The sequence below is a fragment of the Pinus tabuliformis genome, chromosome 5_2, assembly GCF_031772625.1.
Source record: "Pinus tabuliformis cultivar Carrire ecotype Pingquan chromosome 5_2, CPIR1, whole genome shotgun sequence".
NCBI classification, from domain to species: domain Eukaryota; kingdom Viridiplantae; phylum Streptophyta; class Pinopsida; order Pinales; family Pinaceae; genus Pinus; species Pinus tabuliformis.
Window position 1 is genome coordinate 570,545,164 of NC_142306.1, and position 72,089 is coordinate 570,617,252.

At 37.2% G+C, this 72,089-nt stretch overlaps 1 protein-coding gene and 3 pseudogenes across 1 annotated transcript; all 4 read right to left on the reverse strand.

Moving 5' to 3' along the window:
• Positions 1–1,722: 1,722 nt before the first annotated feature.
• LOC149160247 (uncharacterized) lies at positions 1,723–3,020 on the reverse strand. The gene is made up of 3 exons (XM_089433667.1): positions 2,326–3,020; positions 2,159–2,225; positions 1,723–2,072 (listed from the first exon to the last, which is right to left on the reverse strand). Exons 1-3 carry the CDS (start codon positions 2,610–2,612, stop codon positions 2,010–2,012), a joined length of 417 nt encoding a protein of 138 aa, XP_089289793.1. The 5' UTR covers positions 2,613–3,020; the 3' UTR covers positions 1,723–2,009.
• A 4,078-nt stretch (positions 3,021–7,098) lies between these two features.
• Positions 7,099–7,869, reverse strand: LOC149160248 (ras-related protein RABA1e pseudogene; annotated as a pseudogene).
• Positions 7,870–15,050: 7,181 nt separating this feature from the next.
• LOC149160249 (ras-related protein RABA1b pseudogene) lies at positions 15,051–15,465 on the reverse strand (annotated as a pseudogene).
• Positions 15,466–28,293: 12,828 nt separating this feature from the next.
• Positions 28,294–32,897, reverse strand: LOC149160250 (pentatricopeptide repeat-containing protein At3g26782, mitochondrial pseudogene; annotated as a pseudogene).
• Between the last annotated feature and the right edge of the window lie 39,192 nt (positions 32,898–72,089).

A 72,089-nucleotide genomic window follows, 5' to 3' on the forward strand; every position in this document is an offset into this window, starting at 1 on the left:
ACTACGGACCAGAGGAGGCCACTTGGGAAGAAGAGGAACTCCTTAGGAAAGCTTATCCAAACCTGTTTTCAGGGGATAGACATCGGGACGATGTCCAATCTCAGGAGGGGGAGATGTAATAACCCCAGATCTATGTAAATTTTGGAAGTTACTGTGGTAAAAGATTAAACAGTTGTTGTTATGTTTAAACAAAGCTGTGACAAACTAATTCTGATTTAATAATTTAATTTAAGTATTTTGTTTGGAAATTGCTGGCAGCCTCTAAGAGGTGAGTTTTAAAACAAATGATCAGTTGTGATAACTGATGAAACTACCCTCTAAAAGAGGGAAAAGCCCTGGCTGAGGGTTTCTGTGCTGTGGGGGACAGACAGAGAAAAGGAAAAAACTGATCTTGCTCCAAGAAAGGGAGGAGAAGTGGAAGGTTAAGTCTGGTGAGGACCAGATAACCTGGCACAGGAGTGCACTGTTCTTGTTGAGGGCTGGAGGCCTGCAGGGTTGCTCGGGGGGAGAACACCGTCTGAGGGTGGATCTCGTGGCTGGGAGGAGAGCAGAATATAAGTTCAGGTGACTTTTGTTTGAACAGACTCATTCATGATAGAAATATTCAGGTACGATTCCACAAACTTGTAGTCCCTGATATGAAAAGCAGTATATGTAGACATTACAGTACAGAAGCTAGTAAAATTTGTTTGCTTCCTAAGTACTGTTAGTAAGGACAGTTTAAGGGTATATGGAAATTTAGAAGTAAAGTGTCTGTAACAAATTTAGTTCAAGTGAGTGTTAGAGGAAAATAATATTGTAGAGACAAGCATTAATTTATTACAGGTTGGAGAAGCCCTGTTGCAAGACTGGCTATGGGTAGCAGTCTCAATCCGGACACGGATATTATGTGGTCATTCAAAAGATTCTGTTAATATCATTAGTTAAACAGTAGTGATCATAACCGATAAAGATAATGTTTTCTGGTAACTGAAAAGAATAACCAGTAGAACCCTAATCTCACTTTAACCATATACCGAAACCTTGAGTCGAGAAGTTTTGGACGGACAGAATAACTCTACAGTGTAACGGGTTGGTACCGAGTCTCAGCACTCGTGGCACGGGACGGTACCCAAATCTGTGTTATACCACTGGACGGGGTATGGTATAGATAGTTCCGTGTTATGGAATACCGAGAAGAGTATTAACAGAGAAAACGAGTGTCAAGCTTCAGTGCGCAGTAAAAATGAAATATGCGCACGGAATGAACTGTACAGATGATAATGCATATAAGCAAAAGGGACACTTCTCTTATCTATCTGAACCGGAATTAAACCGTCGATATTAAGTGTTAACCATATAAAAACTCAAGAAAGCATTGATGCATTGCGAGTAAATGAGAATGTAGATACAGAGAACATTAATTCTTGCATACGAACATCATACACAGATATATGTATTATTTGAAATACGGTGTGAGAAGATAAAAGCTTATCTAACCTACAGTAACCAATATCCAAGGTTATATCCAACGATTGTGTATCAACAGTTCCTATAGACAGAACAGAGTAATTTAAAAAAATAACCTTGTAACTCGATATCCTCGTGATTAGAACTGTTGAGGATATGTATATATATATATATAAAGAACTATACAGTATATAATAACCCAAGATTCTGTATATGGACAGGAGCTTCATAAATGGAAAACAAACCAAACACTGATACGGTTGCCGAAGGCTTCAGAAATTTCATAACCTCGGCAGCAATAGATTAGCAATAAATAACACAATACATGGTACGCAGAGAGACTCAGAATGTAGAAATATAATTAAAACCCAATTCTGCGCGTGAAGGCCAGATAGGGAAGTATGCATCTACGGCATCAGTCAGTCAAGTCCGCCGCTAAGCGGCTCAATATTTACAAGCATAGAAGAAATTTAACGGGTGAGTAAACCCAGAAAACCATGGAAGGAACCCTATTATATCCAGACAGTATTTGTCAAACCCTAGCTAAATAACAAGCAAAGCTAAAGGGGCTCTTCGCCGAAAACATAGGTAGCAAATGAGCAGACTTCAATGGGAACAAAGACCTGCATGAGAATACCCAGGCTTGCTTAAAAACTGCACACAAGACTTCAATAAAGATGCTTATGCCGGTTATAGCAAAAGCTCATACCTGGTAGTCGCTGAGATCCGTTGCAGAACCTTTCTCCATGGCGTCTACCGTTGCATAGTCGTATCGACTGTGTCAAACTCGACAAGGAAAACCAGAGAATGTTAAACATTAATACAGTGAAGGTAAGTATTGAATCAAAACCAAACATGGAAGTATCATTTAGTTACCTGCAGGGTTCAATGTAAGCTGGACGCAAACTCTGGAGAATAGCAGGTCGCAGCTTCGAATCTTGATAACGAGCTCGAGGAGGAACATCACGCCGAACACAAAGACCGGTTGTCAAATGATTAACCATTGGAGAGAAACACTTAAATATCACCGATAACCCCTGATCGATTCCCAGCCATCCGATCTCCGGGTTAGATCCAAGCCGTTGAATTATGGCGGGGACGGCTGGTGGTAAACACGAAATTTGGTAACCCGAGGTGTCACATGGCTGGAGAACCCAGACCATGCCACCTGCCCCAGGAGGACAACCATAGTAAAGGCTTTTGTGACCTGTCAACTGAGCGGTACCGTGGCAGAGCCATCGAAACCAACGCTCATTAATACCATGTATATGAATCGATTTTGGGTGGTTGTGTCATACGACCAAAGCATAAATGTTAACCAAAGCATTGTCAAGTGAATCGTTTAGGTGGATGAACAGTCATAACCAAACGTAAGTTCATCAAATATTTAAACATAAACCATGGAACTGGGTACTATTGCCATTGTACGCCGAATGATTCCTTTAAACTTGTTTCAACGCTAATGTTTGTCAATTATATAGTGTTATGATGACACAGATCCTGATGGTAGAGAAATGTACAGGTACATTGTTATTATAAGGTCATATTATGGGTTCGAGTTAGGAAATTATTTCATATGCGTGATTATTATGATTATTATTTTTAGAAAAAAAAAATTGTGTAGAAGAGAGGTGTGACAAAGTGCCAGTTGTTTGCATATGCAGAGACGTCCATGGTGGTTTACAAATGCCTTGTCCGGAGTCCCGGTGGTTTACAAATGCCGGTGGTTTACAAATGCCTTGTCTTGAATCTGGAGTAAGTTCAGAGCAGAGAGTGTCGAGCAGCTAATTCTCTCGAGTAAGGTGAGAGCAGAGAGTGTGGAGCAGCTAGTTTGAGGAGTAAAGGAGCAGAGAACTTCGAGCTGAGGTTCATTTACAGTGACTTGATATTACTTTCCACGATTACAAGAGTTCCACCATTACAATAGTTGTTTTTGTTCATGCCATTTCTTCGTCTAGTCCAAGTTCAGCCACTCGTCTTCAATAGTTAGTTAGTTCCTTAAGTTGAATATATTAGTTCCATTTCCATTTTAATTTTGGGATTTGTAAGTTAGTTCCTTAAGTTGAATATATTAGTTCCATTTCCATTTTAATTTTGGGATTTGTAGATGGTGTTTATATTAGTTCCATTTCCATTTTAATTTTGGGATTTGTAGATGGTGTTTAAGGGCTTTTTTAATTGCGAAAAACTCTATTTGTTAGGATCATCCATAACTCACATTCGCGGAATTTACAGCAATAGGCTCTTACAGTGACTTATATATTGTGTTTCGTACCTTTATTAGAACATCTTTTTATCATAGAACCCAACACAATGGAAGGCGAGGTCACAAGTTGAGATCTTCCCTATGATATGTTGTTTTGCAGGTTCTTTGTAGTGGCGAATGCAATTGCATGTGGGTACACATTGTTTCCATTCATCTTCTCCGTAACCCGCAAATTTACCTCCTCTACACTGTCAACCTTTCTTCTCTCTGTCACTGATTTGGTAATGCCTTTTTCTTATTCTTTACTATGAAGGTGTGAAAGTTGCGTTATAAATGTTGTTCAAATCTCGAATTGAATTTCATAATGTGCAGGTGATCAAATCTCGAATTGAATTTCATAATGTGCAGGTGATGGTGGCGCTGGTATCGGCGGGGGTCTCTGGGTCTCTGCAACGAGTGCCATTGCTTACGTCGGGTACAAAGGAAATTCTCATACTCACTCGGGAAATATCTGCGGTATATATGATTGCTTCTGCCACTCCATTAAAATTCAATATGCTGTAAGATATATCCGAAGGGTTGTTATACATGAATATCAAGTGGGAGACAGCAGCAAAATAGGCAACCAGAAGCAAAGTAGAAATAATAAGGGTGATAATTGAGAAGCTCATTCTCTCCAACCCAATCTAACAGACAGAAGATAAACAAAGAAGTGAGTTTATGAGCGAAAATAGAGATTCATTTCTATATATCGGCTTAAATAATTTGTTATAAAAAGTTGTTGATTCAGGATCTGTTAGATTTTTTTTTAATTATTTGAATATTCATAGTGGTATTTGAAACGTGGACAATGTTAGCAAACGTGACGCCAGAGCACGCATGGTGTGTTTTAGAATATAAATTGTCGTGTAGCCCATGAAGCTTTCTCATCAAATAGTTAATGACTTTCGTTCGCAAACATGGTTCTACGTGGCTTAACATTTGTTTATTTGTTTTAATTCTTTTATTATAAATTATGACGAGTATATAAATTTAGTTCTTAAATAGAGTTAAGAAAATAACATTTTATAAATTAATATTATTAATTATAAAAGTAATAGTTAGATATCTACATTTAAAGGGATTTGCTAGAAAAATTTTAATAGTGGAGATTATTCATCAGTTTATTATATTTATTTTATAAATAAAATTATTTAAAATATTATTCGTAAATATTATATTTTATTAATATTATTTTTAATTTATAAATAAGCTTGCTTAAAATATTATGAGTCAATATCATACTTTATTAATATTAAGTGAGAAAAAATTATGATTCATTTCACATTTAATATATTGTAGATAAATGTCCTAACATATGACTAATATTAGCAAGGAACTAATATTTTGATATTTATGGTTCTTATGCTGCATTTTACTATTTATAGTTCCCTATCTCTTTATTACTATTTAAAATTTTCCTATATTATGATTTATTTTGTTTAACATAATTATTATAAATATACTCTGAACATTTTCTTTTTCTTTTTACATAAATCATATTTTATAACAATTTCTTAATTCTTTATCTTTATTCATTTTTTTGCAATATTATAAATTTATTTAATATATTTAAAATTATTAAATACACTCTTAACTACTTTATAAATATATAATATCTTTATAGCAATTCTTAACCCTATCCTTTATAAATCTATTAAAATTTTGTTATTATAATTAGTTTATTTAATATAATGAAAACCTCCAACAACTACTTTATATTAAATATACTAATTCTTATTTTTTAGAATTTTTTTTTAAATTAATTATATTATTTTTTTAATTAAACTGAAAAGTGAAAAACTTTTAAATTACTAAAATATTTTATCAATATTTTGTAAAATTCAACTCTTTATTATTTATCTATAATTATAATTATTGATAATTAATTAAAATTTAAAAAATTATATTTTAATTTTTTTTATACATTAAAATATTTGAAAAATAAATTTTTTTATATTAAATTATTTATCAAATAAATTATATATATATATATATATAATTTAGAGCTAAAAAAATATTTAAATAAAAATAATAAAGAAAAAAATAATAAATTTATTAATTTTTAATTAATGAAAGTAAACTATTCCCATATACTTATTTGAATATACCTACAATATTTTTTTACTCGTAACGTTTCACATGCTCTTACGTGAAAACCATGTTCTAGGGATTTCGAAAAATTTAAGTTATTGAGTAATAGGCCTAAACTATAAGGAAATATTATAACAATAAAATCACATTCATGAATGTTAGTTTTTTTATTATCATAAAACCATCTATTTTTATGTCTTTCATTATGAACATCCAGTTCAACATCTTATATCATGTATTCCAGAACATCTTATATCATGTATTCCAGAATGAACGAGTTATGAATAACAAGTTCAACGTCTTATATCATGTATTTTAGAATGAACGAATTATGAATAACAACTTCAGTGTCTTATATCATGTATTTTAGAATGAACAATTAATTCAGTAATTACATCGTGTATTTCATAATGAGCAACAGTTCAATGTCTTATATAGTGTATTGTATTTCAGAATGAACAATTAATTCAATAACTATATTGGATTTCCCATTCATGATTATACCACCACTGCTTTGCCAACAATAGACAAGACATATTTGTTAAAAAATAAAAAAAATTACTTCCCTTACGATTTCAACATTGTACTCTGACCAATACAATTTGTTTAAAAACAAATCTGCAAAAATAATTTGAAAACAATTTCGACCCACATCTTTTTATTACAAAATAAAAAATTACTCTTACGATTTCAGTATTATACTATGAGTAATACAAATCATTTAAAAATAATTTCGAAAAAATTTCGCCGGGTATGCCATCTGCAACGTAGACCTTCTGGCAGACCCCGGCAGGGCTGCATGCAGCACTTGTTCTTTATACACATTTATATATACAATAAAGAAATAACTCACCACGGAAGAACTGAAGAATAGACAAGAGAGAGGAGAACAAGTCCCTACCATGGAAGGTAAAAAAAATCACCATGGGAAAACAAGTACCAAAAGGTAAAAAAGATTCACCATGGAAGGATTTATGACTATAGAAAAAATATAATTAATTATGCTTATTATAAATATAAAATAAAATGAATATTTAAATATATATTATTAATTACTAACTCAAAAATTTACGAACTATTTAACTATATAGCTAAGCTATTAAAATAACATATGCCATGAAATCTCATCTCATCTCATAAACATATATTCAATTGCATTTAAAATCAAGGGATGCGTAAAGTACAAGAACAATCGCTCATATAAGCCATGCTCAAAGTGAAAATTTGATATAAAAAAATATCATCTCTGCTATCTATTTACACTATCTAATTCTACTGATACAAAAAGTGATGGCGTGGCCATGGTAATCCTAAGTCATACTGCAACAACGACCGTTGCTTGCTTTCGTTTCCTCGTCTTTCCCAATGCAACCCATATCAAGCGGTGTCCCCAGCCACGCAGCTCCCGGTCTGGGCTTCCTATCCTCAACAACTTTAGAGCCCACAAAGTTGCGATAAATTCGAGAGAGTACCTCTGTAAATGCATCCTCCACGTTCACAGCATCTTTAGCCGAAGTCTCTATGAAGCACAGGCCTTCTCTCTCCGCCAAATCCCTGCCTTCTTTGGTGGAGACGCATCTGGAATGTTGGAGGTCGGTCTTGTTCGCCACCAGCATTATCACCAATGAAGAATCGGTTTTATCCCTCAGATCCTTCAGCCATCTCTCTGCGTTCTCAAAGCTCAGCCGGCTGCTTATATTGTACACCACTAATGCTCCCGCTGATCCTCTATAATACGAAGTTGTTATAGCACGAAATCTGATAACAATGAAGCAGATCACCATTTAAAAAGATAAAACTGGATGAGTTCGCAAAATAATCATCATCAAATTTATCGAAATCTCATGTTAATTCTCTACGTACCTTTCTTGACCGGCAGTGTCCCAAAGCTGAGCCTTGATGATTTGACCATCGATCTCCTTGGTGCGGGTGGCGAATTCTACTGCAACCGTTGGCTTCGTATTGTGTCCGAAGATATCATCGGCCATTCTGGATAATAAGCTCGTTTTTCCTGCACCACTGTCCCCTAGGAGCACAACCTTGAATAACCAGTCATACTCTGCGTCAACTCTGTACGCCATTGCTTTCAAGTTTCTATGCTCTGGTTAATCGTACGTCTTCGATGAGGAGAACTTTCATACAAACCTCTGAACATCAGAGGATGTGAATTTATAGGCGAATCAAGAGATGTATTGAAGCCTTTCCAAGGTCCGCCGGCTACTACAAAGAAGTGGTTGCTTAAGCATGGTTAGGAAAGTCTTTGTGGTTGCTTAGGAATGGTTAGGAAAGTCTTTGTGGTTGCTTAAGCATGGTTAGGAAAGTTTTTATTTTGACTGTACATTTTAAGGTATTGTTCAACGGTTTATATATTAATTTGGTGTTTAGTTTTGTCACACTTTAAAATTGGATAATAATAATGGTGATTTATTTTTAAAATTTTAATTTAATTATCAATTTTTTTTTAATAAATCACCATTATTAAATACAAACTGCTCATAGAATGCATCTGCTTTTTTATTTTATTGTGTTCAATGAAGATTGGGGGAAGCATGTCTAAAACAATATGAGAAGTTGACAAAAGAGTGGAGTTGACAAGGTGGAGTTGACAAAATGTTTAAGTTGAGCTTCATTGTTGGTCCAAAAGAGAAGCTCTTGAAAACTTCATCTTGTTACTTGTCAACCAGTAGTGGCCCTGTGGCAGGGATACTATTCATATCAACAGAAAAGGTAGTCTTATGCATTGACCGTACACTCTCCATCACATCTTCTCAAGGAAGGAACTCGTAGCTACTACAGGGCAATACATACATTATCATGTTAATTCTAGACTAATGTTTGTGAATTCAACTTTATTTTAATGTTTTCTTTTTATTGGATACTATATTACACAATATTCCTTTCCTAAGTTTCCAAAGGAAACTTTTTACGTGTTTCAAATTTTTTTATTTTTTTATGTTTCCAAAGGAAACTTTTTACGTGTTTCAAATTTTTTTATTTTTTTACGAGGCTGGCACTGCTTCTTTGTGCATGTATTTTTGGTTCAAAAATGCATTGCATTAAGTGTTATTTTGGTTACATGCACTCTTATTTGCTATATTCATATTTGTGTATAAATGGTTTGGATTCATATAGATCCACATTAATATATATGTTTTTATTTAAAATTTGAACATTTTGTGTTTTTTGGTTTACCGATTTTTTCACTGGTACCTGATAGAACAATTATCATTTTTTATAGTGCTTTGAAGTTATAGACTTTTAATATGGAGTGTTATGAGATAATGATCTTCACTGAATTATGGCTTTGTTTGTTTTGTGTACAACTATGGTAGATGCATTCTTAGAGCACTTGCATATATGGAGCAGAAATGCTAATGGCCTAGTTGAGCTTTTTTGGGCTCACAATAAGTCTATAAACCTTTATGTCTGCATAATCTTTCAATATGAGTAAAAATTAAGATTTCATTATATGCAAAGTGAGTAAAGGATTTTCAATATAATTTGCTCATAAAATGCATATGTTTTTTTATTATGTTCAATGAAGCTTGGGGGAAGCATGTCTAAAACAGTATGAGGAAATTTGAGCTTGGGGACCAAAATAGTAGCTCAAGGTGGAGTTGAAAAAATGTTTAGGCTAAGCTTCAGTGTTGGTCCAACAGAGAAGCTCTTGAAAACTTCAGCTTGTTACTTTTTAACCAGTAGTGGCCCTATGGCAGGGCTACTTAAATTCATATCAACAAAAAAGGTAGTCTTATGCATTGACTGTCCACTCTCCATCACATATTCTCAATGAAGGAATTCCTGTAGCTACTACAGGGTAATACATACATTATCACATTAATTCTAGGCTAATGTTTGTGAATTCAACTTTATTTTAATGTTTTCTTTTTATTGGGTACTATATATTACACAATATCCCTTTCCTAAGTTTCCAAAAGAAATCTTTAACGTGTTTCAAAAAAATGTTTTTTATGAGGCTTGCATTTCTTGAGTATTTTTGTTAAACATAAGTGCCTTCAATACTCAAATTTTTGTAACTGATCTTGGATTTATTAGATTGGATATTGCAGGTGGCTATACCTCTTGGTGTTGGAAATACTGAGAGGGGGGGTGAATCAGTATTCCTTAGAAATTATCACTTTTAAATATTTTCAGAGCAATAATTTTAGGTGGAAAACCCCCTCCAAGTCAAAAACCACCGAACGTTTTTCTAATAAATTCTTTAATCTTCAGCCCCAACTGAAATGAAAGCAACAACTTTCTAGAATTCTATAAAAGCATTCTTCTCTATCTCCCACTCGAAGGATGCCCCAATGCCCCAGTTTCTTTAGTAATCAACTAAATGGATGTCCCAACACCCTAGCAAGCCACAACTCACCCTAGCACCACCCTACCACCTTGAAGTGTTCACAAGCCCCCACCTGTAGGTGACTTCATACACCTGCCTAGCACCTCCCTGCCACCCTATAATGACTGAAATAATACAAGACTATGGATTCCCAAACTAGGGACAACAATCCACGATACAATAAGATGTACAATGATTTTCATGTACTTGACCAAATAACCAATCACTCTATGACCTGCAACCCAACCATGACATCATCCCAACAGTGACTCCTATACCTCCCAATCCTGCCTCTTCGACTTAGGCAGAATGACTCTTTTACAATCTTTACAATGATGACTCTTTTACAATGATTCTTTTACAACTTTAAAATGATGACTCTTGGCCTTAACAATACTTCACGATATCTGAATGGTTGTCATGTCTTCAAGGATGTCCCGCTACAATGATTCCTTTGATTTGATACTTCTGCTCTTGAATTCTTGCTTGATGGTGTACTTGAATCTTCTTCTACCTACATGAAAAATTTTCCCGGCAAAACCAGTCCCAAAACAAAACAAAATACCCTTCAACTTAGCTTTGCTTGCAAAACACATGTAAGTGCATAATAATGAATAAATACAAATTAAAATTACAATGTGTACATGAAGTGTGCTTGTCAATTTTGTTGTTGACTTGTTGTAGCAGTAGACAAAGACTCCCACTCTTGATATAGGTCTGGACTCTATGCAAGAATATATCCAAAAATGACCTAAAGATATATATAATAAAAACTAATGACAGGCCCTAGTTCTAAGTACAACAACAAAGACCATTCTATCAACTATGACAAGACAAGTAAAATGAACTTACAACATCATATAGATTTAGTAGAATTGGTGTAGCATCAGGAATATGTAGCATCAAATGTGTAGTATCAAGAATAAGACATCTGAAATGTGGTCTCAAATTAATTGTGACATATAGAGACATAGAGAAATAATCGAGACCCTGTATATACTTAAATTGTCATGCAAAAACGTATGTCAGAGATGATACTCAAAATTCAAATGTAAACGCTAATCATATATACCTTGTTGTAGTAGACTTACCCTTGACTGTTGATGTGTGGTCCTTATTGAAGTGATCCTTGAATGAATGCTTTTTCTTGCCTTCTAGGAACTTGCTATTGAATATGTTGTATCTATGTAATTTCATATCTCTAGGGTCTGAAATTTCGTCCTGTGGTATCTCTCTGAGTCATCTTTCCAACCCCACAGGTCTGATCAAGACTGGGTTCTTCAAGAAAGAGTTATGCCCAATCTCCCAGAATGACCTGATTATAGACTGGTTCAGTAGATTGAACTTGTATGAAGTGCCACATGTCACTGTTGCAACCTTCGGCCTTGTTTGACATGGAATTCAGGAGCCTGCAAAAACCCAAACTTCCTCAGATCATATCTCCGAAAATATATCGAACTAAGATTTGAAATTCGATCACGAGTTTCATCAATATTTAGGCTCAAATGGGTTTTAATTTAAGCTTCTGAGGCTTCACAGAAAAAATAAATAAATAAATAAAAATAATAATAAAAAAAAATTATAGTGAAAATGTCACGATGAACTGTTTGAAGCCACAAAATCCTTACTAGAGGAGGATACGAGGGTCACTATTTATATGAATGTCTTGAGTTGAGAGGGTCCTCAACAAGTGAAAGTTGGAGGGATTTTAGGAGGAAAAAAAAACATTAATAATTATTGACTATTCAATGACCACAACCAATTATGAGTGCCATGCCACACCCGATAGGGTTTTAGCCCACTAACTGGGGTTACTAACTTCAAACATGAATATCTCTCAAACTGTGAAGAATTATGTGGCGTGCCATATATCAATGAAAACATCTTGATGAGTAGAATCCATCTAAAATATCCTTGACTCATAATAAAGTTTTCAAGTCAAATGCCCATGCAAAATCGGGGTAGACCCTGGTGTTGCTTGGGTTGGCATCAATGACAACCATTGATTAACAATCTCTCCCTTTGGCATTGTTGGCAACACAAGTAATCCCCCTGCAATCATGACACCTCTTCCTACTGCCTTCTCTCCCCCTTTGTCATCAATGACAAAGGGTAATTCCCCCTCACAAACTATCATCTTGCAGACCTATACACAACTCCACTCCCCCTTTCTACTTAGTTAGATAAAAGAAATATTCTAATGAGAACTTGGGAGAATCCCAAGCTTTTGGCGAAGATATTCAAATTCTTCATGAGGTAATAGTTTGGTAAAGATGTCATCAATTTGTTCCTTTGTGGGCCCAAAATATTCAAGCTTGATATCCTTTTCGGTGACCTACTCTCTAACGAAATGATATTTGATTAGAGTGTGCTTTGTTTTGGAATGCACCATAAGATTTTTGGAGATGCCGATGGCACTGGTGTTATCGCAGAATATGGGAATATGCTCATCAAACTTAACTTGAAGATCTTGCAAGGTTTTCTTCATCCGTAGAACTTGAGTACAACAAGTTGTTTTCACGATGTATTCTGCTTTCACTGTGGATAACGAGATTGAAGACTACTTTTTACTTAACCATGAGAGAAGGAAACCACCTAGGTAGAACATTGCTCTATCGGTACTCTTACAGTCATCAACACTTCCTGCCCAATCTGCATCTATATAAGCTTGGATGACTAGATCATTTCCTTTGGGATACCAAAGACCATATTCCTTTGTGCCCTTAAGATATAGAATAATTCTTTTGACGACAATGATACGAGATTCTTTTGGTGCTGCTTGGAATCATGTTACTTGTCCAACTCCCTGCATCACATCATGGAGACTACCAATCATGGATCTATACAACCTTTGGTCCACATCCTTTGATGAGTCTTCTAAGCTTAACTTTCAACCTGTTACCATGGGGTTAAGGACTGGGTTGCAATCTTCCATCTCGAATTTCTTGATCATTTATTTGATGTACTTGGTTTGATATATGAATATTCCTTTATCCTACTGAGAAATCTGAAGCCCTAAAAAGTATGTCAGTTCACCAAGCATAGACATTTCAAACTCACTTTGCATTTTTGCGGCAAAGTCTTTACTTAATCTATCATCATTGCTTCCAAAGATTATATCATCCGCATATACTTCGATAATTGTTAGGTTATCTCGATCCACTTTCACATAAGGATTGTTGTCAACACTTCCTTCCTTAAATCCTTGTTGATGTAGATATCCGTCAAGAAAAGCATACCAAGCCCTAGGAGCTTGCTTGAGACCATATAGAGCCTTCTTTAATCTGGAGACGTAATCTTGTTTGTCAGAGAGCTAAAAACCTTCAAGTTGTTCAATTTAAACTTCTGCCTCCAATTCACCATTTAGAAAAGCTGACTTAACATCCATTTGGTAGACCTTGATTTTTTTCGAGCAAGCATAAGCGAGAAACATCCTGATAGCTTCCATTCTGGCAATGGGACGAAATGTTTCTTCAAAATTGATTCCTTCAACTTGTGCATATCCTTTGTAGACTGATCTTGCCTTGTTCCTGGTAACTTGTCCATCCTCATTCAATTTGTTTATGAAGACCCATTTAGTTCTAATAACATTTTTATCCTTTGGTCGTGGAACCAATTCCCAAGTGTCATTCTTCTCAATTTGATCCAGTTCTTCATTCATAGCTACTAACCAGTCTTCATTTTGACTAGCTTCCTCAAAATTGCTAGGCTTAAAAGTCGCTAATAGAGCAATATGGGCTTGTTGTGATGAAAGAAGTTGTCGACTTCTTCTGGTTCTAATTCCTTAATTTATGTTGCCAATGATTTGATTTAACAGATTATTCTTTTGACGCCATTCTTTTAAAACTTTTGGATAAGTTTCTTGTACATCCTGCTGATCATTTCTTATTTCCCCTTGGTTTGACTGTTGTTTCCTTGTTTGATTGGTCTTGTTCTGGAGCTTCTTCTTCATCCTTCACAAGTTCTACCTCAAGCCCCTCATATTTTCTTGGAGAGATGATCTCATTGTTATCCTTTAGAACACCTTTTTCGTCGAAAGTAACATTTTTGCTTTCAACTATTTGTTTTCACCTCAAATTGTAGCATTTATAAGCCTTTATTTTGCATGAATAACCAACAAATAACCTTCATCAACATGGGAATTGAATTTGCCCAATTTTTGGTCTTCTCTTTTTATGTAACATTTAGTTCCAAATATTTTGAAGTATTTGATGCTAGTCGGTCTTCCTTTCCATGGTTCGTACAGAGTCATGTTACATTTGTTCCTGAGCAGGCCTCTGTTTAAGATGAAAACGACAGTATCAATTGCTTGAACCCAGAATTTATGTCTAAGCTTGAGTCATTTAACATTGTTCTAGCCATTTCCTGTACAATTCTGTTTTTCCTTTCAACAACTCCATTCTTTGTGGTGTTCTAGCTGTTTAGAATTTCCTTTTTATTCCATTTTCTTCACAGTATTGCTGAAATGTTTTGGATGTGAATTCTCTGCCATTATCTAATATCAAACATTTGATCTTCAAATGAGTTTCATTTTCGACCAATTCCTTATCACAATCGTGCACAAGGAATGAAGCCACCATCGAGTCCATCACCCTTTGAAATAGAGGACACATAAAACATCACTTTAGTGCACACCCATCATGCCTATCTCAAACAAAAGAAATCCCTACCAACACAAATAGCATTTGAAATCTTACTCAAACTCCGGACCTTGACTATACACACAAAATAGATAAGGGATTATGAAAAATGTGTTATACTTTGATCTCTGGAACTCATATATACTCTTTTTACTTGTGTTTAGGCTTTGGCTCTCAATGTTAGATGGAAAAACAATATATCCACTGTAGTCTATATAATTAAGTCCCACCCTCAACCCCTCATTTTTAAAATTTCAAAATGTGATGTGTAGAACTAATCTACACCTCTCTCTGCGTTCTCAAAGCTCAGCCGGCTGCTTATATCGTACACTACTAATGCTCCCGCTGATCCTCTATAGTACGAAGTTGTTATAGCACGAAATCTGATAACAATATAAGCAGATCATATAACAATGAGTTCGCAAAATAATCATCATCAAATTTATCGAATTCTGTTAATTCTCTACGTACCTTTCTTGACCGGCAGTGTCCCAAAGCTGAGCCTTGATGATTTGACCATCGATCTCCTTGGTGCGGGTGGCGAATTCTACTGCAACCGTTGGCTTCGTATTGTGTCCGAAGATATCATCGGCGATTCTGGATAATAAGCTCGTTTTTCCTGCACCACTGTCCCCTAGGAGCACAACCTTGAATAGCCAGTCATACTCTGCGTCAACTGTGTACGCCATTGCTTTCAAGATTCTACGCGCTGGTTATTCGTCCTTTCAAGTTTCTATGCTCTGGTTAATCCTACGTCTTCGATGAGGAGAACTTTCATACAAACCTCTGAACATCAGAGGATGTGAATTTATAGGCGATCCAAGAGATGTATTGAAGCCTTTCCAAGGTCCGCCGGCTACTACAAAGAAGTGGTTGCTTAAGCATGGTTAGGAAAGTCTTTATTTTCACGTTATATTTTAAGGTATTGTTCAACGGTTTATATATTAATTTGGTGTTTAGTTTTGTCTAATTTTAAAATTGGATAATAATAATGGTGATTTATTTTTAAAATTTTAATTTAATTATCAATTTTTTTTTAATAAATCATAAAGATTTCACTTATGTAATATTTTAAAATATTTTTAATAATATGATTTTTTTAAATATATTTTTTTGTCATTAATAATAGTGATTATTTTAAATAAAGTATAATTTAGTCGATTCTTGTGATTTTTTTAATTTTAATAACCTGAGAGGTATGATGAAATAAGTATTTTGATGCTTATTAAAAATTGATTCCCATCGTCATTTACTTAGTCATTTAATTTATATGGTTGCACTAATTAATAGATTTTTTCATCTTCTTGAATAATATCTTTAATAAATTTGTTGGTATATGTGTATCTTATTTAGGGAGATTTACATCTCATAAGTTAATATGAAATTAGCCCGATACTTAAACTAACTTTATATACGTAAATAATCTAAAAAAATAAATCTAATAATTATATAAATAAATTCCTAAATAAAGATACCTTTAAGACCTTAATTATAAATAAATAAATAAAAATCAACTTAAAATAGCATTAATTCCAAATTAGTGACTCGTTAGATAAAAGAAAAACATCATTAATCCCCTACATGGGAAATGGTCCATTAAAAAGTTATGAGATATTTTACACAATACAAGTTTAAACGTTTTCACTAATAAATAAAACTACTATTACCAAGAAAACATAAACCATGCTTTTACAAACACACTTCAAGGTGAAAAAATGTGATTGGAAAATATCATTGAGTCTTCTTCAACGAGGGTTTTTTACTCTACATTGAGAGCCACCCTCCCCATAAGGGGTTAACTTAACATTAATTAGGGAAAAGTTTAGCACACAAATTCATATGGGGCAATATATACTTTTTAAATGAACGAAAACTATTTTTTTTTTTGTAAGCTAAGGCGTTGCTCTATTTTTCATTACTTAAACCAAAATATTACAAAATGGGACAGGTCTCCACCCGCCCTTAAGGGAAACCGGGCTTCGTTACCATCTAAAGTTTTTCAAAGCCATCCAAAAAAAGTATGTCACCAACCTATCTATCCATGCTAAATATGCATCTATAAAAAGTATGTCACCAACAAAAACTATTTTTTAGTAGAGAGGAGCCCAAGGATATTTTTAATATATTAAAAACATGAAACTATTGATGGGTATAGAATATAGTATCTTGGGTGGTTGATTTAAGTATGGGGAGGAGAGGAATTGGGGTGGTGTGGGGTCTTTGAATGGGCCACTTTATATTAGATTGGTCCAGCCTTCAAGATCCACAAGATCCACAATAATGTATCTGTTCTCTTCAAATGTTCTTTTTCTTCTTATTTTTTTTTCAATGCCCATAATTTTTTTCGAGACATTCTTATTTTCTGTTTAATGCTTATACCACCTTAAATGACATGAGAAAATATCACATATGCAATAGCTTATACAATTGCTTAGGCATTACATGGCTTAATGTATCCCATAATTCTCCCATATCAACCTACCTCATGTATTATACCATCAATCTAACACCCATTGAAATCAAGGATTTGTCCAAAAATTCCATTAGAAATTTGAGGATTTTACTAAGACATGACAATATGGCCCAATGGAAAGATGATATAATGAACCCTATTGCGTAGAAACAAATAAATGACCATAGGAATTTGTGCATATAGCTTCTAGAAATATTTTTCCCCATTTCACTGAGTGTGATATAAGAATTGATACATTAATGACTCATAAGACAACTTCACTACCACTAGTCTCTTTGCTTGGTTTCTTAGAAAGGAGAGGAAGAGGCTTGATTTGGGTAGCATTGATCCCTTTTGGCCTCAGTGGATGATGCAAAGGAATTAATGTTGTTAAAGTCTCCATGAATGCAATCAATGCATTGATTAAATTAAAATAGGGAAGAAGAAAAGTAAAAATGGGTAACCCACTAGTTTGCATTCATGGCTTATAATAATGGTGCCATGTTACCATACTAGGTATAGAAATAAAAAGAGGCTTTAAAATTGTCATGTAAAAATCAAAAGCTTAAGATATCAAAGTGAAAATTGAGAGATTTTCAATTGGAAAGATGTATCATGAGAGGGGTTTGCCAAAAGGATTTTCGAATATATAATGAAATTAGGGGTAATTTGTACCATCCACAAATGCACACGGTGTCATAGGTACATGAAATCAACCCCCTTGTAACACTCCCTCATGAGTTATAATGTTGGGAGGAATTTTAATTTGTAATTGTGTTGATTCCACCCTCAATTCATCTTCCTAGTGGGGGAAGAATTATTACTTGTACATTTATTATTCGAATTGAAATCATTGTGCATTCACAACGTTACCTCTCGTTGAGTTAATGTGAATATAATTATTAAGTTGGAATAAGTGGTTGAAATAATGTCAGTTAGATTATATGATGAATGTAAGGAAGCACTAGAGGAAGCATATTGTGACAGGCCAACCACTATATTGGTTGGAATTCAAGTTGGAGAGAAAGATGAAAAATTCCAAACCGTTGTTCCACAAGAACCTGATAAAGATGTTGTTACACAAGAACCAACAGTGGAAGCAGAGCAAGATGGAGATGTTGGGATGTGAAATTGACATCTTTTTGCACTCATTTTCTTGCATTTTCTTTACTGTTTTTTATTTATTCTCGAGACCATACTTTGCCACTGTAACAACCATTATCAACCCAGGTATGTCTATTTTTATATTTCATCCTTGTGATCCAATTCTACTTGTAATCTCGCATGAGAACTACTATTTTAGGTTATTTTTCTTGTAAAACTGACAACTGGGTTGTTACAAGGTTTGTGGTCTATTGAGATGCTATTGCAAGATTACACTTTCTAGTTTTGCCTTGCCAAGGATAGGACAAGGACTCATTGAGCATTGTTGTTACACATGAAGATCTATTTTAGATGTGTTGACCTCCTTCAATTAGTTATGAAGATCAATTTGAAAAGCCTTAGGTCAAAAGATAGTTTGATTGTTGAAGGAGAAGTTTATGGACAACGCAATTGAAACATTTAGGATTTTCTATTAATAGTTATTGTAATTTGGAAAAGTTGTTACAACTTTGTCCTAACCTTGGAAATTGTTATCAAATTGTTAATGTGTATTCTCAAATTAGATCACATGAGAATTGAGAGATTCTCATGATGATCTTATCATTGCAATATGAAATTATAAAGAGTTGTACTCTTTGTCCACGCGAGATAGACATATAGAAATAAATAAACAGTGATAGAAGGGGAGAGAACTAGTATTGTAATCATATATGTTTCATTAATGCAATCTCAATCATTCGTGGCACCATACCTTTTTTTTGGCTAGCTTGTGTGTTGTGAGTGTACCAGCCCCTGTTAAAAAGAAAGGGCCCTCCTTAGCAAGGATCACTGGTTAGGAAGGTACTATAGTTGTTTGATTTATTTCCTCCCAATTATAATTCATGTGTGATTGTTGTTATTGTTATTATTAGTCTTTTTCATGTTTTGATGATTGCAAAATGCTAACCTCAATATTGTGTAACAACATAGGTTCTAGATCGATCCCTTTGCTAGTGCGGAATTCATTTAATTCCTATTACAATTTGATAGTGTATTCATTTCATTTGAATGTGTGTTTCAACATTTGTTGAGAGAATGGTTTCCAGGAGTGTTGTTCTTTTCTTAATAAGAGTGAGAGTGTGACAAAGTGGTTTTATTTTGTATTGTGTATTTATTTCTTGATTGATACTTTACTCTCAAAATCTAGTGTTTTTCATGGTTGAATTTGCCCACGATTTGCCCTAATAGTGTTGATGTCAACTTCCCTAAGCAACCTTTTTCCCTAGAAAAACCCTAACTTTGGTTAAGATTTCAACTTGGGGCTTAAATTAAAGATTTTCCCTCTCTTTTTGTTGATTTCATCATTTGCAAACCTTTTCTTTACGCTTTTATTCCTAGACACTCATTTCTTGAAATGCATCTTAAAATCCTTGGTGTCAATTACCTTTCTAAGGCTTTGTACATGGTATGTTGATGCTAGGATATTGCTCTTGGGATAGAGAATTGTGCCCTTGTCCATACAAAAAAGTACCTTGCTTAGCCTTTGATTCATATCACCTTGAGCCAATTGACTTAGAATATCCTTTAGGTGAAAACTAGGAAGCTTCCTGTGTGGTGAAATTCCACTAAAGAACAAGAGGAGGATTGTCGAGGTGACAATTGCAATCCACCCTATTGTTGCATCTAAGTTTGGCCCGTGCCTTGTGAGGGATCTCACAAGGCTTGCTAGATTATGAGGCAACAATCACAAACTACTACGACATGTTGAGAAAATCTTGTATCATTATGGCTTCAAACTCATTATGTTATTAACCTTGTGTGTCATGTTGTGTTATCAATAGTTGGTTTGGTTGACATTATTTCTCTTGCATTTGTTATGCCAAGCTCTCAGTATTGGAATCTTCAAAGTGGTATGAGCCCTTGAGAGAGTGGTGGGGAGAGATGACATCACGCAAAGGTTTGAATTATGTTATTTTGACTAAGATGAACCAACAAATGGGTAGTAGTCCTAGTGTGAGTCCTAAATGAAAATTAAAAAATGTGGCACATTATCAGGATTTAGTAGGTAGTGCCTTGAGTGAACTTTTGAGATCTTAAAATTCACAATACATGAGTTACATAACCTATGGAATCCTTCTAATAAGAAATAGAACAAGAAATATTGGGAGTCACAAATATGAGCTATTTTGGGTACCATTACTTACAAAAAAATTGCAAACAAATTTTGTAAGAATGTGAAAAATTGAGAGACGAATCCAAGCAATAATGAGTTACCTATGTGTCCATGGTATGGAATCAAGAATGAATGACATCAACACATATACAAATCACTCAAACTGCTACTAGTAGAAATTCAAAGAGAAATTCCTACAAGAAATGATCCAATGGGGGTCAAAATCATGGAGATCTTAAGGAGCCCTAACACATTGATATGAGCATAGTAACATCAATGTGAATTACTCTCACACAAGAAAACATGTGTGCAAGTATAAGAGGAGATTATCAAATTATACACATCCATACACCATATATCATATTGATTATTTGTAAAAGTAGAAAATGGGTGGAGAGTGGTCATATTTGACCAGGTCACCTATGAAATATTTTCAATGAGGCAAGTGAATTACAAAATATGAAGTACAAAGAGAATAAAATACATACAATTTATATTTTGAGTCAAATCCACTAGGAAATAGGGATTAAATCTCATCATAGGTGCTCATGATGAAATTAAAAATGTTATTAAGGAGGAGGCTAGTGGAAAATATAAGCTTCAAAGCAAATAATAGATTGAACAAAACAAAGGTGCAAGTGATGAAAGGGTGGTTGTATGTATAGCCACTTGTCATCGTGATCACAATTATTTCTAATTGCAAGTCATATTAACTATAAGGGAAGGTTAGGAGTAGAAACAACACGTCAATTTCACCATGAAGGGTCTCCTATAGAAATTGAAGTAAGAATTGTTAAGGTTGTAGATGGTGACTATGTATCTTGATGAACAATTCCAACTAGAAAAGTGGATGATATTATTATGTCGATATAATGAATTAGGCAACTTTGTGATGTTAATAGATTCTATATCCCACAAAGAATAATGCAAACCAAAGAGTGACAGATAGTAGAGAGACACAATTTAATGACCATAATCCCAAATGTCTTCAACACCTTTGACATCCTATAGGTCTAGATACTCACTATTTATGCTTCCACCAACCCTTCATCTATCCTCACTTGTTTATAGTGAAAAAAATGGTAAAAGAGGTTGTTGGTCCAAATGTTGGTAACCCAACAAAAGCTATTTCTCCCCCAATATAGCATGATGTATCACCGTCAGTCAATGTTATGAGATCGAACCATATTAGGTTGAACCAGCTAGTCTGACCATTTCTAAGCAATAACCCGTCCAAACTAGCCCTATACGCTGGAAAAGGTTGATTTAGTACAAAGCTAGCTGGTTCTATATGGAACCTACCAATTTTGTACATGTGACTGAGGACCCTTGGAATGCAATTTTTTTTTAATAATTTATGAGTGTGGCAACCTAATATTCAACCAAAGGGCCTTATTAATGCTATGTAATTAATGGTAAAGTCAAATTCTTAAAGTATCTTTTATTGAAATTTTTAACATTACCATCAATTGACTTCGAATGTTTGAGAGTGGTTCCGACCTCATTGGATTTCATATCAAGAAAGTAGAATTTTAGATCTCACTCAAAATATAGGAAACTTCATAGTTTTTAGAATTTTAGGATTGGGAGGATTGCAACATTTCCATTGGATTCTTTCATGTACGAGGGTATGTGTCGCGCCCCCTGGCCTATGGTAGTCCTTCAACTGTACTTGGCAAGGTGTGGCACCACCGAACACTTTCTTTTCACCAATACTTATGTTCATGGACTACGCCTAACCACTTGTCCTACTTAGTTTGTGTTTCTCAACCAAGTAATTAGTATGTTTCCTTTATACCAATGAACACCCATACACATTCATTATCATCAGCAATTATACAAGAGAACGCAATTGCACAGTATAAAGGGAGGGGAAACTCCCTGAACAATGAGTTTGCCCGAATTTATTATATTAATCAACTTTCAACTTTTACAAGTATACTTGGAAACACCAAGTTTCATACTTAGCCAATTTTATAATATTCCACACCTTCGTGTGTCAACCAAAGTTCCTTGCCTGAGTTGGGCAGGCGTGCCCTCACACGAGCTGCCAACCGCACTCCTCAACCGAACCTTGTTTCTTCGTGCACGACAGGCGGGCGACTCATCCGAGTCACCGCCCGCGCTTCTCGTCCGAACGACGGGCGCTCCTCGCCCACACCCTCACCCGATACAACCTCCATGCGAGTTCATCGTGCGGCCTCGCCCAAGAACGGACGCATAAGAGATGTGCCTCTTACAACCTGCTACACCTCGCTCTTCTCCTTATATCCATGAATGAGTGCGTTTTCACCTTTCTCCCAAGTCAGCATGCTTATCTTCGTGTGGCGCTGCCCAAGGACGGGCGCATTAGAATTGCGCCTCCTTGCTGCGACTCTACCTTCTCTTTCGCACTTCACTTGCTTCACGAAAGAATTCGGTCGAATGCGTTGGTATCAAATGAACCAATATCGCATATAATATATACGCTTCAATGGTGGTCATGCCACCCTTGTCCAACTTGCACTTTCTTGCCAAGCTGACGCCCTCACACGCTAACTCGTTTGGTCAGCCCATCGACCAACGCCCAAACTTGTAACTCTTTCACCGTCGGTTCGTTTTGATGAACACCGCAGCTCGTCCATTATAAATACATGGCTCGCTTCTTCACTTTTCGCACGCACGCATCAAGTGACCGCTCTGCCATTTTCCAACTCGTGCGCTTGTTTGGCTAACCAACTCGTCACACTTCGCATGGCAGTCGTGCCTCGGACCGCAGGTCCTTACATCCTCCCCCACTTGAAATCATTGTCGTCCTCGACAATATCTCGTCCCGGCAACCATCTGTCACCAAGATCACCATACCAAGGTATACACCCCATCGGTATGTCATACATCAGAAATCATCTCAATCCATGATCATCAACCACCCTGTCACAATCTCCACATGCTGCTCCCCATCGTGGAAGGTTGGTCCCTCCATCTCAAGCTACATGCCTCCTACAACATATCGTGTCGACCTCATCATGTATCGTCATTGTGTGAACTGCTGCCATGATACTCCAACATAATGGTAACACATCTCTGTACACTTCCGGACCCCATGTTTAACTAGTTGGGTAGCTAATCCAACTGTAACGCCCAAACCATGAGAGTGAACATCCTCATGCCGTCATCAGTCGTTTCTTAGAACATCCCCTCACATCCTCAACTCGATCAAGAATCCATCTCCATACAAGTGTAAGCCATGCTCAGGCCCATGAAGTAGTCCTCATCTCATCTGCAACATGTTGCCCATGATGTTTGGTGTCAATGTGTTGCATGAAATCAGTCGCATCTATCCCAACATCATCATCCATATGTGTATCTCCTTAATATGAAGAGACCATCTCATCAAACTCCGACTCTCAATGTGCCACATCCAGGTCCATGAAGCAACATCCATCATATCTGTATGTGCCATCCCTAAAGTCTGCCATAGAAACAAGTATACACCCATCTCATCTATCCATGCGTTGTCCATGATCATAGATCAATCAACTCCCATGTGTTGAAAGTGGTTAAGTCTCCGCTCAACCCATGCCCAAGTGTTGCCACCAAGGCATCATCATCGTTGTAACTCTATCACTCCAAAGTGTCTCATATCAATCCTCCACATCAAGTCACTCTTTCAAGTACACCCATATATGTACTCGAAAGTATGCATCCCATTCTGCATCAAAGTCTCCGACCTCAGCTCCTCAATGCATCAGATCCTCCAAGTCCACCATATATGATGTCTCCAAAAGTCACAACCTCTCATGTCATCATGAGCTCCATAAGCCATCCCCAACCAACACTTTAGCAAGCATACAAGTCTCGGCCCAAAGGTCTCTGCAAGATGCCTCAGGCCTCCATGTGGTAGGAATGCTCCATAGTCTACTCACAACTCCATCCAAGTCCATGGCCTTGTTGTACAAGAGTGCACAACCTCTCCATCGGCTCATAAGTAAAACATCTCCATGTCACACCAGCAAATCCACCTGCACAACATCCCTACCTTGGCACTCCCCATTGGATGCCCATAAGTGACACCTCTACAAGTGCTCCTGCATAATGTCCCTGCATAGGCTGCCATGCTCCATGTCTCCAACCTGATGTCCATGACTTAGTTGCCCATATAGTCCAACCATGTAGACCCATCACAACAATCGGCCATCCTCATCCAAGTCTGCAATCTTTAGTCAAGTGAACTCGGTCACCCAACCATATCATCATCACATGAGTCTCTCCATCATAGCTCCCCCACTAAAGGTTCCACCAAGAATTGCTCTTGGTCTTGGCCATGAGAAATCCACCCAAGTATCATCATCATACCTCAAGAGTGTGCCCTCCAATCTGTTCATGAGTCATGCCGGGCACTTGGCCAATTTTCCATGTGGCTAAAGCATGACCCAATCCTCCACAACAATCATCATGTTCCTCCCTTGTCACGGGTCTTTGTACCTTCTGCCACAAGGTTACAAACAATCCCAACAAGTCCTGCAACAGCCAACAATCCTTGCTCCTCCATACAAGGTCTCATCATAGACATCCATGGTAAGATGCTCCCTTGCATCGGCAAACTGACTTTGCTCTTCCCTGCATACGGTCCATCTACCAAAAGCTCAAATGAAACACAAGTATCAATACTTACTTCATCATCATGAGGCTCCTCCATGTGAGTATCCTCATCCATCCATGCCTGCAAACCACACGATCCTGGCCCAACTTGATCAACCTCAAGTTCATCCTCCATCGTTGTCACATATGCAACATCTTCAATCATCACGGCTTCTTCTTTCTTATCATCGCATTCTGCAGCTTTCTCCTTATGAGTCAAAGCTATGGAATACTTCTTCTCAACAGTTAGCCATTTCCACTTTTCTCGAAACAAGCTCTGCCTTATCTCCAATTCCTTGAGTTCTCCATCAAACAAGTCCACTTTCTTTGCAAGTCAATAGGCTTCGTCCCTATTCCTGTCAGAAATCCCTTCCTTGACCAAAGCACGAAGAGCATCCTTTGCTTTGAACAAGCCTTTGCCCCATTCTACAAATCTTTGTTCAACCTTACTTGATTCTTCAAGTAGACTTCCTTCAAATTCCTTGAAGGTTGCAAAACCCATTTCTGTAAGATAAACATCCTTCTTGACTCTTGACCATTCACCAGCTTCACCAAGTTCCCTACAATCATGAACCAGCGCTTGTTCCACTTGTATGTGAACCCAGCTTCCTTCACTTGCAAGTACCTGCTTCCACTGTCATCAACTGTCAAGCTTCTTCAACCCTGAATCAGCTTCAATACCATCTGCACTTTGTCACCAGCAACCTTGCTCTGATACCAACTGTCACGCCCCCAGGCCTACGGTAGTCTTTCAACCGTACTTGGCGAGGTGCGACACCACTGAACACTTTTTTTCACCAATACTTATGTTCATGGACTATGCCTAACCACTTGTCCTACTTAGTTTGTGTTTCTCATCCAAGTAATTATTATGTTTCCTTTATATCAATGAACACCCATACACATTCATTATCATCAGCAATTATACAAGAGAACACAACTGCACACTATAAAGGGAGGGGCAACTCCCTGAACAATGAGTCTGCCCGAATTTATTATATTAATCAACTTTCAACTTTTACAAGTATACTCGGAAACACCAAGTTTCATACAGCCAATTTTACAATATTCCACACCTACGTGTGTCAACCAAAGTTCCTTGCTCGAGTTGGGCGGGCGCGCCCTCACACGAGCTGCCAATCGCACTCCTCAACCGAACCTTGTTTCTTCGTGCACGACGGGCGGGCGACTCACCCGAGTCACCACCCGCGCTTCTCGTCCGAACGACGGGCGCTACTCGCCCATGCCCTCACCCGATACAACCTCCGTGCGAGTTCACCGTGCGGCCTTGCCCAAGAACAGACGCATAAGAGCTGCGCCTCTTGCGACTTGCTACACCTCGCTCTTCTCCTTGTATCCACAAATGAGTGCGTTTTCACCTTTCTCCCAAGTCAACGTGCTTATCTTGGTGTGGAGTTGCCCAAGGACGGGCGCATTAGAACTGCACCTCCTTGCTGCGGCTCTACCTTCCCTTCACACTTCACTTGCTTCACGAAAGACTTCGCTCGAATGCGTTGGTATCAAATGAACCAACATTGCATATAATATATACGCTTCAATGGTGGTCGTGCCACCCTTGGCCGACCTGCACTTTCTTGCCAAGCTGACGCCCTCACACGTTAACTCGTTTGGTCGGCCCATCGACCAACGCCCAAACTTGTAACTCTTTCACCGTCGGCTCGTTTTGATGAACGCCCCAGCTCGTCCATTATAAATACATGGCTCGCTCCTTCACTTTTCGCACACACGCATCAAGTGGCTGCTCTGCCATTTTCCAACTCGTGCGCTCATTTGGCTAACCAACTCGTCGCACTTCGCGTGGCGGTCATGCCTCGGACCGCAGGTCCTTAGAGTATGGAACTAGCAACTAATGAAGAGCACCAAACCCACTATGTACCTCAATGTTGGTGGCACTAATTGTTGAACTCCTTTGTCATGACCCAAGTAAAAATGTACCAATCACTCAATCAAAATCTTGTTTTGACATGTTAAGTGTTTTCTATATTATTTTAATGCTTAGAGGGTGATATTGATGATGAGGATCTCAATATAGGCAACGATTTTGATAGTACGTAGGTACTTGTTGTAGCATGATTTTTAAGGACTCTATAGGCCATCTAGAGCCTCTTTGCTTTGGTTTAGTGATAGATTGTACTTGATGTTATTTTGGTTATATGCACTCTTACTATATATAAGAAACTTTGCATATTTGTGTATAATGGTTTGGATTCATATGGATGCACATGATTTCAAAATTTGTATATTCATGTATTTTTTGGTTGACCAGCTTTTTTCCAGTTCCAGTCCAATTCACATTTGTGGACTCTACTAATTCGATGAACAGTCTGGTTCTGATAACATTGCTATCAGTGTGGCAGTAGAGCTAATAATTTACTGTCTACATAATCTATCATTATCACCATGGAGGCACAGTTAATATAGCTTATGCAACCAATTTTTAAGGCCAAATTTAAGGCTCATGATTATGCAATTGGGAAAAAATATATTTTCTTCAAAGAAGTACAATGCAGCCATAAGCTATTCTTTAGCAAAGTGTAAGTACAAAAATTACATGCACGCCTTCATATTATAACAAGTTCAGCTGCTCCTCCAATCACTTCCTTAGACAGTCTTCCTTAGACAGTCTATGGCAGTGGCTTTTTCAATGACTATAACGATGCAGAAACAATGCCTACAAATCCAATTCATTGTAGATAAGTCATTCCAAATGAGAAGTACATAATTGTATATCAGTTTTTGCTGAAACTGCATACGTGATTTTACTACAACCAAAGCAGTTAAGGCCAAACCTAATGCATACAATATGTCTATTTGCAAAAACCTTCATTCTGAAGAGTGCATAATATTCAAGGGAAGAGGCCAAGTGATAATAGGAAATGAAACCTATTTCACCTCTATATCTACAAATCAATCTTCGGTGTTGAGGCTCACCTAGGAAGACACTATATGGTAGCCTACGTTGAGTTCCTATACCCACCTCACTTTTCATATTTATGTCTACAATCATTTGACTCAAGGCCATTAAATCACGCACCTCATGCATTTGATCAATTCCAACTTCAACTCCAAGATACTGCATTTTACTTTATTATTCTTGTGGTATATTTAACTCTGCAGATAATCAAGAGTTAAGGTTAGGGTTCATAGCAAATGCCCAAACAATATCCATACATAATAACTAATCTCATGGGATAATCCACACTAAGTGCAGATGATGTCATAGAAGAGAATCATGAAAACAAAGTCCTACAATGAAAACACTGATAAACCTTAAGGTTTGCTCAGAAGATCCGTAAACAACATGCGAAGAAATACATAAAACTCTATGTTTATACTGAAAATGATGTTTCAATCTCCAAATGCATATGAATCTAACTTCACCAGCTGGAATCACTCTTTGTCTATCATCAAAAAACCTTTATTTACTTTCCCCATACATTCAAAGGGATAGAGAAAACAGTGAACACTCTTGCTGGGTTTATAACCTGTCTCCTGTACCTCAGGCTGCTATTAAACTGGTTCTCATCCCAAGCTAGCTGGTTGTTTGGCTGGTCATCCTCGCTAGCTGGTTTGTGGGACATCATCCATACCCTGTGACAGTTCTTGGGCAGGATCCTTACCTAACCCTGCTTTTGGGCTGGAACCTGATTTCATGCTGCTCATCGGGAACACAAACTCACCTGAACCATTATATCGGGAACCATTCATTGTCTCATGAACTACAGCAATATAATGTGAAACCATGTCAGTGAACCATTAGCCAGAGCCAGAACTCACAAACCTGGTCTACCTGATCGAACCAAGCATAGAAAAGAAATCCACAGGAAAAACTCATGGACATGTTAACAACAGATGATGATAAATCAGATGCTCTCTCTCTATAACACCAAATCTACAGAAACATCTCCCGTAACAAATACATTTGACTTCTTTCCTTAAGCACAAATATATGTGCATGGATCAGCTATCTATTTTAGCACTTGTTAAATTGCCAAGATTTTTGGATTGATCAGTCATCTATTTAGCAGTCGTTCAGTTGCCATGACTTGTAGACCCGGTTTCTCACTTTGTTTTCAGTGATAACTTTGACAAATGATTGTTTGTTGCTGATCATCTCAATTTTTAGGCTCTTGCAACCAACATCTTCAATCGTGTGTGATTTTCATTCCATTTGTTGCAATTAATACATGCTGTTGCAAGTTATACCCTTTATCTCGCAACAATTGCTTTGCCTATTTCAAGGTCACTTTCAACCATAGTTTATTTTTTGCTAGAACCAGCAGCTTGCGATTGCAAATCATTTTGCCTGTAATCAATACTGCCTATTGCTGTCACTAGTGCTGACGGCAAAGGCATTTTCCCATAAACCATCTTTACCAACTTACAGTTACTGATTGGCATCTGCTTTATACCAATGTTGAATAATATAACATCCCTCTTTTGGACCATCGGTCCCTCTCACATCCAATGCTTTCCCTACTTGCAACTGTGAGTAGTCCCTGACAAGCAATGTTTAGGCATACTGCAACTGACTACTCATGCAGTAACCATTGATATTGTATATGACAAAAACCTTTCAAATAATCAAATACTCTCTGTATTCTGAGAGAGTGATAGCAAAGAAAACGGTTTCAAGTAGAAGCCCATTGCCTAAAATTTGGGTTTGGCTTCTCTGATTTGAAGAAATTGCCTAACTTTTTTATTTAACAGTGAAAAGGATAAATAACGCTAGGTTATGCACTGTTAACATGTCTCTGATTAATAATGTTAGCACATGCTCACATAGATCTGCCTGGTCTAAACCAAAGATAATACATCAGATCTCCAAACTACGTTTTTGCCATGAATGAAAAGCAGATTGCGCGGATAATAACTTCCCAGTTGGCATTACCAATAATCCCCACAAGAGCATTTTCCATTCTTGAAATGATGGAAACGGCTGGCATCCCTTACAACAATTTCTCGTGGAGCAATCCTGGAGATAAATGATATGGCAGAGTGGCAGTCGCCACACACGCGAAGATTTTTAATAATTTGGATAGGTGTACCTGGGGAGGTATTGATAAGTCCAAATGAAATTGCCAACTTCTCACTATGGTGGCAAAGAATATGTTCCTTCTGCTCCCCCTCCACATCATGAAGCACAAAATCTGTATTAGACACATACCCTGCCTCCTTCATTTGCCCTGACAATTTCTCCAACTCTGAATATATTTTTGGTGTTTGTGAGTGCGATTTGTCTCCAGTGAGGAAAGTATAGGTTTTGCTTTTTAGCTCAATCCAGCTGCACCCTGGCATCTTTTTTATGTTCCTATCTTTCATCATTTTTCTGACCTTTTCTATGTCATCCCACCTACCAGCCTCTGCGTAGATGTTGGACAGAAGCACATAATGAGCAGCATTTGTGGGGTCCAAGTTTATAACATGTTCTGCCACACGTTCTCCAAGTTCTACATTGAAATGTATTCTACAGGAAGCAAGTAAAGAACCCCATATTGCAATATTAGGCCTTATTGGCATTCTGTTAATAAAGTCCTCTGCCTCATCAAGGCATCCTGCCCGGCCAAGGAGGTCAACCATACAGCAATAGTGGTCGATTTCAGGTGTGATATGATATACTCGACTCATAGAGTCAAAAAATTGCAGGCCCTTGTCCACTAGGCCTGCATGGCAGCACGCAGACAGAATTCCAATGAAGGTCACATGGTTTGGCTTCATTCCTAAGTGTTGCATTTGTTCAAAAAGTTGAAGGGCTTCCTTAGCATGCCCATGCATGGCAAATCCAAGAAGCATTGCAGACCATGAAACAACGTCTTTCCTGGGCATTTTATCAAAGACTTTACATGCTTCATCTATTCTCCCACATTTGGCATACATATCTACAAGGGCACTCCCCACAAAGATATCAAACTGAAGTCCACTTCTCATTATGTTTTCATGGACCTCCTTTCCCTTTTGGAGAGCTCCCATGTTAGCACAACCTGAAAGCACACTTGCAAAGGTGCCCGAGTCTGACCTCACTCCTGTCAGTTGCATTTGTAGGAACAGCTCCAGGGTCATATCAAAATAGCCACTGTGCACACATCCGGCAATCATAACAGTCCATGAGACAGCATTTCGTTCAGGCATCATCTCAAAGAGCTTCAGTGCCTCATCAATAAGTCCGTTATGTGTATATCCTCCAATCACTGCATTCCAAGATACCACATTTTTTTTCGGCATTCTATCAAACACTTTGCGTGCTTCCCCTATGTTTCTGCATTTGGCATACATGTCTACAAGGGCATTTCCTATAAAGATATCAGACTCATATCCCCTTCTAATTATCTCTTTATGAACTTCCTTGCCATCTTCTAAAACTGCCGAGATCCCAAAAGCTGGGAGAACACTAGCAAAGCTGATTTGATTTGGTTGAATTCCACTCTGTTGCATTTGGCAAAACAAACTCAATGCCTCCTCAACAAATCCTTGCTTCGTATAACCTGCAATCATTGCATTCCAAGAGACCACGTCACGTTCAGGCATCTGATTAAACAGATACAGAGCCTCAATAATACATCCATTCTCTACCAATCCTGTAATCATTTCATTCCATGAAACTGTATCTCTTTCAGGCATTCTTCGAAAGAGCTCCAGTGCATGATCAACTAGCCCATTTTGTGCATATCCTGCGATCATAACATTCCACGAGAATAAGTCTCGCCTGGGCATTTTCTCAAACAGCTCGAAGGCCTCATCAACGCGCCTGTTTTGCGCGTATCCCGCAACCATTGCAGTCCATGAAACTACATTTCGTTCAGGCATTTTATCAAACACTTTGCGTGCATCCTCTATATTCCCACATTTCACATACATGTCCACGACGGAACTACCCACAAAAACATTTAACTGAAATCCGCTTCTAATTATGTCTCCATGGGCTTCTTTACCCAGTTGCAAAGACGCCACATTGGCACATGCTGGAAGAACGCTCACAAAGGCAAACGGATCAGGACGAATCCCCGCTCTTTGCATTTGGGAAAAGAGCTCCAAGGCCTCCTCAGCATGTCCATGTCTGGCATAACCTGCAATCATGGCAGTCCATGAGACCACATTTGCACTGGCCATTTCGTCCAGAACTCGACGAGCATCAGTTAGTCTCCCGGACTTTGCATATATGTTTAATAGCTTGGTTTCTAACACAACGTCTGCTTTAAATCCCATTCGGTTCATGTCGGCATGTACTAGCTTGGCCTCTGGCAGGGATTTCATATCGACGCAGGACTGCAAGAGAGAAACATAAGCAGAAGAATCCGGTTGAATCCCTTGCTGCTCCATAGTATGTAACTTATGCAGTGCCTCTTTCAATCGGCCCTGCCTACAGAGTGTTGTCACATCTTCATTGAAGTTGGCTTTGGTACCTGTAAATGGATTGCTATTAGTATTTGCATTAGTCATGAAGGTGGGCATCATCGCCTCAGATCGCAATACCATTTTCCTCGTCTTCTGATGCCATGATGGTCGAAACATCGCTCTGCTGTTTTTTTATAGCTCGGAAAACATGCTGGTAAACGATGTGGATGCCATCATCTGGCAAAGCAGATGGTCTCCTGGCAAATGTTCTAGGACAATAAGAAATATATGGTGTTGAAGAATCTGCTGGATCTCCATCAACTTCCTGATTGTCCCTGCTTTGAAGAATATCATGCCGATGAATGCAAGAGCTCAACAGTTCTTTTACAGAATGTGTGTTCTCTTTTACAAATGCAATAGGTCTAATAGTTCCTTTTACAGAATGGTTATTCAAAACTTATATTAAAAATATAATTTTATATATTTTTTATTTTAAAGGTTGTTCTAGGCCTATGGTTTGGTTTGTCGTTAATACTATGTTAAGTTAGTGGTTTAATTTTTTATTTTATTTGTGTTATTTTTAAAGATGACTATGATATGGTTACTAATGTCCAAATTACCAAAAAAATATATATATATATATATTTATTTATAAATATATATATATATATATATAAATAAATAAATAAATGAAATAAAATTCCAATTCAATTCGTGATTATTTGGATAATTAAGAGTTATATTTATCAAATTGAAATTCAAACTTCCTCTTCTTTGATGAACCGAAGAATAATATAAATAAAATAAATTTTATATTATATTATTTTAATTATTTTATGATTTAGTGAGAGGCTTATTCTACAGTGTAATATGAGAATGATAATGTAATTCTGTAATTTTTTTCATATTCAACATAGAGTTGACACATGATCATTTTAAAATAAAAATAGTGATAGTGTAGTTTTGTAATTCTTTGCACTCTCGACATGGAATTGACACGCACCAAATTATATCATGATTTTTGTTTTTCTCATAGAAAAAGGGTCCTAGATTTTAATAATAAAATATTAACTCATTTTTAATCAAACTTCTCCGACTATAGATCGCGAAGCTAAGACACCAATGTCACAAGAACCAGAAGAGATGAAGGAGATGCAAGACAAAGGAAGTTGGAAGACCGTAGAGAAAAGAAAGAAAGCTACAACACCAATCTCGCCAAGAAAGACGAGGAGAACAAGTAAAAATTAAGAAAATTGTAGGTCCGATAGACCAATTTGGTCTCAGTGGACGTTAACCATCATCATCATCATCATCAATATCCATGTTAACTAATTTTATTTTATAATGGAGGCATGTCAACTCCATCTTGAGCATGGATGAAATTAAGGAATTATATGAGTTTTAGAGTAAGCTTTTAGGCTCAATAAAATATTCTTTAAATTAAAAAATAATATTGGCTATAATCAAAATAAAATATAAATATATATTTTATTTTATTTATTTTAAGGGTGTTTGTGGCATATGGTTTGATGGGTTGTTAAGGCTCTTAGATGCTAAGTATCATGTTGTATATTTAAATGAAATAATGTCTCAGTTCAATTAGTCTATTTAAATGAAATAATGTCTCAGTTCAATTAGTGATTATTTTGATAATTAAGAATTATATTTCATGAGATTGAAATTCAAACTTTCTCTTTAATCAATCAAAGAAAAATAGAAATAAAATAAAATTTATTTTATATATAGTTTTAATTATTTTATGATTGAGCAGAGAGACTCATTCTACAGCCTAATATGAGAGTGATAGTGTAATTTTGTCCATGTTCTACATGGAATTGACACGTGTCCCTTTTAAAATAAAAATAATGCATTAACTAATTTAACCATTTTTTAATATCATATATTAACTAATTTAACTATTTGTTAATATCCATGTTAACTAATTTTATTTTAAAAGGGACATGTGTCAACTTCATTTTGAGCATGGGCCAAATTACTAAAATACACTATTGCCCTCATGTTAGTGAAATACACTAGGCTTAATAAAATATTCTTCAAATTAAAAAATAATATTGACTATAATCAAAATAAAAAACAAATATACATATTTTATTGGTTTTACTTAAAAGTATTATAAAATTTGTTTGTGATTACTTTATTGATTGTTAATATTACAACCCAATACAAAGGAGATATGGAAAAAATATTTCACTCTCTCTATTCTCATTATAAATAAAATAATTTCGTATCTATATATAAAATAAAATAATTTTATATCAATTTTTAAAATTCTTTTAAAGTAATTAAAACAAAAAACAAATAAAGTTGATATTATTTATATTTTCATATTTCAATTGAATACGTAAACAAAATATTTTAATATCCATGTTAACTAATTTATTTTAATATCAACTTTAGAAAAACAAATATATATATATATATATATATATATATATATATATATATATATATATATATATATATATATATATATCACAATAAATATTTCAATGTGCAAGAGAATAAGTAATTGAAAATGAAAAGAGTGAAAGTAATATAAAAATGTATTTAAAAATATAATAATAATAATTAATAATGTGGACATTGTAATCCATAAATAAAATATTCTCATATTAACTAAATTATTTCAATGTCAACCATTTACATATTATATATAGTCTAAAATAATAATAAAATGTCTAATTGAAAAAATAAATTCTTATTGTTATAGCATTTCAGCAATCATTATTTTACATTTTGTCTCTTTTATTAAGGGTTAATTTTGAATGGAGCAAATATTTGTTGGAATTGCATGTTTAAGCTATTTTAATCTATGTATTCAAGGGATTTTCAAGGGGTTAAATCTATTAATGTATTCAAAAATGAAATTTTCTCTAGAGAGATGCAATCTTTGGAAGTGCAATTTTTTTAGGTTTTGCAGTATAATTTGCACCTCAAGAGATATATCCCTCTTGGCTCTTGGTGGATATGTGTTTAAGATGGATCTATACTAATAATAATTTTAATAATAATTATTAAATGTGTAAATTTTTAAAAATGCGCATATTTTATTTTAATTACAAATTTATCTTTAAATTGCATCTCTAAATAAAACATTGAAATTAAAAATCAAAAACTTAATTATAGAAGATTCCCAAGATAGCCTAAAAAATTCAGAAGATTCAAATTCCACGGAAATGGAATTTATCATTCAAACCATTAGAAAATGATTTAAGATATTATATAGAGACACATGAATGGGATATTACATGGATTATCTAAGAGAAGTGGACTTTGGAATGGAGAATATAGTTATTAGATGATAATCAAAATAAAATTTTGGTCCTTAATGATTCAGAAATTCATTTTTGAAGAGAACATTAAGATATAGAAGTAGATTTCAAATGATGCAAAAGTTCTAATTACCTTTTTTAATATGCAAAATGTTTTTTATGAAAGATTAAACTAGCACAATTGTATTAGTAAATGTGGTTTATATACGCATTTACTTGCTTGCTCTAGGAATATCTGATTGGTTTCTTCGATGGTGCAATATAAGAAAACTATTTTGGAGGGGAAGTGATGCAGGGTTACCCCCGCTTACACCCACAATATGCATATACAATGCATCAGCACATTTGTCCTAGGTATTTTAACTCTCTAAGGAGTCAAAATATTCAACCTCTAATGGTTAAGGCCGTATTAATCAACATAGGCAAACCAACATACAAAATTCATGTCTCGGGACTTTAATCACCCCTTAACCTTCAAATATGACTTTATTAAAGCCTTTCTTTTAAATCCTTCCTATCGGGACTAAAACCCTCTCATTAACCCTTCGCTAACCCCTAAACCATATATATATATATATAACCTTTCTCTTCTTTAACCATTGGTTACATATATTAACATGTAAATTCTCCCATTGGCACTACTTTCCTTTATAACCCATTTACAAAGGAAATACTCACAATCTTACCTTTTTACCTGGGGCTTCACTTTATCGGATTACAAAGGAAAACCCAACCGAAACACATAGGTCGGACTTCAAACCTTATAAACCCGCATTCATGATTATCGTCGGGTCCGCACCTTTAGTCGCTCCATAGCTACTCCGATCCCCGATTACCGATCGGCCCGATCTCTGATCGGCGCTATATCGGCCTATCGGTGATATCGCGATGTTGCTTTCCTTTGATCTCCAATCAACAACTCACACGCAATCTTCCTCCGACGCTATTTTCCTTTATAACCATTTACAAAGGAAATATATGCAAACACACCTTTTCCACCTTGGTACAGCCTTGGCACATTTGCCGAGGTTTACCTTTTCGCTTATCGCAATTGCTATAGTCCGCGGGTCACATTAACATGTGGTTCCCCATCTCCTTCGATATGTGATTAACCTCCGAAACTCAAAACATATTAACTGCACCATATAACTCCCTTCGGGTCCGCTTACTTTGCGTGTCACATTCTTCCCCCCCGCCGTTGATCTCCTCCTGCAAGATCCAATGGTTCATGGTAGATTTGGGAGTGACCACAAACACGGGGTTTAACTACCCGATAAAGTGGTTTCCCCTCTCACCTCTGTTGCTACGTGGCATGATATGTATGGGATTGGGCGCTCAACGCTCAATACCACTTATGGTTTCTTCACCGCTCGAAATACCATTTCGCTTATAAACCAGCCTTTTAGCTAGTTACTTCCCACGCTCTTCTATCACGCGATGACCATTGATCTTTGAGATCTAACGGTTCATATGCGTCGATACTTCACTTCTCTGCTCTTCCTTTTTACTTAGAATTTACGCTAATTCTTCAGCGTTTTCTCTGTGGTTTGGGTTTTTCTTCAGGGTTTCGCTTTCTGCCTCTGCTGCTCAACTTCTCTGAGTATTCTCACTTAACTACTTCTCTCCATAGCTTCACTCTGTTTCTTCAATTGGATTCTAAAACCCATGATGATTCCTCTGAATCATTCTCTCCCTCTGCGTGTTCTACAGAACTCTGTCTGCAACCCTGTTACAGAACCTATGAATTCATATGTAATTCATTCATAAAATACTCATTTCACACATTTACACAGCTAGGAATAAACCTTTGTATACATAAGTATAAACAAATGATTACATTCGAGACTCTGTGTCTCTCACAGGCCTGATCTTCAACTATCAGTGGCCTCCTCTTTCACTCTACCCATAGGCTTACATTTATACCAAAAAGGTTCTTTGAACTAATTCTGGTTCAAATCCTAGATCTACTGAACTGACTCCTAAATTTCCTCTATCCTCTATGTCCACTTCTAACTTCATTTAATTCCTAAGAACTCTCTCTAGTTCCTCGAATCATGAACTGCTTTAAGAGTTATAATTGACTTCTAACTCTTTTGTCATTACTAACCATTCATGTTCCCCTTAATTCGAGAGCATTTACAACATCCTCACATTATCTAATTAATTCCTATTTTAATCACTCAAAAGCCTAAATATTACATTAACTTAACACTTAGGAAACCAACTTCCTTAAAACACATGACCCCCCTATGTCTACTAAAATACAATGATTTTCCTTGGGTTGAATGCTCCTGAATCAGACTCCCAAAGTAGAAAATATTCATGATCTCTTAATCATGTGTCTTCTGATCTTTGTCTTCTTGGATGCCATACTTTGTTTTGTAACTACCCAAATGTCTCGTTCCTTTGCCGTTGCTACACTTCTGTTGTCTTTTGCTCCATCTTCTTCTCCTTGTCAATCAGGGTCATACTCTAATTGATCATCCTTCCTGTTGTCATCAACTTTCTTCCTATGGCCTGTTTCATCATCAGCTACCACATTTCTTCAATCTCTGTCTCCAGTACATCCTTGGACAGGTCTATACTTTTCCACTTACTTTTTCTTCTTTTTGTTTGTTTCAGTGTTATGCTCTTGACCTACAAGATGATACCAGAATACCAAATATGCGAAGAAATATACCCAAAACATAGAATAATGAGCAATAACAACAAGTATTTTATTATTCAGAAAGTAATGTTCACTTGCCTCTTCGAGGGGGCAACCTCCAACAGAGCTGATCTCGATTACAAAATAAGACACGATGCTCCTCGAAGGGAGTCTCTATCCTTTATATAGGATTCGTACATGCAATACCATGGGGCAATACCATGGTTCTTATTAATACCATCTATCTAATACCATAGCCCATTTGTAACTCACTGTGGTCCCATCATTAAATGCGGGTTAACCACTTACAATTATTAATATGGGCTTTATTGACTCTTTACTTAACTATAACTATGACTCGATCCTATTACATAAATAAGGGGGTTAAGGTGGGACCCTAACATGCCCTCCCCCATAAGAAGAACCTTGTCCTTAAGGTTGAAGCTGTGGAAACTGCTGAAGAATAGTGGTTGGTTCCCAAGTTGCATCTTCCGGAGAGGTGTCTTTCCACTTGACAAGGACTTCCTTGATCATGCGGCCACGCAGGTGCCATTCTCGTGTGTCCAAGACCTGTTCAGGTTGGAGCCAGATTGACCCTTCTTCATCCAGTTCAGGTAGACTAGTTTGAATTCTGCAATTGTTCCCAATCACTTTCTTGAGGCATGAGACATGGAAAACTAGATGGATTTTTGCAGCGGGTGGCAAAGCTAGCTTGTAGGCAACTTCTCCAATGCGCTGAAGTACTTGATACGGTCCGTATAATTTTGGAGATAGTTTCTGACAACCCTTGTCTTTGAGTGATGTTTTCTTATATGGTTGCAGCCTCAAAAATACCTGATCCCCTTTTTGAAATTGGCATTCTGAGCAATGTTGATTTACTTGTTGCTTCATGCGGTTTTGAGCTTGATGAAGATTCTCTCGAAGATGGGCCAACATGCGGTTCTGTAGGAGTTGATCCACTGCTTGTACCTTCGAGCACCCCTTGATATAAGAAGTAGGGGAAGGAGGGATTTGACCATAAACTACTTCATATAGAGTCATTTTGGTGGTGGCATGATAGTTGGTGTTATTCCACCATTCAGCTAGAGGTAACCACTATACCCAGATATGTTTCTTTTCTGAGTGAAACACCTAATGTAGGTTTCTAGACATTTGTTGACTACTTCAGTTTGACCATCAGTTTGTGGATGATAGGAAGTATTGAGTTGTAGTTGGGTACCTTGTAGCCGGAATAGTTCCTGCCAAAAGTTACTGGTGAAGACCGGGTCACGATCAAACATAATGGAAGTGGGCATGCCATGCAATTTGAAGATCTGATTCATAAAAGATTGAGTGACCGAGGTTGGTGTAAAAGGGTGGGGTAGGGCGCACAAATGATCATACTTAGAAAGTCTGTCCACAACCACCATGATGACTGACTTGTTTCCTGACTTTGGAAGACTCGTAATGAAATCCATAGAAACCTCCATCCATATTGATGTTGGGATGGGTAATGGTTGTAATGTGCTTGGTGCTTTGACTGTTTCTCCTTTGTGGCGCTGATAGACATCGAATTCAGCTACAAAAGTAAGAATTTCCTTTTTCATGCCTGTCCAAAAAAATGATCTTCGAGTGCGAGCATACGTCTTCTGAAAGCCTGAATGTCCTGCAGTGGGAGATGAGTGCAACTCCGCCAAAATGAGGCTTATGAGGGTGGATGTTGGTGATATTATGACTATGTCCTTGTAGCGAAGAATCTCATCCTGCCACGAGTAGCCCTTGGTGGAATTTGGATCCACCTGCAATTGAGTAATGAGTTAGGAGAGCCAGGGATGTGAAAACCATTCCTTGTGAGCCTCTTCAATCCATTCTAGAATGGGAAGGGAAATTGCGATCAGGGTACTTTCCTCCTCAAATTGGCGGGATAATGCATCTGCTACAATATTTTCGCGCCCTTTCTTGTAAATTATCTCATAATCATATCCCAGCATTTTGGCGAGGCATTTATTTTGTTGTGGTGAGGATAGGCGTTGCTCCAAAAATATTTAAGGCTTTGATGGTCTATGCAGATTTGGAAACGTCGCCCCAATAAGTATGGTCAACAGGTATCTACTGCATGGTCATCATCTCCTTCTCATAGGTAGATTGTCCCAGATTCTTCCCACTTAGTTGTTGGCTTGTGAAGGCCAAGGGTCAACCTTCCTACAGTAAGACCGCCCCAATACCCGTACCTGAAGCATCACATTCAATGACAAAAGGTTTGGTGAAGCCGTGTAGTGCTAAGACTGGGGTGGAACACATGGAATTTTTGAGAGCTGTAAAGGACCTTTGTGCTTCATCATTCTAGAGGAATGAATTTTTCTTGAGGAGTTGAGTGAGAGGCCTTGCAATGCGACCATAATTGCAGACAAATTTGTGATAGTAGCCTGTGAGACCCAAAAATCCTCTCAGGCTCTTCAAAGTCTTAGGTTGAGGCCAATCTTGCATTGCCTGGATCTTTTTGGGGTCCACCCTGACACCTTCACGCCCCACAATGTGGCCCAAATACTCAACTTCTTCCATGCCAAAAGAACACTTGGACATCTTGACAAATAATTTATGCTCGCGGAGCAGTTGCAAGAGCAGATCTACATGCTGAAGATGTGTGGCCCAAGTGCGACTGTAGATGAGGATGTCATCAAAGAAAACATTGACAAGTTTTCTGAGATATGGTTTGAGCAGGTGGTTCATAAGGCTATAAAAAGTGGATGGGGCATTACAAAGACCGAATGGCATGACCAGGAACTCATAATGGCCTTCATGAGTTCGAAAAGCAGTCTTTGGAATGTCGACTTCTTTCATGCGAATTTGGTGGTAGCCTGAGCGAAGATCAAGCTTAGTGAAGAATTGAGCCCCATTTAGTTCATCCAGTAAATCATCGACAACCGGGATGGGAAATTTATCTTTGATTGTCAACTTATTAAGGGCCTTGAAGTCTGGACACATACGCCATTCCCCATCTTTCTTGAGCACCATGACCACCGGTGATGAATAAGGACTAATGTTGGGACGAATGATGCCTGCTTCCAAAAGTTCCTTGATTATTTTTTCTATTTCATTCTTTTGGGCGAACGGATATCTATATGGGCGCACATTTGGTGGTTGGGCCCCTGGGACCAAAGTGATGCTATGATCATGTTCCCCTCTCGAGGGTGGAAGCTCATGAGGCTTGTCAAAGACTGGCAGATGGTTATTTAAGATCTGTTGCATCTCAGGATGAATCTGAAGAGAATTGGGTTCGAAGGCCTGGATGGCATTAAATTGAGCTATAACTCCATGGTGGCCCTTTTTTAACAATTTTTCCATCCGATGTGAGCTGATGATAGAGGGAGCTCCCGCCTGGAGTCCACAGAGGGTATGTGTGTGGTTGTTCTGCTTAAAGCTCATATATAACTCTTGGAAATCCATTGTGATTGGGCCAAGTGTGCGAAACCATTCAACACCTAGGACAATGTCGTACCCTCCCATGTGTATGGAAAACATGTGGGTTTTTAACTGATAATACCCCATTTGAAGTTTGACATTTTCACAGCAGCCTTCACATTTCATTGTTCCCCCATCAGTAATTTGGACCTGGAAGTTAGAAACTACTCGTACAAAACAATGCACTTCTTCTGCGACTCTTTGATGGATAAATTTATGTGTACTTCCACTATCAATCGAGACTACTACTGGGCGATGCTTAATAAAGCCTCTGATTTTGAGAGTTTGAGGTGAAGAAATCCTTGCTAAGGCATGCAACGAGATAACTGGTTCTTCAGGTACATTTTCCTGCTGGTTTTCCTCTTCTTCCTCCTTTGGTCCCTCAAGTGGTGGGGCTTCCTCCGATGAACTGTGATCAGTAGCATCAATTTGAAAGAATTTGGGCTCCTTGCATTTATTCCTGGGGGAGTATTTTTCATCACAGTAGTAACATAATCCTTGCTTTCTTCTTTCCGCCATTTCTGCAGGTGACACCTTTTGAACCTTGAGTGTTTGGGTAGTTCTTTGAGCCTGTGGGGGGCGACCCTTGGCAGTGAAATTTGGGTGATTGGACTAGGCCGCTAACGCACGTTCTACTTCACAAGCTATCTTGCAAGTCTGCAGCCATGAGGGAGGGTGGTGCAGTCGGACGTGGGCTTGTACGGCTTCTTTAAGAACACTGACAAAACATTCCGTGTAGAACTCATCTTGTAGACCTCCAATGTGGAAAGCTAAGGCTTCAAAGGCTGTAATATATTCATCCACTGTTCCTGTCTGTCGGAACTTATTGAGACGACCCAAACAGGCAGATTCATGGTCAAAGCGATCCATAACAGATTTTTTGAATGTCTCCCAAGTCAAGGGCTTTCCATATCAACGTTGATGCCATTTCCACCATTGCCATCTTTCATTGTCCAAGTACATGATACCCACACTAAGCTGAGTGGCATTATCCAGGATGTAATTCAGATTGAAATATTGCTCCATTTGTGCTATCCATGCTGCCGGGTGAGAGCCATCAAATTTATACATGTCCAGCTTGGGTGGTCGCGGATGGGATTGTTGGTGGGTGCCAAAGAGGTGAAGAGACTGGCTAGACTCACCCTCACTATTTTCAGTGCCAATATATGCCTCCTTGCGTGCCTCCATCTTGCCCTTAGAGAGTGTTGCATTTAATTCCTTCAGCTGCGACACTACGTCTTTCAACGCTGATTCAAGGTTGTCCATCCTCTCATTCTCCATTGCTTGAGCTCTAGTTTGTACCATGCACCGAGGTGATGTACTTGAAATTGGGGACCACCTAAATTTTTTTGGCACTAACAATTGAATGGTACCACCTTGCTCAGCTCATCGTCCTGATTCTTATGGGCTAAGTCACCAATAAGCTCCCAGGGGGGTCTCCGACATTTTTTTTTTTTACTCCTTGCTTAGGAATACTATAGTAGCCGAATCCTAGAAATTTCTATGCTGCCAAAAGTCCTGCGAAAATCACACCCAAGTATAGGAACCCACAAAACTACTCAGATCTGAATGGTGAATCTGATGGATCTGAGAGATCTGAATGGCGGAATTGATTACTGCTGCAAATCTGATGGATCTGAGAGATCTGAATGGCTGATTTGATAGATATGAATGGAGGAACTCATTTTTGTTGCGGCGAAAAAAACCCCACTTGTGAGATCTGATCTGGCAAATATTATGCGTGATCCAGAGATAGATCAGGGAACTATGGTCTCCAGGAGTGTCAGGTGCTACAAATCACAATATACATAAGGGTCTGACAGTAGTACTCGGCCCAATTTTTTAGGGCACTAACCAAGGAGGATCAACCGTACCCTTAGCCGTACAACCCGACTACCCTATCGTATGCACGAGTAATCTCTCCGAGTGTTGTTCTCGGTGTACTGTAGCAGCAAGATGACCGACGGTTTATCTATGGCGAGGTTACCAAGGGAGCTAGGGGGCTTCCGATATACCCAGAGGGTACTTGGAAGACAGTTCATGCGCGGTTTTGTCTAATGCGCTACTACTCGAAGGGGTACCCACAGGGGTTACAAGGGAGTCCAACAAGCGTGACCACCTCTTATATTTCCTGAGTGCATGCCTCCCCAAATCCGCAGGTTTATGCACTCAATGACAAATCCTGTGGTTTAAAGATGCTGGAACATGTCTCTAGCCAAAAAAAAAATTGCTAAAAATTGTAGATCCCACCAGCCCTGGAAAGCACTCTAATGCCACTTGTTATGCTCTTGACCTACAAGACGATACCAGAATACCAAATATGCGAAGAAATATACCTAGAACATAGAACAATGAGCAATAACAACAAGTATTTTATTATTCAGAAAGAAATGTTCACTTGCCTCTTCGAGGGGGCAACCTCCAACAGAGCTGAGCTCGATTACAAAATAAGACACAATTCTCCTCGAAGGGAGTCTCTATCCTTTATATAGGATTCATGCATGCAATGCCATGGGACAATACCCCATGGTTCTTATTAATACCATCTATCTAATACCATGGCCCATTTGCAACTAACTGTGGTCCCGTCATTAAATGCGGGTTAACCACTTACAATTATTAATATGGGCTTTATTGACTCTTTACTTAACTATAAATATGACTTGATCCTATTACATAAATAAGGGGGTTAGGGTAGGACCCTAACATTCAGGTTGTAGCTGTTGTCCACCAACTCTTCAATCAGTTGTTCCTCTTCTTGAAGTTGTCGAATGCTATCACTTATTCTTACTCTTCCTCTCATTCTTACTTGTTATGTTATTCTTGCTGCCTCCCTTTCATCCTTACCCTCTTTCATGATTATTTCTGTTTGCACTGAATCATGACTTTCCAACATTCTCTCCAGCAATTGAGCATCTTTGTTCCATGGATTGAATTCTTCCACAGAATCTTCTTCTTTCATCTTTATTTGGCTGCTCATCTGTGCCAAATTTCCTTCAGCATCTGCAACAAAACTTGCACTCACAAAACACTTGTTAAAATAAAAAACATAAGGCTTTTGTGCCTTATCTTCCTTTGGCAACAATTCAGTTTGCTGCTCTGTTTCTTTCTCCTCTGTCAGCACATCAGTATGTTGTTATTCTCAAAGTAACTCATGAGACTGTCAACTATTCTCCCTCCACATCATCTGCTCTAATGATGTCTTCCTGCTCTTGTCCACTGTAGTGAACTCCTTCTTCTGCCATCACACTGTCATACTCCGAATTTCCCAGCAAATATTCTAGCAATGAAATTTCTCTGTGACACTTCACAAGTACTTCATCATCACTTATGATTCCTGCATTAATTTGAAAATCACAAGGTTCAGCAGTCTCAAATGTTGCTTCACATATCAGCTCTTTAGACTGAATTTCATCTCCTTCTTCCACAAGAAATTCTTCCTGTGTTGTCACAATTTCAAATATCAATGCATTATTAAGTTCTTTCTGTTGTAATAAATCACTACTTCTCTCATTTAAGAGACATTATCCCTTGTCTTTTACTCCAGAGTAGTCATCTTCTAAAAGATACATTTACATACTTCTGACAACTTCAATAGATTGCTCATCCTCTGTAAAACACTATTTTTTTAGTGTTCTTTATCCCAAGGTTAAATCCTTTGCACATGTTTCTTCCTTCTTAACATATTTTAGTAGATTTCCTTCTTTTTACTAACTACCTCAATAGTTTCCATGGCTATTTCCACTGTGCCTATCATCATAGTGAACTGATGATCCTTTACTATGTTTTCAGTGAACATAGTCTCTTCTTCAAGTTTGCATTTAATCTCTTGTCATTTATCTTCTCCAAGAGCTATCCTTGTCTCACCATCTGCATTAATATTCTCCTGCATTTGTTATGCATCCACAGACAAACTATCAGTCTTAAAAACATAAGACCCTGTGGTCCCACTTGATGTTTTAGCCATCATATCTCCTTGTTGTTCTAAATCCTTCATATGATTCTTCGATGGTCTCCTCTTCAGTCTCCTCAAGCCCTTCACTTGGTTGCTTGATATCTTTCCCCAACTGTATATGAGACCTATCTATCTCATCTTCTTCCATAACAGAATTTATATTCTTCTTGTCTTCTTCCTCCTTTATGACAATTTCAACAAATTGTCCTTCATCTGTTTCACCCGCAAACATACACAAATTGTCAGATTTAAAACCATGTGACCCTTTGGCCTCACTTGAAGTTTCAGTCTTCAAGTCTTCATCTTCACTCTCTCCCATAATTTCTCCTTGTTCTGGTTCACAAATGGACTCTTCCATTTCCAACTCAGCTTCTTTGATTTTTTCCATCAGCCACCTTACATGTCTTTGTTGTAGCTTCCTCTACAAATTATGCCACTTCACTAGCTTCTTCCTCAAGACCCAACCTAGTCTCTAGCTTTCCTCTAGTATTCTCCTTAATGCATCAAGTTGTTCTTTTAACTTTGCAATATCTTTGTCAATTTCCTCTTGACCCATCCTCTTGCCATTTGCCTTGGCATCCTCTTTCTTCATCTTTCTTCTGTTGTGGTCTTCCTCAGAACCTCTACTATGACTATTAGTAGCCATCTTCTTCTCTTCTCTCTCCATGAGCTCCTCACTTACTTACTATGATTTGCATTAAGCCTCTGCAACAACAAGTCCTCCTTGTTGCAACTTACCTCACCAAGCTTTCCTCTGTACTTGGTCTTTTGGAAAGCCCTTGGTTCTCTATCTTTGGAACCTCCTTTGAGCACTTCTCTCTGCTCCTTCTAGGCTTCAACTCATCTGCACTTCTCAAGAACACAATTGTCCTCTTGTATTTCAATCACAATGAAATACTTGGTTCTGACCACCTCTTCTTTCACTTAGAAAGTCTTACCAGCTTCCTTCATTACCTTGGCAATTCTACCCACATCCTTTGTGGAATTACCTTTGTGATCTGCAACAATACCTCTACAGTAACAAGTCTCCTTCTTGCTACATATGCCTCACTAAGCTTCTCTCCTTTGAGCTCAGTCTCTTAGCATTTCTCTGGTTCTTTCCTCTAGAACCAATTCAAGCACTCCTTGCTCTATATTGCTGCAACCTTATCACCTTCTTATGTTGTTATCTATGAATCAATGTATAAACACACATTCTCAAATCATAATAGAACATATCACCTCACCTTCAAGATCTCAGCATGATCTTGTTTCACCATTCCACCTATACCTTGAATGGATTTTCCGCTGTCTCTTGCATCTGCAAGTTCTGCTACACATCACCTTTGTGTGCCTACTTTCTGTTAGATTAGAATCTGATCCTTCCTTGCCTACATAAACATCTTAAAACATAACTTTGTTCTAAATTATTTCACATATAATTTCTTCATTTTGTTTTAACACCAATTGTTTCAGTTACAATTCTACTCTGATACCACTAATGATGCAGGGTTACCCCTACTTACACCCACATTATGCATATACAATGCATCAACACATTTGTCCTAGGCATTCTAACTCTCTAAGGAGTAAAAATCTTCAACCTATAATGGTTAAGGCCATATTAATCAACATAGGCAAACCACCATACAAAATTCATGTCTCGGGACTTTAATCACCCCTTAACCTTCAAATACTTTATTTAAGCCTTTCTTTTAAATCCTTTCTATCGGGACTAAAACCATCTCATTAACCCTTCGCTAACCCCTAAACCATATATATATATATATATATATATATATATAACCTTTCTCTTCTTTAACCATTGGTTACATATATTAACACGTAAATTCTCCCATCGGCGCTACTTTCCTTTATAACCCATTTACAAAGGAAATACTCACAATCTTACCTTTTTACCCGGGGCTTCACTTTATCGGATTACAAAGGAAAACCCGACCGAAACACATAGGCCGGACTTCAAATCTTATAAACCCATGTTCATGATTATCGTCGCATCCACACCTTTAGTCACTCCATAGCGCTGCTCTGATCAGTCCAATCTCTGATCAGCACTATATCGGCCTATCGGTGATATCGCGATGTCGCTTTCCTCTGATCTCTGATCAACAACTCGCACACAATCTTCCTACGACACTATTTTCCTTTATAACCATTTACAAAGGAAATATATGCAAACACACCTTTTTCACCTTGGTACGGCCTTGGCACATTTGTCGAGGTTTACCTTTTTGCTTATCGCAATCGCTATAGTCCACGGGTCACATTAACATGTGGTTCCCCATCTCCTCCGATATGTGATTAACCTCCGGAACTCAAAACATATTAACTGCGCCATATAACTCCCTTCGGGTCCGCTTACTTTGAGTGTCACATTCTTCCCCCCTCACTGTTGATCTCCTCCCGCAAGATCCAATGGTTCACAATAGATTTTGGATCGACCACAAACATGGGGTTTAACCGCCTGATAAAGTGGTTTCCCCTCTCACCTCTGCTGCTATGTGGCGTGATATGTATGGGATCGGGCGCTCAACACTCAATACCACTTATGGTTTCTTCGTCGCCCAAAATACCATTTCGCTTATAAACCAACCTTTTAGCTAGTTACTTCCCACGCTCTTCTATCACGCGATGACCATTGATCTTTGAGATCTAACGATTCATATGCATCGATACTTCACTTCTCCACTCTTCCTTTTTACTTAGAATTTATGCTAATTCTTCAACATTTTCTTTGTGGTTTGGGTTTTTCTCCAGGGTTTAGCTTTCCGCCTCTGCTGCTCAACTTCTCTAAGTTTAACTCCTTTGTGAATTCTCACTTCGCTACTTCTATCCAAAGCTTCACTCTGTTTCTTCAATTGGATTCTAAAACCCGTGATGATTCTTCTGAATCATTCTCTCCCTCTGTGCATTCTTCAGAACTCCATCTGCAACCTTGTTACAGAACCTACGAATTCATATGTAATTCATTCATAAAATACTCATTTCACACATTTACATAGCTAGGAATAAACCTTTGTATACATAAGTATAAACAAATGATTACATTCGAGACTCTGTGTCTCTCACAGGTTTGATCTTCAACTATTAGTGGCCTCCTCTTTCACTCTACCCGTAGGCTTACATTTATACTAGAAAGGTTCTTTGAACTAATTCTGGTTCAAATCCTAGATCTACTGAACTGACTCCTAAATGTCCTCTATCCTCTATGTCCACTTCTAACTTCATTTAATTCCTAAGAACTCTCTCTAGTTCCTCGAATCATGAACTGATTTAAGAGTTATAATTGACATCTAAGTCTTTTGTTATTACTAACCACTCATGTTCCCCTTAATTCGAGAGCATTTACAACATCCTCACATTATCTAATTAATTCCTCTTTTAACCACTCAAAAGCCTAAATATTACATTAACTTAACACTTAGGAAACCAACTTCCTTAAAACACATGGCCCCCCTATGTCTACTAAAATACAATGATTTTCCATGGGTTGAATGCTCCTGCATCAGGAAGGCATGATGAAAATAACAAGAGATGGCCATGCTCTTGAAAGTTGGTTTAGGAATTGGCACAAATACTAAAGAGGAATTCATTATTGTCTGGGTTCTTATGTTCCTAGCATCAACAAAGAACATAAAAAGTATTCAAATTTTGGGGGATTCCAAGTGTATGATTGATTAGCTGGTAGGAAAGGAAAAACTAGAGGTTCTTAACCTTGAAGCATGGAAGAGGAAAATTGAAGAGAAGAAGGAATTATCTAAAATAAGTTTCCAACATATTTTCAAATAGTTCAATGCAACCACTGACAACATATCAAAACACACTCTCGAAATGGAACTTGGATTTATATATTATAAAGAAATCATAAGAATAACCATCCAAAATGCTCACACAATCCCTTTAGGTTGATGGTAAAATTCTTCCAAATATCAAACAATTATGCAAGCATCTTTCTTCTTACATCTCTCCATTTTGGAACCAATCAAAAGATGAAATCTACGACTATTTATGATATCCACTTTCAATGTTTTCAGACATGTAATATTCACTTCAGACATGTTTCACTTACATTTTTTTCCAGTCAACATGTATTTATCATTTGGGACAGTTTGCTTAGTCTTTAATTATTTTTCTCTAGCATTCACAGTTGTAATTCTAAATTTTCCAACCAACTAAAAGTTATTTTTTCGCTACTTATCTAACAACCACTTTGTAAGTCTGGAAACTATAGTTATTGTAAGCTTATATTGTACTTTTTTTATTCTACTTGAATAACAAAAAAGCATCATATTTTGTTGAGAAAAATGTGGTTGATATGCGCCAATCGATGTCATTTTGATGTGTCAATTGACATATTAAAAGTGGAAAAAGTTGCATATTAGTGTATATCAACCACATTTACTAATGTGGTTATGTTAGTTGATGGTTGACGTGTCTGGAGTGGATTTTTTGATCTATAAACTATCATGGATATTCCATTGGACAACTCTTCACAACAACTCTAATAATATTATAATAAAAATATGAATCTCTACACTATTACAGTTTTATTAAATTTCTATATCTATAGATTTTTATTGTAATTAGTGCATGCATGTGAATGGAAATTATGTAGAAAATAGAGAACAAAAAAATAAAATCTCACACACACATTAGACACAATATATGCTCTAGGAAACCCTTTTGGGAGAAAACCCAACTAGAAGGTGAGGTTGCTATGCTCTCTTTCTTTGTCTGGAAATATGATTACATGTACAAAGAATTATGGTCTGTGGTACGTGGGCTGCTACAATGCACAAATACTCTTTGTGTGCTCTACCTCCTATCCCTCTTGGCTAATTTTTCTCAGCTACGGAAATAATGCTTGCGAAAGAATGAAATTCCTCTTCCTCCTAATGGCTCGGTTATAACACAACCTGATAGCCTACTAGTGGTTAAGTTTGACTACCTCAACCCTTATCCAGAGTTACAAGATAGACTCTTCTAGAGTACCTTACATTACAATCATGTGGCTAGCCCATTTTCTATAAAGAGTGGGGGTTGACGCGACATATAAAGAGTGGGGGTTGACGCGACATCCTCTCAAACCATGGTGGTGAAAACATGGAAGTCAACTTATGATTTGCGTAACTTTTGTATATGGACTTTGATTGACGCACTTCTTACATCATTAGAAATATCTTTGTGTGTAGAATAACATGAAAAGGTGGTGCTTACGCAGTAAAATTTTACCCCCAAAAAACTTCATTTGATTCCTCAAAATGATCCCGGAAGGTTTCAAACCTTGTTTTACCAAACTAGGTCCTGCGAGTAAAGTTAGTCCCATGAGAGACTCGTCCACTTTTTCCACTCTAAATGCATTGAGATGGATGACTAACAATATAATGATCCAATCTAGATCATTTGTTGACAATGGCTAAAGATGGTTGATGAGGTTGACCAAGGTTGAATATGGTTGATTGAGGCTGACTGAGTTTAACCATGGTCAACCATTAATGTAACAACATATTAATGTTACATCAATTAAACAATGTTTCATTAATGTTGATTAAGGTTTAGCATGTCTAGCCATTCTAACCATGGTTGACCATGGCTTTCCATGTTGAGCATGGGTTTAATATCATTATCCAAGGTTGACTATGGTCAACCAAGATGATCATGGTTGGTCATGGTTGATCATCATTACCCATTGTTAACAATGGCTTATGATGGCTAAAAAAATTTGATTGTTGAATATGGTTGACTATTGTCAACAATCGTGAGCAAATTCAACTATGTTTGATGATGGGTAATCATGTTGACCATAATTATCTACAAGCTACAATAGTTGACTATGGTCAACCATAGTAAAACATGGTAACTATGGTCACCTTATATAGTTTGTGATATCCCCTAACTTAGTATTATTTTTGAATTTGTATATGTCAAGTGTGATAATGATGTGATTTTAAGACTTAAATGAAACAAGTTTATCATTAAAATAAAACATGTTGTTGTTGATAATGACTTTATGTAAATATGTTTTTATTAAGTTATTAATTAAAAATATGGAAAATAATGTTGAGGCTACAAATGGCTAAAGAGAATTTATGTGATGTAAGCAAATGATTAGATTTTCTCACCCTTGGATGATGTAAGACCTAGGCATTTAATATAGGGATTAGATCATTAAATTATGGAAAATTTATTGATCTATAACTCCCATAGATAAATAGTACATTGTCTTAGGCGCTGGAGAGAGTGGAGCTCATTAATGAGCAAAGTAATTTCCTGCCACCTAATGGATAATGGAGGAGGTAGTTACTAACTATTAACACAATCATGAAAAGGGATGTTTTGTCTTGTATTGCATTAGACTCGTGAGAAGGAGGAGGTACGAGAGACAAAAAAGAAAAGGAGAATAGAGTTGTTGGCTTGCAGCCCATTGAAGTTGGAGGGGACTCATTTGAGAGGAAGAGTCAAGGTTGGGAGGAGCGTTGCAGCTCTAATATTATTTTCTAGAAAAATTTGACAATTTGGTATACTAAGCAATTTGGTATTTATTTCATGCTAAGTATTTTAATGTTGAAGATATGTGTAACAATAGTGTTAATGTACTATGCACGTTATTCTAAATGTTTATGCATGTGAATGAAAAAGGAAATAGAAATATATTCTCCAAGTATTTCAAAATTGTTCAAGTATTTTGTGTATACAGAGAGTAGTGAAGAACATGTTATAAATTACTGAAAAGAATATGTTTCTTATTTACTATGTAAGGGTTTTTTGGAACAATTCCCTAACAAACATTTATTTTTTGAATGCATTGTCTATCATTTTAAATTATAGTTCCAGTTACATGGTAACATGAAAAAATAAAATAGATAATGACATATTTGAGATAAAGTTAATATATTTTGCATGGGGTACACTAGTAGTGCCCCTTCCTAGTATGAAAATCCAGTTAAGGCAAGATTGTAACCATAAAACTAATGAGTTCAAATGGTGAGGCTGAACTGGCCTAATACATTAGAAAAGAATGGAATTTGTGCCATGGCCCCAGGCCAAACATAATTCTAACTATGAAAAGATATGGACATATAAATGTTCTTGAATAAAACTTTAGAGAAAAATAGATCCTCTACAAGTAACTCAAGAAAGTCCAATTCGATGAAGCAAGTGAGAAAATATGGGGTGGTAGCCAACCTCTATAGTTCTATATGAAAGAGAAAGGAATCCATCAATGGGTAGAATTATTTTATAATGTTTATCCTAAATTTTCATCAAAGCATGCAAATATTCAAAGCTATCAAGAACATATATTGGTAATTTTTGAAATAGCATAGAAAAGGAAATTATAGTTTATATAAATTGAGGGAATAATCTCTTTGAGTTGTAAAACCAAAACTTAGGATACAATGTTATTTATAAGGAAACATGTGTTAACTAGAATGGTCAAATAATACCAATGTTATAATTAAAACAGAACAATACCCATTGACTGAAGGCTTCCATCCTTGGTTGTTTTTAATAATACAAATAGGGCATAGTTGCTTTTAACATTAAAATTTCCCATCAGGGTAAAATTTTGAATAGCTCCCATGAAATCTAATTCAGAGTAGAAACTCTGGTGTCTCATTTCCTCCTAAGAAAATCACATATATTTAAGAAGTGACCAGGGAGTGCAAGTGCATCCCACATGCAAGGGAATTAGCTAAATTCGTTAAGGTACTCGAAGGGTCTTGCATTAAGTAAAAATGAATTCATTTTATGCACCAAGAGTTAGTGTACCTGAGAATTCCCAAAAATACAAAATGTGAGATGTGGCTTATTAAAAGAAAAATATTTCCAAAGAGGAAACTAGAGAACAATTGGGAGAAAATTATACCTGAGGAAAATACAATGTTAGAGAACTCCATAATCACTACCTATAATAGAAATAAACTATGTCAAGACGGTTGTGAAATGATATAAAGTTAATATATTATGGCAGGGTTAAAACCTTGTACGTTTAACAAAATTCTATATAAGAAAGTTCTACCATGGTATGGCTTGTACATAAGTGGTCATGGCTAAGTAATTAAGCCAAGATTGAACCAAGGTCGTACAAAACCAGAGCATGTTATCTAGGTTTTCAACACTTAAACCCTAATCTATAATTGACTAGGAAATAAGCAAGGAGTGTGAGAAATACAATAAGGGTTCTTGCCTTAAAAATAAAAGAGAATATAATTTTGGGTGTCAATAGTGAACCTTTGCTGAGATCGAACTCTTACCAAGAGTAAAATTCTACCAAGAGTAGGTCGGAAGTAACCCTATATCTCCACAATGAACCTATATACAAAAGAAAGAGGATTAGTACAAAACCCTTGACTATTTAATAGACCAAAAATATGACGTATAAAAGCAAACAAAAACAAGAGTTTACCTGAAGAAAAAAAAGGGAACAAAGAAAAACACATTTGCAACAAGATTAAAAAACCACAAGCCAACTAAGGAAATTTCTTACCAACGATAGAAACTGAGAGTCTAAGCATCATTAGGGAAATACTCTCTATGAAACCTGCAACTCTAAGAAGAAAAAAACTGGTCAAATTAACAATACAAGCCACTGATAGAAGGAAAAGTAAACATCTCATAAAATTAACCTTATACTTTGTTACATATCAGTTTGGCCATATTGAGCCACAATGTACTTCCACATAAAGTTAATGGATGAAGACTGGAAAGAGGATGAGGTTACAATTGTTTAAAGTTTAGCAGTGAATGGTAGATCAAAACTTGATTAGAGCATAACAACTCTCTATTTGTAAACCAAATGGAAATGACCAAGCGAATTGGTGGACGAAATCTCATTATGGCCAAAGTGAAACCTTATCGTTAGACATTGTTGATCTGACAAAAATCAATCTTGTCCGTTGATTCCATAGTCCACACCTTACCATGCGGAGCCATGTGAGGCCAGGTGGGGAACCCCTTCGTGGACCAATGGAAATGATCCACATAATCAATAATGGTCCATGTGCTATATTTTGGAAATATAGTAGCCATGGTTGGTATTTTCATCATGTGAAGAATTTGAAATTTATAATTTATAATTTGCCTCCAAAACATTTGGAGGTCGACTTCATATTATTTTAGGGTAGTTGGGCCCCCAAGAGGCACCCATTCAATCCCCTAATCAAGTCTATAAATAAGAGAAATTTTCTCCTCATTTGGAAACTTCAAATTTGTCTTTTGCATCTCTGGTATAGCTAAATTGCAAGGAGGGCTGAAATTTCAGGAGGAGGTCGAAATTTCAAGAATGGGCCAAAATTTCAAGAGCTTGGTTTATGTCATGGCACTTGATGATGATCTTGGTATATGGTTTGGTTAGTATCTTGAAAGTTATTGCTTCTGATGTGCTGATGAATCTGGAACTCTCTCTCTCATAAGGAAATAATTTTTTTGGGTTTTTCCCTAGCCTCAAGCATGAATTTTCTATGTGTCTTGTCTTATTGCCACATGGTTATCTTTATTGCTCTTTCATGTTTAATAGTTGAATTTTTTTCTTTCATTTAATTGCTTAATTATATTAAATTTGTTTTTCTATTTTGTGTGCCCTAGAAAATTCAACATGGTATCAAAGTTGGGTTGAAGAGAATGACGAATTGGTAAAAGTCTAGTTGAGGTTAGGGCGGGTTCTGAGCATAGGTATCAAGTAAAGAAGGCCGAATTTATTATGGAAAAGAAAATGTACAAAACTATAACAATAATTGTGATAGAAGGCCAAATATCATCTGAGGTATGTAACACCATTTTATATTATTGTGAACCTCTATGTGGATTGTATTGATTATCTTTAGAAATACGAGCACTATGACATAATCTATGGAATTTCTTATGCTATATTGTGGCATATTACTCTCTATGGTATGTGAGAATCCTATTTTCTTTGTGGCCATGTTCATCTTGCACCTATAAAAGTTTGCGGACCTAGCTGAGGCATGATGATTATCTTTGTGATATCACTAACGATTCCAAAAATAATTGATTCATATGATTATCTCTGTGAAATTTATCCATATGGTTTTCTTTTTCCTATACATATTTGTAAGCTAAAATGGAGATCGAAATCCTATCCAATTCTATGTTGATTCTGAGTCTTCCTAGGATGAATCTTGTAATGGTTCATGAAAACTCATGAGACTCTTTGGAATGGAACAAAAATATGAGACCATTTATCTATGACTCCAGGTGAATTATATGAAGAACATTACTTTGATATATGATTTAAATACAAGTTGATTCAAGCTTCCTGTAATTTGCAATCATCGTAAGAAGTCCAAGCCTTATCTTCTCTATGGACATTTTCATATCTATCCTCTGTGATCCAATACGAAGACCAAAGTTGTCATGAAAATTCGTAAGCCTTTGTAATTCATGATTTAAATTGAGGAAGTATCTAAATTTAATCCTAAGTCATAATGATTATCTAAATAATCTATGTCTATGCACATCTCATACTATATATTTGTGAAATTTGTTGACACTCTTTGTGTAAATTTGCAAATATGTGGCTATATATTTTTGGAACCTTGAAAAGGTTATAAAGTATTGACAGTTTTGGATATTGCCAACATGCAAGGTATCTCCCAAATGTGAGGTCCAAATTAGACCTCACACTGTTTGGTGTAGGAGTCCCATCTTGCTGTATGGTCTGACCACCACTGCAAAGGTTTTAGAGGCATGCTTTGGTTACAACACATATACAAGATATCACAAACACCTCTTTGGGGAAGCAAGTATGTAAGCTTTGTGTGACACCGAATGTAATATGCACATGGAACTACCATGGCTGGTAAAGGAAAGCAATCCTATGATTAGGGAATTTATAGTACTATCCTAAGGGAGACCCAAGAGTGAAGAGAAAGGCTTGTTGATTACCTGCAAATTAGTTCACAAGATAAACAACAATCATGAAAACATAACAACACTCATTCAATAAGATCCATATCTAAGAAACGAAATAGTTCATTAGTCTTAGCATGTAATTAAGCCAACATATATCGCAAACATAACAAGAATAGTCTTACTACATCCACAATACATGCATAAACAAGTGTTGGCTCATAGAGCTTCTTATTATAATTGAAAGATTCCAAGTACATTGTTACATAGGTGAAACACTAGATCCAATAGTGGAACCTGGAACCACAACTTGCTTCTCCAAAGAATGATTAATCTCCTATGCACTAAGAGAAAATCTAAGGCAAGACTCTAAGAATCCAAGCCCTTTGCTTGAGTTATGAAGAGCTATTTATAAAAAAATGATGACGAATTTTGAGTTTCCTCATGCCTCTTCAGCTTCTGTGACCTATGGGTTTCCATGTAAACTTTCATATTCTATACATGACCTTTTACATCCCACATGTGATTTTTCACATTCCACATGTGTCTCTTGGACTTCACTACACAAAAATTATTACAAAAGATAAAATACATATAAGATGGTGGCTATATGAGACAAAACTACTATTAGGACAAAATGCTATCAAATTGATAAGTCATTTGCTTCCTCATGGATCTCATTGGTAATGTATGTGTGCCATGCTCTAAACTCCATAGTGATGACTTTGATCAGAACTTTCAAGTCCACTACAAACCACAACTTCACCTCCAGTACTTATGTCAATATGGTCTTGAGCTTGATTGTACAATATTGCATAGCCATGACAATTTCATGTGGGCTTTAGTTGATGTGATGGTAGATTGTAGAATAATGTATTTAGTGATCTCCAAGCCTTCTTGTTTTGATGTTTGCTTGATTTGTTCTATTTATTGCCTTATTTATTGAAAGATGATTTACATGCCTCTTATTTCTTCAAGTGATCCTACTGAAGGCATCCCATGTTTCTGTGCTAGAGTCTCAAAACCATTGCGCAGTCGACTATAAGTGACAATAGTCTTGGTCGATTGTTCTCTAGGATGGATGTAGTTTTTATGATGGAGTCTCGGTTGTACTCAGTCTATCTCAGTAGAAATCATGTCTTTTATAACCAAATGTTGCAGAACATTTGAATATTTGGCAACCCATCCCCGGTGTTGATCAACAACTCAGTTTGCCACTTTCAGGAGCTTTAAGACTTGTGTGTTATTTTGAATGCCAACAAGGAGCGCAACCACTTCCTATAGAAGTATCATTCCATCAAACAATTGTGCCATGGTATCCTCCAATGGACTCAATTCCTCATGTATGGTTGACTGTCATTTCGTTGTGTTGAAGTTGTGGGAGGATAGTCGTTGATTTTTTGCAGTGAGATATTTTACTTGTTTCTTTACTTCAGCTAACTCTTTCCTTAATCATACATTCTCATTCAACAGATACTCTGATTTATCCTGTGTTGTTGTAGCAAAAGCAACATTAGCTACCATGATTTCCTTGGGATTCCTCCTAGTATTATAAGTTATCACCTTTTTTGTGGATACAAAGACTGTATTTTGAGGATCATTTGGGAAGTATCTTTATCTCTTCTGCATGATCCTTTTCTTGACCTAATCAAATGTGACATTACACACATCCATGACTCTATCTTCAGGTGGAGGTGTGATTCCTATTTCATCAAATGGGAGATGACCACCCATAAGAGGAGGTTCTGCCAGAGAACTTGGTTCATCATCTATGGGTTGGATGGTATCATCTTCCTCCAACTCTTCCTCTATATCTTAACTTATTTGTTCTTCCTCCAACCTCTGTATTGCTTCCTCTTGTGACTAGTTTTTCCGATCTTCTTTTATCTCCTTCTTTCCTCTTCTTATTCTTATTGCTTTATGAGAAACTCTTGTTGCTTCCTCTTCTCCTCTTCTTCTTGTTGTATCTTTGCCTCTAATTCTCTCCTTTGTTGTTTAGATTGAATATATCCTTTTTTCAAAGGATTAGCTTTCCATTTCTTGCTACTTTCTCCTATTTAATCATGCTTGATCCTTTTCCTAACATCTACACTTTTTGCTTGAGGAGTTGTTTGCGGTGCCTCATGTATCTACACATTTTGAGCTGGTGAAACTTGGGGGAAACCGACTTCAATTCATGTATGTGTCTTCCTAAGTCAATTGTACCCATTCTTCACCTTCTTATATTTTGTTGTAGACATTGATGAATATCCCCAAGAGAAACCAATCCTTTCACAATGTTGCATGCACACTCTTTTTGGTTCATATTTATGAAAGTCCTTGACTGCAAAATGAAAGTAGTCCAACTCCTATATTTCGACCTCCATCACCTTATGGTTCTTCAACTCATACAATCCAATCCTCAAAGGGAAAGTGGGCCATGGGGCTTTCTTCCTTCTTTGAAGGACTCCTAATAGCCCTTTATTCAACTGATAAGCCACTTCTTGTAAGACCACCTTATTAGTTACATATCACGGCCTGGTATGAGGATAAATATGACATCCAAATCATCAAATATATGTAGATTCAAGTGCAACAAACCAATCCATGATTTCTTGTAATGACTCCTTTACTTGGTCAGTCATGAAAGGAGGATCAATCTCATATATCATATGGAATATGAATGTAAAGAAATGCTCTGCCAATTTGTCATATGCCCCCCTGAAACTCAAATCTGATAATAAGATGTAATGGAAGTAGACTAGAAACTTATCTTGTCAGGTCCAATTCCATTACATTCTTGGGAATGCATACCATGCACATATCCCATCCAATAAAATGCATACATGTAGAACTTTGGTGCCTAGTTTTACCTTAGAGATGCTTTAACCTGCCCAACATGACGTTGCAACTCAAAAGAAACTATATCTACCCAATTAAAGACTTTTCCACGGGTGACCACCATGTTGAGAATATATATCCAGTTCTCTTCAAATACTTCAACATTATTTCACCCATGCAACCTACAACACATAGCAATGAGATACTTATACACATCCCTGAGAAAATTTGTTGGGTAAACTACATATAGGCGATGTCGAAACTCAACAGGATCTCAAAACCAAGATTTGATAATGTCACTTGTGTCGAGATCAACCCATCTAGTGTAAACATTTTCATTAGCATACTCTATGGCTTTTTCATCTTATACTATGTATGCATGTCTTTTCCATAATAGGTGGTGATCTGACCACCGCTTTCACTATGAAGCATGATATTTAAATTATCCATGTGCGCAAGAATCCAGTAAATCACTTCTACAAAAGGAATGGCTAGGAACCTGCATGCAATCTTGTGTATTCTGGTCTACTTGATGTCAATGTATACTTCCAAATCCTCCAAGTTTTCAAAGAATTGTTTCTGCATGAATGTATCTTTAATCTTTTTCCACATGACCTCAATGGACTTGTCTATGAAGCACTATGTATTTGCAAATATGGGTATGGTAGGCTTTGTCACTTCTACTACTTCTTCAATGCTTGATTTCGAGGCTTCTTTTGAGGCCACTTGACGTGTAGTGGGAGGCATCATTCCAACATATGACGAAAGAGTAATGAGACTAGCAACTTGAACACATGTATGTGGAATCACACTCATGGAAACAAAGATTAGCTTTACAAAATATTCTATCTATTACAAGGAATAACTCATCAGATCATATTAAAAAAGCCATCAAATGTAGCTAATATGATAAGCCTATCAACAATGGGACATAACTACTTGTATAGGCAAGAAATTTGCATAAAAACAAGGAGGGCACATTATCAGAGCACGAAGAGGAATTCAAGGGTCATTTGAGGCTTTGAGGTGCGCTCATGCACTCAAGCAAGAGAGAGAGAGAGAGAGAGATCATCAAAGGCATAGGGTGCACTGAAGAAGCACGAAGGAAAACCATTTAAGCCTTCAAGGTGTGATCACGCGCTCAAAGAGGTTAAGAGGGTGCATTGGCGCACTCCAAAGGGACAAAAGGGTCAGACTTCAGACCTTCAAGGTGTACCCAAGAACTGTTATGTGGAATTTTTCATCTACGGATAAACACAATTTCCCTAGGTGGGTAGCTACACCTAGAACAATAGATTTAAAATGCTTAACCTTTTTCTATAGAAGATAAACAAGGCAAGGGACCTACTTGTTATCTTTCACTTTCCCTTTGTCTCCTTTGTTTGGCTCCCATCACTCCTTCTTGAACTTAATCCACTCGACAACTACCTGCAATCATAAACAGATGAAAGAAACCAATCAAAGCAAGAGATCTATCTACTATAAGCAAATGGAATAGAAAGAATTTACACATATAATCATCATATATAAAGACAAGAATATGGGAAAAAGTGTAAACAACTTTATTAAGTAGAAGGAAGAATTACAACCATGAAGTCTGATCCATTGTCACTCTTCCAGCTTGGGTTCCAACCAACATCACATCGAAATCACAACACTTCGGTAGCATAACAATACTTGCTTACAATCTCAAACCTCACACCAATAGTATCTCCTTACAAATTCTCAAAGTCCAGCCCCTGATCACTTAGATGAGTGCTGAATTTATAGGAAAATGATGGTGGTTTGGTCATAAATGAGGGTATTGAATGGCCTTCCAAACTTAGGGTTAGTTTCCATGGAGGAAGGGATGAGAGGATAGGAGGTTAATTAACTCATTCCCTATCCAATTTTGAGCTCATAAGAGATGATAAGTGTGGGAATCTTCTAGATGGCTCCAGAAGATAAGAATATTCCTAGAACCCTATGATGATTTCACTCAATCTCGCCTAGCGCAAGTCAAAGTGGGCCTAAGTGCTTTGGAAAGCACCCTGACATGGGCCTACCTACATTGAAGTGCACTTACCCCTAACAAAGGTTGTGTTGGTCCCTCAAGGAGGCATTTCTAGAGGGCTTCAGGCCAAGAAACTCTCAGTGAAGGAGGCATTCAAAGTGTTGACTTGTCTAGGGCATGTAGCAACTGAATTAGGGTTTGATGAGCTCTAAAAGTATTGATCTGAATGATGGGAGTGATGTGCCCAAATGGATTTGTGATAGATCCCCCCTAAAGCATGAAGTCGAAAATGTTAATGTCAAGTGATATGCTTTACGATGTGATGAGGAGGTTCCGAAGTGGATGGTGACCTGCATCGATTACAATACATAATATCATGATATTTTGATTTTTCTCATGAATTGCTGAGGGAAGGCATACCCATGCTCAACATATAAACTTTCATTACAAGTACATAGATAGTCATCTATAGATATAGACCCATGATAGGATGACCATCAATGTAAAGCCATTGTACGGATGATTTGGTACATTTCCTGAAATCGCAGCCTGGATGGATGAAACTAGATCCGGGGTCTTCTATCTCATTCAATCGTTCGCTTAAGTACGAGTCTAACCCTGTGAATATGTTATATAAAGTTGAACATGGGAAGACACCGTCTGATTACCAGCCATTGATGTAAGTCGTTAACAGGTGCGAGAGAAATCACTGATAATGATAATGATCCTCAAGGTACTACAGTACATTCTGCATGGTGTGAATGGATGTTTTGATGTCGAACACCATATAAAGTCTTTCAGTTAAAGGTCAGTGATGTCAACCTATCACCGGAAGTGAGAAACCTACCATTGATGTATGCAAGCCTCAAGGTACTGGAAGGGTGTTTCTAAGTCAAAAAAAGAATAGATTATTTACGAAAAAGGAATACGTTGATCGAACATGATCAATAGGTTCTCTCTTATATTGTTTTACACTTTTTCAGACTTGAGATACAAATATACGAAAAAGAACTTGTGGAGTTTTATTTTTGTCCCTTTTCAAACTCTCTAAACATGAAAAGGACTGAGTTATCATTGTCGTTAGACTCATTAAAACATCAAATAGCAACAAACTTGTCCATCACGAAAAGACCGAATTTCACCTTCGCTAGACTCGTTAAAACATCACATAGCAATGGATTCACTCGAAGGGTGGAATTATACAACAAGAATATGTTATCCTCCTCAAGCTTGATAAAAATAAAGAGGTACTGGTCAGCAATGACTGGGGAAAAGAGGAAAAGTGGTAAACCACTTTATGGCAACAAGTCGCTCTTGAACATGACACTTTGACTTCATCACTGTGACTATTTAGGTTGGGTAATTTGCTTGATGGTCATTGTTATCACCCAAAGAAACTCTCCTAGGTTGTATATCAGAGATGCTCAGGAACATTACAAACTCAACAAAATGTTGGATAAATGGTGGATGAATGAAAGAAATGATGCATATTCAAGCCAGATAACCACTTCTACCATGCTTAACCCCAGACATGGGTGAAAAAACCCAGACTACAAGGATTTAGACCACCAATTACTCACAGTTTAAGGGAAATGTGATGATGGAGAACATTGATCACACCAGCAGATGCACAGAACCCTGTGTTGGCCAGATGCAACCAGTTTAAAGGTCTGTAAATCTGTTTTCTAATACACAGACAGGATGACAGCTCTCTGGCATTAAAATTAAAAAAAAAAAACCTGCAAACAAATTCAATGATACATGCTAAATCATAACACAGAGGTGGGATGACAGCCCCTCTAATGCTAAACATTAACATCACATGAATATATGCAAAACAGGGACAACCTAGAACGAGAAGAAGAAGTGGACAATGAGCAATTAACAACAAAAGAAGCTTGCATTAGTTGAAAATGAAGACCAGAAGTTGCAGGTATCATAGCAGTTACAATCTGCAGAAGTTGAACCTTACAGCAAAATAACACTCATCAATCTCATTACATTGTTTTTCTGTGTATATATGGAGTTTGTTTGCAAAAATGCTCTGCAGGCTCATGCGTGGAGGGGTCATAATTGACCACCAACCGCATTTACAATTAGATATGGGTCTCTGATATAGTTTGATTGTTTTTAATGAGCAAAATGGCTCTTTCTGTACTTTGATGTCCTTCCTGAATAGGTGAAATATTATTTGCATGACTTTCAATAACTGTTGTAGTCATTGCACTGCTCGAGGATTATTCTTCTTGTCCTTGTCCATGTTGTCTCTTTAACTGTGGTTGCTGAGAATTCAATGCACAGTGTACTGGATGATCTCTTCCTTCTTCATGCCCACAAAACAGGCCAAAAACACAACAAAATACATCAAAAATGGATGAAGAGCTGAGGAAGAATGCTGGCCATTAAATGGAAAAATGGACGGCCTAGATCTGATGGCGGGAGGCGATGGAAGAAACAGAGGTACAGGGATCAATAGCAGTCATCGGATCATGAAAACGAACGGTGCAGATTGGATCTGAGAGGCTATCAAGAAGAAATTCGAAAAGGAGGATCGTGGACCGTCGGATCATGATCGAGGAGATCCGACGACTGACGGGTGGCGGAGTTGAACACGGGTTAATGAGTGGGGAACTGTACTGGAAGGGCGGTAAGTGGTTTCCCCACACCGCTCTTGGTGCTTAGTGGTATCCATATGAGGGAAAGCGATGCAATGAAATAATGACACGTGGTTAACAGGACGGCGGGGAAAACCACTTTCTCGCGGGTTAACAAACATGCGGTTTCACAGATCGGGGAAAGAGTATACCATCGGATCTCCGCGGGATGATCAGACGGTTGACATATTAAAACACGTGTTTTAGTTGATATGATAGGTGAGGGTGCAAGTTTATGACTTTGGTCATGCGGGTTTTTAAATGTTAAGACTTAAGTGCCCGGGGATAAACAAATAATGGGTTTATATAGTGTTTTAAACGGGTTATGAGGTTTTTATAAAGTTAATATGGGGTTTTAAGGTTAACGGGGGTTTTAAAAGGTTAACAACAATAATGAAGATAGGGAGAATAAAGAGAAAGGAAAGGAAGGAGAAAAGGGGGAAAACGGAGTAAAAGGAATAAGGCAAATGAAGGGGAATGATAAAGTAAACTGCTGCAAACTCTTTGCCACCAAAATCAGTATTGCCCAATATTCTTTTTATCCATCAATGTCGAAGAACATAGTAGAGATAACACTGGCTCCTTCTGGGGATGAGATCCTCCCTGTGAGGTCTCAAGAACCTGCAGATCAATGCCTTTCAAATTAACCAAAATTCCTAGTGTTCCATTGGGCATGGAGTCTACTGCATTTGTACTAAAACTGATAAAAACATAATATTTACAACTTTTAACGCCAAAGACCTTAAACAACATAAAATTTCAAAAACTACCCATTAACTAGGCCATCAAAGACTGTCTCTCCTCCCATACTTTTCAGTATGAAGGTGTTGTTCCCTTGAACCTGTGAAATGATGAAAGGCCTTGCCCAAAAAGCATCAAACTTCCCATGATTGCCTTTCTTCTCCTTTAGTGCATCCCATTTCAAAACCAAGTCACCAATTTGAAAATTATTTATTTTTTCCTTTTTTTCAAAGGCCTCCTTGACTTTTCTTTGATGTGCTGCAGCCCTTTCAACCAGTTGTTCTCTAATCTGATGTATTTCTGCTAGATCAGTGATCCTTTTTTCCATGTCTTCTTCTTCATCCTACTCTTCTTGAAGGAATTTTGCCACAGGGAGAATTAATTAAATTGGAAATACAGCCTCAGTGCCATATACCAACTTGAAAGGAGAATTGCCTGTGGATTTTTTAATGGTCACCCTGTCAGCCCACAGTGCATACTTGAGCTTTGAATCCCAATTCTTTTTATTGTCCTCTAACAGTTTTTTAATTATCCTGATCAGACTTTTATTAGAGGATTCTGCCAGACCATTTCCTTGAGGATAATATGAGGTGGAATGAACAAGTTTAATACCCATTGAATCACACATTTCCACCAATTCTTTTGCCCTGAAGGATGTTGAATTATCTGTTATTAATTCATGTGGACAACCAAATATACTGAATATATTCTTTGACAAAAACTTCATGACCACATTATGATCAGCCTTCCTTGTAGGAATTGCTTCAATCCACTTTGTGAAATAATCAGTGGCTACTAATATCCACCTATGCTGGCCACTAGAATGTGGATTAATTTCTCCAATAAAATCCAAGCCCCATTGCTGAAAAGGTCCTTTTGCCTGAATTGGTTTTCGGGGTAGGGATTTCAACTACTATTTTCCTTCAAATCTTTGGCACCTGTCACAAGATTTAACAAAAGAAAACACATCAAAAAATAAAGTGGGCCAATAGTACCCAGCTCTGAGAATTTTATGGGCTATGGTTTTCCAATAATGGTGCCCTCCACACATGTTGTTATGAAACTGTTGCATAACTTCTTTTGACTATTCCTTGTCCAGACACCTTAAAAATATTCCAGATGGATCCCTCCAGTAGAGCAGATTTTCCATAATGCAAAATTTTGCTGCTCTAAGTTTTAAAGTTCTGGCCTGACTTTGAGTAAATCCTGAAGGGATCTCTAGCTTCAGCAAGAAATTAATTATTTCAGCATACCAGTTACATGAAGCTAGATTTTCGGCCACTAACTGCTTCCTCTCTGTTTCAGCTGCTTCCTCTTTTTCTGCCTGATCATTATCTGCGATTGTGCACAAGAAATCAATGTCTAAAGACCTGCAATTCTCTTTAGCCAATAACTTGGCAAGACCCTAACCTCTGACCAGTTTAGTGGGCTTCAGCTCTATGTTAAATTCTATCATCTTTGCAATCCATTTTGCCCTTCTTCCATCAACATCAGGTTGTGTCAAGACATCTTTAATAGCAGCCGAAGGCACATATGCAATTATTTTTGAATGCAATATATAAACTCTAAAAGCCTTCAAGGATTTGATGAGAGCATATGCCTGTTTTTCTATAATATCATACCTCAGTTTAGCATCCCTCAAATTCTTGCTGAAAAATGCCACCGGATGTTCTGAACCTTCTTCATCTTGCTGCAATAAAACTGCTGCAATAGTATCTTCAGAGGCAAATGAAAATATATGAAACTCCTTGCTGTAATCAGGACTTATTAAAGTGGGAGCCTCCATAATAGCCTTTTTAATAGACTCAAATGATTTTCTTGCTGCATCAGTCCATCTTACCTCTGATCCTTTCTTCAACATGGAGGTCACGTGCTTAACCAATTCTGCAAAATTTGGAATAAACCTCCTGATAAAATTAATTTTGCCAATAAATGATTGGATATCCTTCTTTGATTTAGGGACAGACAAAGTATGTATTGCTTTGACTCTTTCTGGATCAATCTGAACACCTGCAGCAGACACAATATGTCCTAACAACTTGCCTTCGTCTAAAGCAAATTGAGATTTCTTGGGATTGACTGAGATTCCAAACCTCCTGCACTTCAAGAATACTTGTTTCAAATGCTGTAAATGATTTTGATGGCTGCTGGAGTAAACTGTTATATCATCAAGATAAATAAGCACAAATTTATCCTTCTCCCCCACAAATGCTATATCCATAGCTCTCTAAAAGGTGGCTCTAGCATTCATCAATCCAAAAGGCATTTTGGCATACATAAAAGTGCCCCAAGGAGTGGTAAATGCAGTCTTTTCTTCATCATCTGGGTGCACAACAATCTGATTAAAGCCTGAAAAACCGTCCAAGAAAGACATTACTTTAGCTCTTGAGACTTTTTGCAGCGAATGCTTCATCTTGGGTAGAGGATAGTTGTCTTTCTTGGAGAATTTCTTTAGATTTCTGAAATCAACACATAGTCTGATTTCACCACTTTTCTTCCTCACCACCACTAGATTGGCTATCCATTTTGAATATCTAAGAGGTACTATGATCTTGGTAGCTAGCAACTAATTTATTTTTCAATAAGTGGAAGAAGCATAGGATTTATTGGTGTCAGTTTCTGTTTGAAAAGAATAGTCTCTTTTTCCAAAGGGATTTTATGCTAAATTATGCTCTTATCATATTTTCAGGTCACTGTATTCCTAGGCAAACACATCAGCAAACTGCCTCATTAAATTGCAGTATTCAACACTTTGATCAACAGACAAATGAGTAGAAAAATTTACATATTTAGGCTGACCTGGACTTCCTATATCATGCTTACAGACTGTAGTTTGGTCTTCTTTTTGGGCAGCTTTGTAAGGCACATCATTTTGATCAAATAGTCTTTCAAGAGGAATTAGACCCTTTGGAATATGATTACTAGGAAGTTGGACAATGCTATCTTTACCAATTTTATTTCTAAGCTGGGACTGGGGGTTTTCTAACAAGACATCATTCTCTTGGTCAATTCACATTTCAACAAATTCATCAATGACTTGCAAGAACCTATTCAATTCATCATCATCATCAAAAACTTTCCAATGGTGGACATTATCAGGCAAGGAAGGTCTGTACTTCATTTGGACTTCATAAACTAATCTGGGAGGCATGGGAGGTATAAATAGACTAGCAGAAACATAAATGGAATCAACAAGCTAATTTTGGGCTATAGGAATGTATGAAATATAGAAATAATCAAAAGAAGGTCTGATTCTCCATACCTCATATCTGTATGATTTTAGCCTTGGGTGCTTTGCTTGAAATGTTTTATTTACTTGCTGTATGATTAAATCAACATCTCCAAACACCTTCAGATTCTTGATTCCTCTGTCTTTGGTTGCATTAAGGCCCAACAACAGTTCTTCATATTTTGCTATATTGTTGGTCACTTGAAAAACCAGCTTAAAAGACAATTGAATACTTTCTTGTTGTGGAGATACTAGCACCACCCTTGCTCCTGCAGTCTCCCCGGAACATGCTCCATCAAAGAACATCTCCCAAATCTGACTTCCTTGCTCTTTCTCGGCCTGGACTGTTGGCTTTCTGAGCTGCATTACAACCTTCTGAGACTCTTCTATTTGGAGAATACATGCTCCAAAATCAATGTCCACTGCATATATGGGATGATTGGTATGATTTTTCTCATCACTGATAATGTATGCCAACTGTGCTTCTCTGTATAATCTCCTACTTTGTCCTCCAAAAATTGGGACAGTGGCATAAGATAAATCATTCTGTAATGTCCCACCTAGTCTCTTAATCCACCCTTTGGACAACAGCATGCCGAACTTAGGAGGGACAACGCTACCACAATATCCATCATCATACTCTTCATGGGCAACTGAGTTAAGGTAATGGCCAAATCTTTAATCAATCTAAGACATTTCACCTTCCTTGAATCAAAAGAAAATAAATCATGATAGGGTCCAATGATATCAAGGCCTAACTCTTCCATAATAGCTTTAGGTATTAAATTGTGGCTGGCCCCTGTGTCTAGTAGGAAATTGTGGAGGATTTTATCATGAATGGTCAATGAGACATAGAAAGATGGAGAATTATTATCAACAGGTTCAATCATAAGGATGAGCACAATGGCAAGCTTGTCATATTGCAAATTGACAGAGTTAGTGGAGGTTTGTTTGGTTTCTAGCTCAAGGGCCTCAAGGATAGGCTTCCTAAATACTTCACTCTTCACCAACTCAACCAGAGGCACAAATATTTTCAATTTCTGAATTTCTGACTCAAAGCTGAAAGAAGAAGATGATTTATCAGAACCTTTTACCGCTTGAAATGGAGCTTTGAGGATGACTGGATCTGCCGCTGGTCTTCTCTGCTTAATATTCTATGGTTCGGTTTGGGCAACAACTCTTTGGGCGGAATTTATTTGACATTCTTTGCATTCGACCTTAGGTTATATGTTTGTTGCTATTCACCAGTTTGTAGAACAACTCCTCTATCCCATTCTTGATTGTCTTGTTCCTACAACAAAGACTCTTCATAAGCGGCCAAAGTCAAAAATGCAGCACTGCCTTTATCTTCCATGCAGTGAATTTCATCCTCATTCTCTTCAAATTTTTCCTCCTCCATGACTACATTTTTGAAGGTGTTGTGCTGTACAACAACCCCCCCATTTCATAAAATTTTACTTTCAAAACTATAATATGAAATGGGTCCCTTTTAGATTAAATTGGTATCAACTTATCATTCCTCAAAAGGTCCGAAAAGAAATAAAACATTATAAACCTTTTGAGACAATATATAATCGGTCTTATAATAAAAAATGAATAATTATTTATTATTGCGATAAAGCGATCGCAAGATCGCATATCGCAATAACAAAGGATTCATAACAAAAGACCCATTGGTTTTCCCCAATGCGACAAGCGCGAATAACTATCAGAGATCGGGAAGGTAAGCAATTGTAAAAAAAGGACCCTCTCTTTGCTCCGATGTGATATCGCTATCGGCAATCGGGGAATGTAACATGCATGCAACTAAAAGCCCTCTTCTAAAAAGCTCCCGATATGAATTAGCGATATAACTATCGGCAATCAGGGATTCCGTAATGACACCAATATAACTACTTAAACATTCCTCCGATCCTTGATTGTGATAAAGCTAAGCGCGACTTTCAAAAAGGATTGATAAGATTTGGGTATATTGTGTTGAATTATTATTAAAAGCCTTTCTCTTCCCGATAGTCATTCACTTGCGCCCAACCGTCAAAACATCAAAGCCACATTTAAATGAATTATTCGGCCAATAAACGATATGATGAGCATTTAAATGATTGACAGGTTTAAACAGCCAATTAATGGAGCAGTTATGCCAAAATCTCTTCAGAGATTGCATCTGCGGAAATCTTATGTTAATCCTCCATTATTCATTGATTGATATAACTCTTTCATACTTGGTTTGCACCACCTATTCTCCGCATTATGTTCATTTTATCTCCTGTGCAGAGCTCCTCTGAAGCAACGAATTTAGGCCAAATGGGGAAGAAGTCTAAGAAATTTGGAGCAGCTTCAGCTTCCGCAGTAACATGACAACACACTGCCGATCCGAGACCAAGTAAAAAAGGATTAATCTCAGACACCACATGTCTTGGTCTCGGTAATACTACTTGGCAGAGCATCTATAATCTGGTTGAGGCCGAAGAGCCTCAAGAAACATCACTACAAGCTACAGCAGACCTGAACTGGAAGTCCGAGGTAGCTCTAAAGGATTTGGCCGATCCTTACCTACACCGGATAACGGCTCGAGAGAAAATTCTTCCATACACAGATGTGGTAAGATGGGCAGTTGACGAAATTCCAATTACAAATAGAACATTTTGCACTATTGATGGGAGAGTATTCGGTTCATTTCAGCCCGATGATTTGAGACAAATGTACCATTTTCCCGAACCAAAGAAGAAGTATAACAAAGAATTTCTGGAGAAGTTCAGAGATGAAAATGAAATTGAATCAGCACCTATACGGGAATGGAGGCAAAACCCAGCGAAACACAAGCATGAGTCCTCGGGTAAGTACTCTGTCGATTCCTTGTGTTCTCCTTATTGTTATGCTGGAGCGATGATGTGTAGGATTTGGGGGTTGCATGATTCCGCAAAATTCTCCATAGAGATGGTACCTTTAATGGAAGCAGCATGCAATAGCGAAATAATGGATTGGGGGAATATATTATCTGATAAGTTAGCAATAGCTATTCTTGAGTTCAGAAACAAATCCCGCGTTACTGAAAGGTTCATTCCTCCATTTTACTTTAGTGCCTACATCTTAGATACTCTCTGTTTTAACTCCGAATTTCTTGTGTTGGGATGGAGATGGACTCCACAAGACCCCATGCCCATTCATATCTATCACCAAAAGTTGTGGAAAGCCCATTATAAACACCACCTATATCAAGTTTGCAATGGATTTATGTTACCCATTTACTATGCAATTTTTGACAAACCTGCTCCTAATATTTCCTCACAAGCAGAGATTGACTTGACAGCCTTAGGAACCTGGTTCAGAGAAGAAAAATTTACATATGTAAGAGTTTTCGGCAGTCATGCCAGGCCTCATGTCCTCCCCTTGTATATACCCGACAAACTATTGGCTCAAGAGATAGCATATCAACTTACATCCACATGAGTTACAAAAAATCTGAGGAATTCAAAGAAGCAAGTCTGGCCTCCTTTTCCTCTAAGGTGTGGCGTTTACACTCTACATGACTACAAGCATGAAAAGAAAGAAGCAGAAAATATAAATACATTGAATCTCGCCACTCTTCGTAACAGACGATTTGATCCAAACAAAGTCGTCTATAATGTACTAGAACAGGAAAAACTCACTAAATTTGAACATAAAAAAGATGAGTTTGATTACCTATTCTCCTCGGCCGAGTCATTATTTTAGGTTCAAGCACTAGCTAAAATGAGATATCACGACGACGGGTTAGTCGAATTTAACAAAATTAGAGAGCAGAGGTTGCAAACTGTGCCTCTAGATTTGTTAGCCACTGCCCCAATGACACAATCAAGTGAGCCTGAATGAGGACTTACGAACGAACCTCCTGCTACATCAGAAATTTTTGAAGAAGTCCAAATAAGAGAGCAGGAGGAACTCCAGAGGAAAGAGCAGGAGGAAGCGCAGAGGAAAGGACAAGAGAGAATATGTGAAGAGGAACAGAAA

What these genes read in the sequence shown, in the direction of transcription:
- LOC149160247 (XM_089433667.1), bottom strand. Translation starts at nt 2,612, where the DNA reads ATGGTCTGGGTTCTCCAGCCATGTGACACCTCGGGTTACCAAATTTCG. An exon ending in GCTTACATTGAACCCTGCAG is followed by an intron (nt 2,226 to 2,325) that starts GTAACTAAATGA and finishes AGTTTGACACAG; the next exon opens with TCGATACGACTATGCAACGG. An exon ending in CGGATCTCAGCGACTACCAG is followed by an intron (nt 2,073 to 2,158) that starts GTATGAGCTTTT and finishes ATTCTCATGCAG; the next exon opens with GTCTTTGTTCCCATTGAAGT.